Below are 69,335 nucleotides of genomic sequence, written 5' to 3' on the forward strand. Positions count from 1 at the left end.
TATCATTACAGTGGATGTTAGGTATAGATCCACCAATGGCGTTTGTTTATATTGTAGCGTTCCGTAAGCATACTTGCCAACCTTGAGACCTCCGAATTCGGGAGATGGGGGTGGTGTACATATTTTCAAGTATTTCCTATATATATTTTTATATATATATATATATATATATATATATATATATATATACATAATCCGTTCATGAATGAGTATATCCGTTCGCCCACCGTGTTCAATGGAGAAGTCTGATCTACAAAATGTGCAGGCAGCATACCCCTTCCCCTTCGAGCTGTCCTGGATGAACTGAAATTATTTTTTCCAATCATTTTGGAACTTGCAAGCGTACTTCTTCTTCTTGCTCGTCGTTGCCATGTCTTTTCTTCGTTCTTCTGCTTCGTCTCTGTTATGTTTTTGGACATTACTACTTGCCGCAGATTTGAAGCAATTCATGATAGAAATCGGGTGTTGTGTGTCAGTGTATTAATGTGCCGGCTGGAATAAACACACGCTGAGAAATAGCTCCGTGCCTGCCTACTTTATGGGTTGTAGATAAACCTATGGATAACGGAGACATATATAATAGTCTCCTTTTCAGGTAAAAGACGACGCTAAAGGCAGTGCCTTTAAAGTACGCCCCCAATATTGTTGTCCGGGTGGAAATCGGGAGTGTGTATGTTTATGTTTAGTGTTTATGTTGTGTTGCGGTGCAAATATTCTTCCAAAATGTGTTTGTCGTTGTTGGGGCAGGACGGTGCAGAGTAAAAAAAAAAATTCAGTCAAAGGCTGGACTCCAGGGAGGGGGTCCAGACTGAGGCCAAGGAAAAATAACCTCATAGCCATAGCACACATAAGCACGTTACATAGAATCAACAAAACTTGCAACAGAGGGGAGGGAATAGGATCTACAGAGGCCGGCTGCTGCTGTATAAGCCAACCAGCTGTATGCGTGTCTCATATCTACTGTATACGTGCACGGGAGAAGCTGTTAACTATATTACATACTTCCCAACCCTCCCGATTTTTCCGGGAGACTCCCAAATTACAGTGCCCCTCCCGAAAATCTCCCGGAGCAACCATTCTCCCGAATTTCTCTCGATTTCCACCCAGACAACAATAATGGGGGCGTGCCTTTGGCGTCCTCACCCCTGAGTGAGGACAGCCTGCCGTCACGTCCGATTTTCCTCCATACAAACAGTGTGCCGGTCCAGTCACATAACACTTACAGCTTTTCACATACACAGGTGAATGCAAAGCATCAGTGACGTGCGGTGAGTTTGATGGCTGGTGAGGCACTGACTTCATCACAGTCAGATTTACAAACATATGAACCCTAAAGAGTATCTTATTCACCATTTGATTGGCAGCAGTTAACGGGTTATGTTTAAAAGCTCATACCAGCATTCTTCCCTGCTTGGCACTCAGCATCAAGGGTTGGAATTGGGGGTTAAATCACCAAAAATTACTGCTCCCCTCACCTCCCAGGGGGTGATCAAGGGGATGGGTCAAATGCAGAGGACAAATTTCATTACACCTAGTGTGTGTGTGACAATCATTGGTACTTTAAGTTAACTTTAACTTTACACATACAAACTGTAGCACACAAAAAAGCACATTTAATAAAAAAAAACGTTATTATGGTCTTACCGTTACTTATAAATGAAGTCCATGCGCCGCTGTTGTGCTGGATTAATGCACCCCCTGACGGGAGTGTTATATCAACTAAAGCCCTCACTTAAACTTTCCACGTGCAAGATTGAATCTATTTAAAAAAGTGTAACCGAGGGTTTATAAATGTCGCCTATACTGTATGAAACTACAAAATAACAAACACGGAGGCTCCAGTTTACACGAGGACCACTTTATTTACCTTCTTTCAAAAACCTCCGCTCCTCTCCAACGTGTCATCACTTCCACTCTTAGGGCCTTCAAAATAAGAGCTCAAGGCATATACTGTATAACAGTGCATAACAGGAACTTAACATCACAAAGAGGAAAGTCCATAAAAATAAGTTACAAAAGTTATTTAATAAGAAGCCAAAAAGTGCAAAAACAAAAATGTTCGTGTTGGAGGAGTTGTGAATTAGGTACACCTGCAGTCTGCAGGTGTACCTAATGTTGTGGCCCTGCAGTCATTCACAACTCCTCCAACACGAAGATTATTGTTTTTGCACTTTTTGGCTTCTTATGAAATAACTTTTTTAAATTAGTTTATTATTCTTCGGTCAATGGTCAACAAAATAAACAAACAGTTGCACATTCATAGAATGAAAATGAAAATGAAAATGTTGCAGACCGAAAGGGTTTAGGCTGAAGTTGAACACTTATAGCGCCTAACCCTATAAACAATGTCAAGTACAAGATGAACTTCCGAAAATTATGAAATGTCTTTTGTACAACATATTATAAATACACATTATACACAATATGAACATTGTTCAATTATATACACAGTAAAGGCATGTGAAATATCCTTATACGCGTATTAAACCTTTGTACCAATTTATATACGATATACAAACAATTATACTTCCATTATTATTTATATCCCACATTTAGTAATTTAATTAACATTGATCATAGTATTAACTACTGTGTTGATTCAAGAGTGATATATTTTTCCAAGACACTAGTCTTAAAGTGTTTTTTAAATGTGTGAATGGACCTGGAACATTTTAAGGAATCATCCAAGGTGTTCCACAGTTGAACCCCCCTGACAGAAACACATCTACTTTTTAAGCTTGTTCTTATCTTAGCTTTCTGGAAGACAGCTGAACCTCTGAGGTCATAGGGATTCTCTCTGGGTTTGAACCTCTCCTGTAGACACCGAGGCAGCATGTGGTTATGAGCTTTGTACGTCACAATAGCAGTGTTGAGGTCAACAAGATCATGCAGTTTTAATGTTTTTAATTTAATAAACAGAGCATTGGTATGGTCATGATAATCTGCATAATTTACAATTCTAATCGCTTTCTTTTGAAGTAAGAATATAGAGTTGATGTTTGTTTTGTAATTGTTACCCCAGATTTCAACACAATAATTAAGATAAGGGAGTACGAAAGAATTATATAACATATTAAGAGCCTAGAATAGATTCAATCTTGCACGTGGAAAGTTTAAGTGTGGGCTTTAGTTGATATAACACTCCCGTCAGGGGTTGCATTCTACGGTGGGGGTGCAGGAGGCAGGATTACTGCGAGCCTCAGCCAGGTCGTCTTTTGCAGCCGTTTTATGATTGCTCAGCACAAGAAATACGTTATACACATACAGTTGTTGACAAAATACACTGTACATTATATACCTCAGCTAACTAAACTATGGAAATGTATAATATAGTTCATATAGCAATACGGTCTCACTGCACAGCAGGCCAGCAGTTAGCCGAGTCCGCAATCCATGGTGAGGCACAATTGAGTGACGTGCCTCAACTGGCTGCTGATCACCGCACCGTCTCTTCTCAGTATTTGAACGGCAAATGTGAAAATTCAGCGATTTTAAATAAAAATAATCTAAAACTGGTGAAGTTAAATGGAAAATAACTTTATAGTATAATCACTGGATACATATAACAATTTAATAAAATGTTTTTCTTTTTACATTTTTTTTTCTTTCCATGATGGCAGGTGAGGCCCCGCCTCACCTGCCTCTAGTGACTGCACGTCACTGCAAAGCATACTTGATCAACAGTCATACAGGTCACACTGAGGGTGGCTGTATAAACAACTTTAACACTGTTACAAATATGTGCCACACTGTGAACCCACACCAAACAAGAATGACAAACACATTTCGGGAGAACATCCGCACCGTAACACAACATAAACACAACCAAATACCCAGAACCCCTTGCAGCACTAACTCTTCCGGGACGCTACAATATTCCAATATGTCCCGTGAAAAACCGTCCGACCGGAACTCTTTAATGACTAAAGTTCCGTGGGTGAATAATGTAAACTCACTACACCGGTATGTTTTAGCACTTCCATAGCGAGATATAAGTTAGAACTTTACACTACTTCATATTAGAAATGGCAACAGCGGAGGATGAATGTCCCATAACAAGAAGATAGTGAAAAAGAAGAAGCTTATCAACTACGTCATCAGCACGGACTACAATGGCGGACGTGCGCAAATTTTCAGGACTTATACAGATCTTAAATACACATCAGCAGGTACCAGAAGGTAAGAAAAGTTGCTTTTGCATAATATTGTGAAACAAAACGCCAGATAATATGTCTGCTAATTGGTGCCATTTTTGCGGAGCCAGATGAGGTGGTTCGGGCATCTGGTCAGGATGCCACCCGAACGCCTCCCTAGGGAGGTGTTTAGGGCACGTCCGACCGGTAGGAGGCCACGGGGAAGACCCAGGACACGTTGGGAAGACCATGTCTCCCAGCTGGCCTGGGAACGCCTCGGAATCCCCCGGGAAGAGCTGGACGAAGTGGCTGGGGAGAGGGAAGTCTGGGCTTCCCTGCTTAGGCTGCTGCCCCCGCGACCCGACCTCGGATAAGCGGAAGAAGATGGATGGATGGATGGATGGATTACAACAGGTGCGTGTGTCCAAATGAGTCAGGTGCTTGAGTCCAAATGCATGACAGGTGAAAGTAATAAGTAAACATGGTATCAAAACAAGGGAGTGAAAAAACAGAAACTATGGAGTTTTAACCAAACAGAACATAACTAAACAAAACATGATCACAAGACATGACAGAAATTACTTTTTTCAGGCCCCTGGTTGGCTAAAATGTGTTGTATAGGGCTTGTCTAGGTCGTAAAAACACACCCGTCATTCGGGTCCTCTCACGACTCTCAATGGGGCTGCGGAAAAAGGAATGCCATAACAACTATTTTCCAGGCATTCCAAGTGTCGAGGTCTGGCGTCTGTGTGTGCGTATTATACGCGGTTGCACGTGCTCAGGGTGGCAAGAACGAGCGTGGAAGACATAGCGTGACAAACGAGGGCGCAAAACCTGCAGTCAATGAAAAGGTCGCTGGGAGCAACACATCCAAATGCAAATACATTTTTCTGAAGTTAAGATGTCAAGTGTAGAAGCGCAGGTGTAGTCGGACTTGATTAACTTGTCTCACATGCATCAGCGTGGAGGCTCGGCTTGTGCCGGTAGAGGAGGAGGAGAAGCCTCCTTGTGAAGCCGGGCACTTCTCCTCCTCCTCCTCCTCCCTTTACCTTGAAAAGCATTTCTCAGCATTATCGATTCATTCCCTGCTCGGTCAACTGAATTACATTCGATCCAATTTGGTTCCCCACCTTTTCTCCTCTGCAGGACAGGAGACCGATTTGCATTAAAGGGAGAGATGGCGATTCTAATCCAATAGTATGTGAGGTTCTCAGCAAATTTTGTACAGAGTCAGTGGGGGGGTCTTTGCTCAAACTGCATTGGAAGGTACACTTGTGGGCATTTAAGCTCTTTTTTCCAATTGCTGTGGCCAAAAACTTGACCACACATACTTTTTTCAATCAAAATGAACTAATAAAATGCAACACCAGTTGCTATGGAAACCGTCCCCTTGACTGGCATCAACCAGCTTACAGCTAACAGATGGCTGTTACAGACTAATCTTAAATTTACACAATAGGTTACATCAGAGATTCTCAAACTGTGGTAATGGTACGCCAAAAAAACACTTAAATAAATATTAAACAAGTGTTTCTGTTCAATGTTACAGAGGCCAAACATTAACCTCTTAAGGCCCAAGCTGTTTGTTTACATGCTTTTTTCATTTCTCTTTGCTATTTGGGCTTATTGGACCCTAATTAGAATAAAAACTAAAAATCATCTTTTAATATGATGTACTTAGTCCATAAGTGCACAAACGTGTACTTCATGTGTAGTGACATGCAAATTGTTATTTTTACACTTTTTTTTTTACAAATTCCATTGTGTGTTATACTCTTCTGACACCACCAGATGGCAGTATAATTGTCCATATGTCGGCATAAGACCCCAATTCAGTAGTGTACACAGTTTTGGAAATAAGAGCTAAAGTGGCCACTAAGGCCTTTAGAGGTTAAATATACTTGTCAAATAAAACCTCTGCCTTGTTTTTAATGAATATTTAGGCCTACTACGCTACTGCATTTTAATGTTGGTCATTATTGTGGAACTTGGAACGCACTTGGACAAACACATTTATACAGGTTATGTCTGTAATAAAATAGATATTTTGGGTGGATATGTATTATTTTTTAATGTAATGTTAACGCATGTACAAAACCCAAAACCAGTGAAGTTGGCACGTTGTGTAGATCGTAAATAAAAACAGAATACAATGATTTGCAAATGCTTTTCAACTTATATTCAATTGAATAGATCGCAAAGACAAGATATTTAATGTTCGAACTGAGAAACATATTTTTTTTTTGGCAAATAATCATTAACTTAGAATTTAATGGCAGCAACGCATTGCAAAAAAGTTGGCACATGGGCATTTTTACCACTGTGTTACATGGCCTTTCCTTTTAACAACACTCAGTAAACGTTTGGGAACTGAGGAGACCAATTTTTTGAAGCTTTTCAGGTGGAATTCTTTCCCATTCTTGCTTGATGTACAGCTTAAATTGTTCAACAGTCCGGGGTCTCCATTGTCGTATTTTACGTTTCGTAATTCACCACACATTTTCAATGGGGGACAGGTGTGGACTACAGACAGGCCAGTCTAGTACCTGCACTCTTTTACTATGAAGCCACGTGCAGAATGTGGCTTGGCATGATCTTGCGGAAATAAGCAGGGGCGTCCATGAAAAAGACGTTGCTTGGATGGCAACATATGTTGCTCCAAAACCTGTATGTACCTTTCAGCATTAATGGTGCCTTCACAGATGTGTAAGTTACCCATGTCTTGGGCACTAATACACCTCACGCCATCAAAGATGCTGGCTTTGCGCATGTAACAGTCCGGATGGTTCTTTTCCTCTTTGGTCCGGAGGACACGACGTCCACTGTTTCCAAAAAAAATTTGAAATGTGGACTCGTCAGACCACAGAACACACTTTTTCACTTTGCATCAGTCCTTCTTAGATGAGCTCGGGCCCAGAGAAGCCGGCGGCGTTTCTGGGTGTTGTTGATAAATGGCTTTTGCTTTGCATAGTAGATTTTTAACTTGCACTTACAGATGTGGTGACGAACTGTAGTTACTGACAGTGGTTTTCTGAAGTGTTCCTGAGCCCATATGGTGATATCCTTTACACACTGATGTCGCTTTTTGATGCAGTACCGCCTGAGGGATTGAAGGTCCGTAATATCATCGCTTACGTGCAGTGATTTCTCCAGATTCTGTGAACCTTTTGATGATATTACGGACCGTAGATGGTGAAATCCCTAAATTCCTTGCAATAGCTTGTTGAGAAATGTGCCACCTTCACTGGTTTTGGGTTTTGTAAAAAGTTAGACGGATATTATTTGTGTGTCTAATGGCCAGACAGATGTTAATATTATGTGTGTACAGTATGTGAATGGACAAACCCTTGTGTTGATTGTGTGTGTATGTAAATGGTTAGACGGATATTTACCCCATGTATTTCTGTGAATTGACGGACAGATGTTAAAGTTGTATGTGTACAATACGAGTGCATTTAAATGGTTAGACCAGGGATGTCAAACATGCTGCCAGCGGGCCGGATCAGGCCCGCAAATAGGTTCAATCTGGCCCGAGAGATGAGTTTGCTAAGTGTAAAATTGAGCTGCATTTTTAAATGAAAGCAACTTCTGTTCTAAATGGGTCCACTGGATGTTGCAATAGCAATTATGTTAGGCAAGCAAATAGTTTATACCGGGGTGAGGAAGTATACCAAGCAAGAGGTACACAGTAAAGCGGGGCTGCAACTCCTCCTCCTCCACCTATCGCAAAACCAACAGGAGTCAAATAAAAATTGGTAACCCCACTTAAAATGCTGCATGATATAGTTCTGTGAAAATGATTGTCTTCTGTGCAGATTTAACGAAAGTGAACAGTGTGTGATTTACTGCAATACTGTTCGTCTTTTACGTTTTTATTTTTGGTTTGTTGAAATTGTTTACAGGGCAGCACGGTGGGATAGGCTGATTGGCAACGCTAAATTGGCCCCAGTGTGTGAATGTGAATGTTGGCCCTGCGATGAGGTGGCCACTTGTCCAGGGTGTACCCCGCCTTGCACCCAAGTACACTGCAAAAACTGAAATCTAAGTAAGATTAAATATCTCAAATAAGGGTGATATTTGCTTATTTTCTGTCTGATAAGATAATTCTTCTCACTAAGCAGATTTTATGTTGGAGTGTTTTACTTGTTTTAAGTGCCCTAAATGATCTCAGTAAGATATTACAGCTTGTTGCTGAGATTTTATGACCTATATTGAGTAAAACATGCTTGAAACTAGAATATCAATTGTTGCAAAGCTGTGTCATCAACACTCACAAGTATAAAACTACTTTTTGAAAGTAAGAATTTCTTATTTTAAGCATGTAAAAAAAAAAAAATCGTGACTTTGACACAATTGTGTCTCATATTAAAACAGACGACAGCCAAATGGACTTTGCTGTTTTATTTTCAGTGAAACAAGAGAAAATACGTACTCATATGGTAGTACAGTTGTTATTAGTGAGAATATACTTATTTTAAGGTATTTTTGGGTTCATTGAGGCTAGCTAATTTTACTTGTTTTGGAAAGTCTTGACAAGCCAAATTTTTTTGTTCTATTTGCAGATAACTTTGCTTAGTTCAAATAAAATACCCCTAATTTTTGTATTTTTTCTTTCTTTTGAACACTGACTTTTTGCGGTGTACAGCTGAGATAGGCTCCAGCACCCCCCGTGACCCAGAAAGGGACAAGCGGTAGAAAATGGATGAATGGATGAACAGATTGCACAGCTTTTATTTTTTTTTATCAATACACCGGAATGCCTAGAAGGCAGGGAGTAACTCAACCCTCTTGAATAGTTTCTAACTCAGTTTGTATGGTTTGTTACGTTAGTACAGGATTAGTATGCGGAAATGGCAAAGGAGGTAGTTGATACATAGAAGAGTTTATATTTATGCTTTATTTTGTTTTTTGTTCAATCCTGGACAGGCTGTGACTTGAAAGGTTAATTGCTTTGAATATACACTGAAAGTCTAAGTTCTTCATTGTGTTCTTCATGGGGGTTTTGAAACTGCTCCAATTATTTCCCAACTTGAAGTGTTTTGTCAGGAGGATTATTTGTGATGTGTACATTTTCAGATTGTGCTTGTTCTATTTTGGGCCAAAAGAAAACAAAGAAAACAATCTGAAGTTGTCGTCGCTGTATTTTTAAGTTATTATGCCATGATTTTACCCGTATGCGATTTTCCTGTATGCGGAGTTTGACACCCGTGGGTTAGACAGCTATTTACCTTATGTGTGGATTGTCATGACTTGGTCCTGGGGTTTAGTTTTTCTTGAAGGCAACGGAAAGTTGGCTCAGGCGAGACGGCAATGAGAGTACATAATTTATTTTTTACACTAATAAAGGAAAAAAAAAAAGAGTACAAACGAAAAGCGCGCACAGTGGCGGAGAAACAACTTGGCTATGAAAACAAATACTTGCACAAAGGCAAAAACTATGAACAACAAAAAACACTAACTGTGGCAATAATAAACAAAACTTACTTGGCATGGACAAAAAGGAGCAGCATGAACGATGGACATGAAAAAAGAGTCAGAAATGTGCAGAGCATGAATGTGGGGATGTCACCAGCAAGACAAACTGAAAACAATTAACTTAAATACTACAGACATGATTAACGAAAACAGGTGCGTGACTCAAAACGTGAAACCGGTGCATGATGTGACAGGTGAAAACTAATGGGTTGCTATGGTGACAAACAAGAGTGCACAATGAGTCCAAACGTGGAACAGGTGAAACTAATGGGTAATCATGGAAACAAGACAAGGGAGTGAAAAGCCAGAAACTAAAGAGTCCAATAACTAAACAAAACATGATTACACAGACATGACATGGATGTGAACGGACACCCAGATGTTGGCATTATGTTTGTACAGAATGTGAATGGACAAACACTTTTGTATTTAATGTGTGTGTGTTTAAAGGCTTCGACAGATATTTCACGGCTAAGTGCTCATACAGATGTGTGTCTGTGAATGGACAAACCAATTTATTTGGGATTGTTTTTTTTTTTTAATTGATAGAGGAATATTTACCATATGTGTGAATGTCAATGCACAGAAAGATATTAACATTATGTGTGTACGGTACGTGAATGGAAAAACACTTGTATTCATTGGGCATTCATTTAAATGGTAAGACAGAAATTTACTTTATGTGGTTCTGTGAATGGACAGACAGATGTTAACATTATGTGTACAGTATATAAACGGACAAACACTTGTATTTATTGCATGTGTAGTTAAATGGTTAGACGGATATGTCATGGATTAACGTATGCAAGTGCACACCCAGATGTTAAATTTGCGTGGGTCTGTAAATGGACAAACAAGTGTATTTAAATTGTTTGTATTTAAATCCATAGACCAATATTTGCCATATGTGCGTATGTTAATGCACAGACAGATATTAACATTATATGAATGAACAAACACTTGTATTCATTAGGCGTTCATTTAAATGGCTTGACGGATATTTCAGGGATGTGTATGTGAGTGGATGGACAAACCAATCTAAAGTTAAAGTTAAAAGTTAATCTACCAATGATTGTCACACACACACACGAGGTGTGGCGAAAGTATTCTCTGCATTTGACCCATCATTCTTGATCACCCCCTGGGAGGTGAGGGGAGCAGTGAGCAGCAGCTAGGGCCGCGCCCAGGAAACATTTTTGGTGATTCAACCCCCAATTCCAACCTTTGATGCGGAGTGCCAACCAGGGAGGTAACGGGTCCCATTTTTATAGTCTTTGGTATGACTGGGCTGGGGTTTGAACTCAGGGCGGACACTCTAACCACTAGGCCACTGTAGTAGTAATCTGTTCAGATGTGTGTATTTAAATTGATAGAGGAATATTTAACTGTACAGTGTGTGTGTACGTGAAGGGACAAACAGATGTTAACATTGTGAATGGATAGACACGTCGGCATGTTTATGCACATGACACACTCATCTTTATTGCCAAACACGAGGCCATATTTTGTCAGTCATTTGCAGCGTACTCTTGGCAACGCAACACACGCTGGTATTGGAAACCCTGCCCTTGATTGGCGTCAACCTGCTAACAGCTGACAGATGGCTGTCACGGCAACGGCACGAAAACAAACCTTTAAATCGGACGTTCTTCAGCGCGGCGTCATCCTCGAAAGGTCACACGTCTGACTGACAACTAGAAAAAAACAGTACCCCAGTTAGGGTATTTGGGCTTTAGTCCTTTAATGTTATGTGGCCCCTCCCATTGGTGTAAAACAGACATCTGGTAAAGACGGGGGGGTTTCGCTGACAGGCCGGATGACGGGCTCGTTAATGATTACCTTCAGCAGGTGTCCCATCTCGTTGTATCCTCTGACCTTTGCCGCCAAAGACAACAGTCGATGGACTGCAACAGCGCCCAGTCAGATGCCCTTCCTTCTCCTTACGGTCCGTCAATCACTTTAGGAAGCCAAACGAGGGAGGAGGAAGGAGCCACGTCATCCTGCAACAAAGTAGTCCATCATTTGTAAAGTACGTTCGTGCTGCATTATGTAAATATAACAAGGTTTATTTACATAATGTGTATATTCTCCTGTGAACCAGCCTCCACTGCAGGGGACGATGGTTATTCAAGAGGATGTAGATAGATAAATCAGTGTTTTTCAACCTTTTCTGAACCGAGGCAATTTTTTTTAATTTTTTCGCCACCAGCAGAAAAGATTAAAAAATGAAACTCATCAGCCGATATTGACAGTAAAAATGTGTTCTTGCATCTGTCGGATATGAATTCAAACCATAACCAAGCATGCATCAATATAGCTCAAAGTAGGTGTACTGTCACGACCTGTCACATCACGCCGTGCCTTATTTGGACTTTGTTGCTGTTTTCCTGTGTGTAGTGTTTTAGTTCTATTTTGGTGTTGATTGTCATGTCATGTACGGATGTACTTTGTGGACGCCGTCTGCTCCACACGCTGTAAGTCTTTGCTGTCGTCCAGCATTCTGTTTTTGTTTACTTTGCAGCCAGTTCATAGCTATCCCTAAGCTTCAATGCCTTTTCTTAGCGGCACATTATCACCAGACCTACGTAAGCGTCAATATATGCCTTGATGTTGCAGAAAAAAGACCATATATTTTTTTAACCGATTTCCGAACTCTAAATGGGTGAATTTTGGCGAATTAAACGCCTTTCTAATATTCGCTCTTAGAGCGATGACGTCACAACGTGACGTCACATCAGGAAGCAATCCGTCATTTTCTCAAACACCGAGTCAAATCAGCTCTGTTATTTTCCGTTTTTTCGACTGTTTTCCGTACCTTGGAGACATCATGCCTCGTCGGTGTGTTGTCGGAGGGTGTAACAACACGAACAGGACGGATTCAAGTTGCACCAGTGGCCCAAAGATGCGAAAGTGGCAAGAAATTGGACGTTTGTTCCGCACACTTTACCGACGAAAGCTATGCTACGACAGAGATGGCAAGAATGTGTGGATATCCTGCGACACTCAAAGCAGATGCATTTCCAACGATAAAGTCAAAGAAATCTGCCGCCAGACCCCCATTGAATCTGCCGGAGTGTGTGAGCAATTCAGGGACAAAGGACCTCGGTAGCACGGCAAGCAATGGCGGCAGTTTGTTCCCGCAGACGAGCGAGCTAAACCCCCTGGATGTCTTGGCTCACACCGTCCCTTATGCCACCGAAGATGATCAAGAGAAGAATATTGACCCTAGCTTCTCTGGCCTGCTGACATCAACTCCAGAACTGGACAGATCAGCTTTCAGGAAAAGAGAGCGGATGAGGGTATGTCTACAGAATATATTAATTGATGAAAATTGGGCTGTCTACACTCTCAAAGTGCATGTTGTTGCCAAATGTATTTCATATGCTGCCAACCTAGCTCATAGTTGTTAGTTTCCTTTAATGCCAAACAAACACATACCAATCGTTGGTTAGAAGGTGATCGCCGAATTCGTCCTCGCTTTCTCCCGTGACGCTGGCTGTCGTGACGTTTTCGTCGGTTTCGCTTGCATACGGTTCAAACCGATATGGCTCAATAGCTTCAGTTTCTTCTTCAATTTTGTTTTCGCTACCTGCCTCCACACTACAACCATCCGTTTCAATACATGCGTAATCTGTTGAATCGCTTAAACCGCTGAAATCTGAGTCTTAATCCGAGCTAATGTCGCTATACCTTGCTGTTCTATGCGCCATGTTTGTTTGTGTTGGCATCACTGTGCGACGTCACAGGAAAATGGACGGGTGTATATAACGATGGTTAAAATCAGGCACTTTGAAGCTTTTTTTAGGGGTATTGCGTGATGGGTAAAATTTAGAAAAAAACTTCGAAAAATAAAATAAGCCACTGGGAACTGATTTTTAATGGTTTTAACCCTTCTGAAATTGTGATAATGTTCCCCTTTAAGCATTAGATACCTTTTTACCTGCAAACCATCGTCGTCGTTCCCGAAATCTACAAAGCAATTAGCTACCTGCTGCCACCTACTGATACGGAAGAGTATTACACGGTTATTCTGCCGAGCTCTAGGCAGCATCGACACTCAACAACGGCACATTATTTGCGGATTATAATCACTGGTTTGCAAAAAATATATTTAACCCAATTAGGTGAACTGACAATGTCCCACGGCACACCAAACAATATCTTACGCGGGGTTGAAAAACACTGAGATAGATAGTACTTTATTGATTACTTCAAGAGAGTTCCCTCAGGAAAATATGCGAATGAGCGAACAGTGTTATTATTATTAGGTTTATTTTTAATTAGATGGACAGACATTTACAGTACTTTTTGTGAGTATCGGGATGAATAGACCGTTTACGAGCTCATGTAAATAGAAAAACTGATTTATTTACCGTGTGTATTTCAATGTCTGTGTATGTGTCTAATGATATGTGTGTACCGTATGTGAATAGAAAAGTTGATTTGTTCAGATTATGTTTCTTTAAATGGATGGATGGGTGGATACTTACTTTACATGTGTACTGTATGTGAATAATCACACTGATTCATTCATATTATTTATGTATTTTCAATATGTATGTGAATTAAAAACATGTATTTATTCAGATTGTTTCTTTAAATTGATGGATATTTTTCTTTACATGTATGTGAATAGACACATAGGTTTACACTGAAAAAATATATAAAAGCAACACTTGTTTTTGAACTCAAATATCTAAAACCAATCCTACATGCACAAAACACCTGTTCCTCTCAAATATTGTTTACAAATCTGTGTTAGTGAGCATTTCTTTTTTGCAAAGATAATCCATCCCACCTCACAGGTGTGGCATATCAAGATGCTGATTGAACAGCATGATTATTGCACAGGTGTGCCTGAGCCTGCCCACAATAAAAGGCCACTCTGAAATGTGCAGTTTTATCACACAGATGTCGCAAGTTTTGAGGGAGCGTGCAGTGGCATGCTGACTGCAGGAATGTCCACCAGAGCTGTTGCCCGTGAATTGAATGTTCATTGCTCTACCATCAGCTGTCTCCAAAGGCGTTTCAGAAAATTTGGCAGTACATCCAACCGGCCTCACGACCCCATACCACTAGTAACCACACCAGCCCAGGACCTCCACAACCAGTAGGTGCACTTCCATGATCATCTGAGACCAGCCACTCAACAGCTGCTGCAATAATTGGTTTGCATGACCAAAGAATTTCTGCACAAACTGTGAGAAACCGTCTCAGGGAATTTCATTTGCATACTCGTCATCCTTATTGGGGTCTCGACCTGACTGCAGTTTGTTGTCGTAACCGACATGAGTGGGCAAATGTTGACATTCGAAGGCGCCTTGCACGTTGGAGCGATGTTCTCTTCACGGATGATTCCCGGTTTTCACAGTTCAGGGCAGATGGCAGACAGCGTGTGTGGCGTTGCGTGGGAGAGCAGTTTGCTGATGTTGACCTTGTGAATCGAGTGGGGGTGGGGTTATGGTATGGGCAGGTGCATGTTTTGGGTAACGAAGGCAGGTGCAATTTATTGATGGCATTTAGATACTGTGACAAGATCCTAAATAAATATACCATAAGTAAACAAATAATAAATACATACATAAATATATGACATATAAACATATAGACAATATTTAAAGTTATTTTAAATAAATAGTTAAATCATTTGTTCTCTTTTTCTTTTGTTCAAAGGTTCAAGATATTCATCACAATTATTTTTCTTTGTACTTTGTGAACACATGTAGTGTAAACAGTCTCTTAAACTTAATCATGTTAAAGCTTTGTTTGATTTCTGTGCTTAATCCGTTCCATAATTGAATTCCACATGCTGATATACTAAAGGTCTTAAGTGTTGTACGTGCATACAAATGTTTTAAATTAGATTTTTCTCTAAGGTTATATTTCTCCTCTTCTGTTGAGCTGCACATTCTTGAGTAGCAGGTTATAGTTTGCTTTATACATAATTTTAGCTGTTTGCAAATGCACCAAGTTCATACTTGCCAACCCTCCCGAATTTTCCGGGAGACTCCCGAATTTCAGTGCGTCTCCCGAAAATCTCCCGGGACAAACATTCTTTCGAAAATCTCCCGATTTCCAGCCGGACAACTATATTGGGGGCGTGCCTTAAAGGCACTGCCTTTAGCGTCGTCTCTCACCTGAAAAGGAGACTATTATATATGTCTCCATTATCCATAGGTTTATCTATAACCCATAAAGTAGGCAGGCACGGAACTATTTCTCAGCGTGTGTTTGTTCCAGCCGGGACGTTCATACACTGACACACAACATCCGGATTCCCATCATGCATTGCTTCAAAACTACGGCAAGTTGTACTATCCAGAATTTCCAGCCAGACAAACAATATTGGGGGCGTGCCTTAAATGCTTTTAGCGTCCTCTCACCTGAAAAGGAGACTAATATATACAAACCCTGTTTCCATATGAGTTGGGAAATTGGGTTGGATGTAAATATAAACGGAATACAATGATTTGCAAATCAAGGCAAAGTATCCACATATAATTTAATGATAAATGGGTTATACTTGTATATATGGTGTATCGCAATATGGCAATATTAAAAAAAGGCCATATCGCCCAGCCCTAGTTCAGCGCCGTTTCTGTTTGTCATGTATAATTTTGTCTATTTCGTGTTTATCCTTGAATAAACAGGTCAGTTTCTTGTTACCAACCATTGTGTATTATTCAAACTCCCCTAATTCAGCTGGCTAGTTGTTATCAAGAGTACTAAAACCCTTTTCAACATGATTCTGACAACTAAGTAGGCTAAATAACTTTAAACTTTAATACATGCTCGGATAGGCCAGTATCGGTCAGTATCGGTATCAAATCGGAAGTGCAAAAACAATATCGGTATCGGATCGGAAGTGCAAAAACCTGGATCGGGACATCCCTAATGTGAATGGACGGACGATTATCTACCTGAATGTGTGAGCGTGTCTGTGTGTGTGTGCGTGCGTGTGTGACGGCGTGTGCATGCGAATAGACAGATTTTTTCCAGATTGTGGGTCTTAAAATGCCCATCCATCCATCCATTTTCTACCGCTTGTCCCGTTTGCGGTCGCGGAGGGTGCTGGAGCCTATCTCAGCTGCTTCGGGCGGAAGGCGGGGTACACCCTGGACAAGTCGCCAGCTCATCACAGGGCCAACACAGATAGACAGACAACATTCACACTCACATTCACACACTCGGGCCAATTTAGTGTTGCCAATCAACCTATGGTCTTAAAATGGTTAAGTGAATGCTTACTTTACTACGTGCGTATGTGAATGGACAAACTGACTTATTCCCAATATGTTTTAATTCATGTAAATGCATCGACTAAAATAAATGTGGAGTGTGTATGTGAAAAGAAAAATATATTTATTTCTTTAAAGTGTTAGACGGATATTTACCTGACGTGTGTATGTGAATGGACAGACGATTATGCGTTGTATCAGAATCAAATTTATCGGCCAAGCATGTTTAAAGGGGAACATTATCACCAGACCTATGTAAGCGTCAATATATACCTTGATGTTGCAGAAAAAAGACCATATATTTTTTTAACTGATTTCCGAACTCTAAATGGGTGAATTTTGGCGAATTAAATGCCTTTCTATTATTCGCTCTCGGAAGCAATCCGTCATTTTCTCAAACACATTACAAACACCGAGTCAAATCAGCTCTGTCATTTTCCGTTTTTTCGACTGTTTTCCGTACCTTGGAGACATCATGCCTCGTTGGTGTGTTGTCGGAGGGTGTAACAACACGAACAGGGACGGATTCAAGTTGCACCAGTGGCCCAAAGATGCGAAAGTGGCAAGAAATTGGACGTTTGTTCCGCACACTTTACCGACGAAAGCTATGCTACGACAGAGATGGCAAGAATGTGTGGATATCCTGCGACACTCAAAGCAGATGCATTTCCAACTGGACTGGACAGATCAGCTTTCAGGAAAAGAGAGCGGATGAGGGTATGTCTACAGAATATATTAATTGATGAAAACTGGGCTGATTGCACTCTCAAAGTGCATGTTGTTGCCAAAAGTATTTCATATGCTGTAAACCTAGTTCATAGTTGTTAGTTTCCTTTAATGCCAAACAAACACATACCAATTGTTGGTTAGAAGGCGATCGCCGAATTCGTCCTCGCTTTCTCCCGTGTCGCTGGCTGTCGTGTCGTTTTCGTCGGTTTCGCATGCATACGGTTCAAACCGATATGACTCAATAGCTTCAGTTTCTTCTTCAATTTCGTTTTCGCTACCTGCCTCCACACTACAACCACCCGTTTCAATACATGCATAATCTGTTGAATCGCTTAAGCCGCTGAAATCCGAGTCTGAATCCGAGCTAATGTCGCTATACCTTGCTGTTCTATGCGCCATGTTTGTTTGTATTGGCATCACTGTGTGACGTCACAGGAAAATGAACGGGTGTATATAACGATGGTTAAAATCAGGCACTCTGAAGCTTTTTTTTAGGGATATTGCGTGATGGGTAAAATTTTGAAAAAGACTTCGAAAAATAAAATAAGCCACTGGGAACTGATTTTTAATGGTTTTAACACTTCTGAAATTGTGATAATGTTCCTCTTTAACACACAAGGAATTTGACTTGGTAGACAGTGGTCTCTTTGTTCAATGCAAGAAACAAAGAAAAACACAACAATTTCGAGAGAGCACAGGACCATGTGTCTGTGTGTGAATGGATAGACAAATGTAACGTTAATTAGACTATGTTTCTTTAGACTGATAGACAGATATTTATTTTATACATTTGGATGTGACTAGACAGATTTATTCAGATTGTGTGTCCTGAAATTGATTGACGGATATTTACCTTAAATAGGAATGAATGGACAGAAGATTATTTACCTGTATGTGTGTGTGTATGTGAATGGATAGACAAGTGTAACGTTATGTAAATAGACAAATGTATTCCCACGGTGGGTTTTTAAACGGGTAAGTGGATATTTACCTTATGAGTGAATGTGAAAGAATAAACATATTTTACAAAACTTGATGTATATTCTTCCTCATTGATGATGCTCCTTGTATGAGAAAAATGCAGATAAACAGACCAAATTAGGAAGCTTTTTTGTTCAAAATTGAGGTCAAAATTGACACGTCCCAAAATTTGTGCAAATTCAGACGTACATATTTTCAGAAATAATCGGTCAAATCCTAATTTGCACAACCTCGGGGCTGTTTGCCTTCAGAGGTTTACTGTAGTGAGATAAAAGTGTAACAAGAATCAATAGATGGTCAATTAAATGTTCTAATCTAGCAAAAAGCAGGAATTTGCAGGCAAGTAATGACAGCTAAATTGTTTCAGCGTCATAAGATCACGTCGCATTTCGCCTGAATCCTCTCCGTCTCCCCTAAAAAGCCTGAACTTCCCGTTTTAAACGTATAAACATTAGTTCTTGTAGTGTTTTCTCATCACATTAGCCCACTCTAATTTGTTCTAGCTATTATTCTGATTGTGTGTGAGTTGCACTCGCTCCCGATGTCCCCGGAAAGCCCGCGAGGGAGCCGTCATCCAATTAAAGCTAAATTTGATTTTGCTAAAAGGCAGCCATCATTTAGAATGTGCTTTTTAGTGAAGAATTACAAAGATGCATTGCTGCCGTTGGAAGGTTTGTGTTTATTATCGCGGCAGTTAGCACATTGGCTCTTCGGAACGCCATCTTTGAAACTATCAGACAATGAGACATATTTGGTTTTATAAATATATATATATATATATATATATATATATATATATATATATATATATATATATATATATATATATATATATATATATATATAGTACAGGCCAAAAGTTTGGACACACCTTCTCATGCAATGTTTTTTCTTAATTTTCATGACTATTTACATTGTAATTTGTCACCGAAGGCATCAAAACTATGAATGAACACATTTACTTAACAAAAAAAGGTGAAATAACTGAAATTATGTTTTATATTCTAGTTTCTTCAAAATAGCCACCCTTTGCCCTGATTACTGCTTTGCACACTCTTGGCATTCTCTCGATGAGCTTCAAGAAGTAGTCACCTGAAATGGTCTTCACTTCACAGGTGTCATAGTTTTGATGCCTTCAGTGACAATCTACAAGGTAAATAGTCATGAAAATAAAGAAAACGCATTGAAATGAGAAGGTATGTCCAAACTTTTGACCTGTAATATATATATATATATATATATATATATATATATATATATATATATATATATATATATATATATATATTCTGTTTTTTTTGTTTTATTATGTTTATATATATGTATATATATATATATTTTTTTTTTTAAATTACAGCAAGGTGGTCTTGCCGCTGGGCCTTAGGCCTGTCGCACCTCTGTATTGTAGCTAGAATTCACTGAAATTCAACTATTTCATATATATATATATATATATATATATATATATATACATACATATATAAAAGAAATACTTGAATTTCAGTGAATTCTACATATACATATATACATATATATACATATACATATATATATATATATATATATATATATATATATATACATATATGTCATGGAAAGAAAAAAAATGTAAAAAGAAAAAAAATTTATTAAATTGTTATATGTATCCAGGGATTATACTATAAAGTTATTTTCCATTTAACTTCACCAGTTTTAGATTATTTTTATTTAAAATCGCTGAATTTTCACATTTGCCGTTCAAATACTGAGAAGAGACGGTGCGGTGAACAGCAGCCAGTTGAGGCACGTCACTCAATTGTGCCTCACCATGGATTGCGGACTCGGCTAACTGCTGGCCTGCTGTGCAGTGAGACCGTATTGCTATATGAATTATAGTATACATTTCCATAGTTTAGTTAGCTGAGGTATATAATGTACAGTGTATTTTGTCAACAACTGTATGTGTGTAACGTATTTCTTGTGCTGAGCGATCATAAAACGGCTGCAAAAGACACACTGTGTGAGGCTCGCGTAATCCCGCCTCCTGGTGCCGGTTATTGCACCTCCGCCGCAGACTGCACCCCCCGACGGGAGCGCCACACCAACCAAAGCCCACACCCAAACCCTCCACGTGCAAGACCGAATCCACCCAAAAAAAGTCACTTAACAAGAAGCCAAAAAGTGCAAAAACAACAATGCTCGCGCCGGAGGAGCCGTGAATGACCGCAGGGACACAACATTAGGTACACCTGCAGACTGCAGCACGGATTTCATATTTCATTCATTCACAACTCCTCCAACACGAACACCACTGTTCCCACACTTATAAGCAGAGGTGGGTAGAGTAGCCAGAAATTGTACTCAAGTAAGAGTACTGTTACTTTAGAGATTTATTACTCAAGTAAAAGTAAGGAGTAGTCACCCAAATATTTACTTGAGTAAAAGTAAAAAGTATGTTGTGAAAAAACTACTCAAGTACTGAGTAACTGATGAGTAACATACACACTCATATATATATATATATATATATATATATATATATATATATATATATATACATATATATATATATATATATATATATATTGTGTATATATATATATATATATATATATATATACATACATATACATTGATATATACAGTATATAATTGATATGTATTTATTTTGCTGTTTTTGTTTACATGTTAAAGGTGTTTTAATGAATATACATGCATGTTTAACATATAGATTCCTTTCTTTCATGAAGACAAGAATATAAGTTGGTGTATTACCAGATTCTGATGACTTGCATTGATTGTAATCGGACAGTTGTGATGATAACGTCCACGTTTTCAAATGGAGGAGAAGAAAAGTTCCTCCTTTCTGTCTAATACCACATGAAAGTGGTTGGTTTTTGGCATATTTGTCCAGCTTCCATATTCGTTTTTATACACTTTATAAGAAATATATTGGCGTCAAACTCCGTAGCTCGCTAGCTTGTTTGCGCTGGCTTTCGGAGACTCTTGTTTTGAAAGCGCAGGCGCGATGGAGCGGCACTTTTATTGTGAAGACAGGAACGTCCTCATGTGCGGTCAGTCTTTAGGCTTTTGACGGGATGTACGGATGAAATAAAAAAGTATCTTTTTTCCTTCACACTTTTGATTGATTGATTGATTGATTGGAACTTTTATTATTAGATTGCACAGTACAGTACACATTCCGTACAATTGACCACTAAATGGTAACACCCCAATAAGTTTTTCAACTTGTTTAAGTCAGGTCATGTGACCACCTGGCTCTGTTTGATTGGTCCAACGTCACCAGTGACTGCATCTGATTGGTGGAACGAAGTGAAACGTCACCAGTAAGGCAGGCACTTTGAAGGTCTGTCTGACAGACCAAAACAAACAAAGCGTGCATTAACAGATCGATAAAAATTAGTAGCGAGTAGCGAGCTGAATGTAGATAAAAGTAGCGGAGTAAAAGTAACGGAGTAAAAGTAGCGGAGTAAAAGTAGCGGAGTAAAAGTAGCGGAGTAAAAGTAGCGTTCCTTCTCTATTAATATACTTAAGTAAAAGTAAAAGTATGTTGCATTAAAACTACTCTTAGAAGTACAATTTATCCCAAAAGTTACTCAAGTAGATGTAACGGAGTAAATGTAGCGCGTTACTACCCACCTCTGCTTATAAGTAAAGGTAACACCATAATAACGTTTTTTTTAATAATTGTGCTTTTTTGTGTGCTACAGTTTGTATGTGTAAAGTTAAAGTTAAGTTAAAGTACCAATGATTGTCACACTAAGTGTGGTGAAATTTGTCCTCTGCATTTGACCCATCCCCTTGTTCACCCCCTGGGAGGTGAGGGGAGCAGTGGGCAGCAGCGGCGCCGCGCCCGGGAATCATTTTTGGTGATTTAACCCCCAATTCCAACCCTTGATGCTGAGTGCCAAGCAGGGAAGAATGCTGGTATGAGCTTTTAAACATAACCCGTTAACTGCTGCCAATCAAATGGTGAATAAGATACTCTTTAGGGTTCATATGTTTGTAAATCTGACTGTGATGAAGTCAGTGCCTCACCAGCCATCAACCTCACGTCACTGATTATATATATATATATATATATATATATATATATATATATATATATATATATATATAAGAAATACTTGAATTTCAGTGAATTCTAACTATAAATATACTCCTCCCCCCTTAACCCAGGCCCCGCCCATCTCAACCCCCCCGCCCCCCAATCTCCCGAATTCGGAGGTCTCAAGGTTGGCAAGTATGGACATGAGACCTTTCGACTTCACAAGAGATTTGCAGCAGTTTTATCATAATTGTAGATGCTATTCCAAACAGTTTTGTCCAAATGGTGGTTCAGCAGAGAAATGCAATGAAATGTCAGTCAGCTATATTAGGGTTAGGTTACAAAAATAGTATAAAAAAAGGCGCGTTGGATGTGATATCCGGAGGCCATCTTGGACAGCTTAGCCTTCTCGTTGACCTTTATCTGCACAGTAATACTTTTTCAGAAGGGTGGTTTATAGATGTCATACATTCTTCTGTTCTACTGAGACAGACTTGGTGACTTAACAGGATAAAATAGTGAGAGTGACGGTCAAAAGCAGGCTCTAATATGAACTTGTGAGGTAATTAAACGCAGAAAAAAGAAGGGAAAAAAAAGACTCCGGTCGTTTCAAAAGCCACGAATCGCGGCGGGAAGGTTGGCAGGAGATGGAGGGGAAGCTGCGGTGCTTAAGGAGGATGAGTGCCATCTTTGATTTATGGCACCGCAGGCCCACTCATCAAGCGCTTGTAAAATATGAGGGTGTAAAGTCAGAGGTTCTGGCAGGTGTTCTGGTCTTTGCTTCCCCTGCAGAAGACACTCTTAGGTTTCCGGTCTTCCGTTCGCCATTGTTTTCTACTCCCAACGCCATTCATCTTTTTTGAAACACTTCCCGGCGTCCGTGCCAGGGGTCGGCATCCAAAAGCAGCAGTGTTTTTCTGCACTCGCAGGACTTTGAACATACAGTAAAGTGCCGATAGGATTTCCAAAAGACAATACACTATGTTGCCAAAAGTATTTGGCCACCTTCCTTGACTCACATATGAACTTGAAGTGCCATCCCATTCCTAACCCATAGGTTTCAATATGATGTCGGTCCACCTTTTGCAGCTATTACAGCTTCAACTCTTCTGGGAAGGCTGTCCACAAGGTTGCGGAGTGTGTTTATAGGAATTTTCGACCATTCTTCCAAAAGCTCATCGGTGAGGTCACACACTGATGTTGGTCGAGAAGGCCTGGCTCTCAGTCTCCGTTCTAATTCATCCCAAAGGTGTTCTATCGGGTTTGGGTCAGGACTCTGTGCAGGCCAGTCAAGTTCATCCACACCAGACTCTGTCATCCATTTCTTTATGGACCTTGCTTTGTGCACAGTCATGTTGGAAGAGGAAGGGGCTCGTTGCAAACTGTTCCCACAAGGTTGGGAGCATGGAATTGTCCAAAATGTTTTGGTATCCTGGAGCATTCAAAGTTCCTTTCACTGGAACTAAGGGGCCAAGCCCAACTCCTGAAAAACAACCCCACACCATAATTCCTCCTCCACCAAATTTCACAATGCAGTCCGAAATGTAGCGTTCTCCTGGCAACCTCCAAACCCAGACTCGTCCATCAGATTGCCAGATGGAAAAGCGTGATTCATCACTCCAGAGAAGGCGTCTCCACTGCTCTAGAGTCCAGTGGCGACGTGCTTTCCACCACTGCATCCCACGCTTTGCATTGGACTTGGTGATGTATGGCTTAGATGCAGCTGATCAGCCATGGAAACCTATTCCATTAAGCTCTCTGCGTACTGTACGTGGGCTAATTGGAAGGTCACATGAAGTTTGGAGCTCTGTAGCAATTGACTGTGCAGAAAGTCTTTGCACTATGCGCTTCAGCACCTGCCGACCCCTCTCTGTCAGTTTACGTGGCCTACCACTTGGTGGCTGACTTGCTGTTGTTCCCAAACACTTCCCTTTTCCTATAATAAAGTTGACTTTGGAATATTCAAAGCATTCAAAGTTCCTATCACTGGAACTAAGGGGCCAAGCCCAACTCCTGAAAAACAACCCCACACCATAATTCCTCTTCCACCAAATTTCACACTCTGCACAATGCAGTCCAAAATGTAGCGTTCTCTTAGCAACCTCCAAACCCAGACTCGTCCATCAGATTGCCAGATGGAAAAGCGTGACTCATCACTCCAGAGAAGGCATCTCCACTGCTCTAGAGTCCAGTGGCGACGTGCTTTACACCACTGCATCCCACGCTTTGCATTGGACTTGGTGATGTATGGCTTAGATGCAGCTGATCGGCCATGGAAACCAATTCCATGAAGCTCTCTGCGTACTGTACGTGGGCTAATTTGGAAGGTCACATGAAGTTTTGAGCTCTGTAGCAACTGACTGTCCAGAAAGTCGGGACCTCTTTGCACTATGCGCTTCAGCATCCGCTGACTCCTCTCTGTCAGTTTACGTGACCTACCACTTCGTGGCTGAGTTGCTGTTGTTCCCAAACTCTTCCATTTTCTTATAATAAAGCCAACAGTTAACTTTGGAATATTTAGGAGCGATGGAATTTCCACGACTGGATTTGTAGCACAGGTGGCATCCTATCACTGCGCTTCGGACAGCGGCCCATTCTTTCACAAATGTTTGTAGAAACAGTCTCCATGCCTAAGTGCTTGATTTTATACAACTGTGGCCGGGCCAAGTGATTAGGACACCTGATTAATGGCGCACCAAACCCGGCCAGACCGCTTTTAAAAGTCTGGAATGGAAGATGTGTCAGAATAGAAATTTTTGAAAAAAGGTGAATGGAGTCGAATACTAACGAAAACCATGGTTGACCACGTGATAAGCTAGTACTGGAAATTGCTCCAATTAACTCCTGCTGTGTGCGTGGTCTAACAAAGCCATTGACGCCAACAGCTGTGGCTGTAGGGAACCTGTTAAAAGTTATGTGTATGCAAGCACTAACTGGACAATTACCAAATGTGTTGTAATGTCTTAGAGTGCATGAGAAAGTGTAAAGTAATTCGTAGCGCATTCTGACGCCGCATTTAACCACCAAGTCACCTGCTGTCTACAAAAAGCAAAAAACAGCAGATTATTCACTTAATCACACGAGGTTTAAAGGTTGAAAAAAAAAAGCATCAGCCTCACCAGCTGTGTTTGTAAATAAATGATAAATGGGTTGTACTTGTATAGCGCTTTTCTACCTTCAAGGTACTCAAAGCGCTTTGACACTACTTCCACATTTACCCATTCACACACACATTCACACACTGATGGAGGGAGCTGCCATGCAAGGCGCTAACCAGCACCCATCAGGAGCAAGGGTGAAGTGTCTTGCTCAGGACACAACGGACATGACGAGGTTGGTAGTAGGTGGGGATTGAACCAGGGACCCTCGGGTCGCGCACGGCCACTCTTCCACTGCGCCACGCCGTCCCTAGCCTCCTGATGGAGTTTAAATTACCATATTTTTCAGACTATGAGGCGCATTTAAAATCATCAATCAGTGCGCCTTATATACGAATCAATTCTGGTTGAGCTTAACGACCTCGGAGCAATTTTATTTGGTACATGGTGTAATAAGTGTGACCAGTAGATGGCAGTCACACATAAGAGATATGTGTGGCCTGTTCAATAACTTGCAATCACTTGCGAGTACCAGTAAGCAAGCAAGACCAAAAAGTTGATATTTCATTGAGAATATAGAACATCACACACTGCACTCAAATATCTGTCAAAATGTTTTAGTACGACTTTAGGAAGCCATGAAGCCGAACCGCTTGATTGAATGCAGAGCATTACAGCTACCATAGTCAGACGTACTGTGCTTCAACATACTGGTATTGTGTTTAAGGACCCCAAAATGGCACCCATTTGTTTCGCAATATTATGCAAACTACTTTTCTTACCTATTAGTACCTATTTTTGTGTGTTTGGGATCTGCATATGTCCTGAAAGTTTGCATACGCGTCGTAGTCAATAAGCTTCTTCTTCTTCTCCATCTTCTTGTTGTGGGGCATTCATCCTCCACTGATGCCATTTGTTATATAAAGAAGCGTACAGTTCTAACTTATATCTGTCAGTAGACTTGCGACGGAAGCGCACACAAACAACAAAGATGGTGGGGAGAAAAGACGCTGTTGAAGTGGAGGCATGTAAAAAAAAAAAAGACCGCCCACAAAAGCTGCTTGAAGATTAAAGTTAAAGTACCAATGATTGTCACACACACTAGGTGTGGTGAAATTTGTCCTCTGCATTTGACCCATCCCCTGGTTCACCCCCTGGGAGGTGAGGGGAGCAGTGGGCAGCAGCGGTGCCGCACCCGGGAATCATTTTTGGAGATTTAACCCCCAATTCCAACCCTTGATGTTGAGTGTCAAGCAGGGAGGTAATGGGTCCCATTTTTATAGTCTTTGGTATGACTCGGCCGGGGTTTGAACTCACGACCTATCTCAGGGCGGACACTCTACCCCCCAGGCCACTGAGTAGGTAAGATGGTCTGTAAAACATAATTTATGCAATATTTTGACCAAAGAACCACCAATACATGTTATGTAGACCACAAGGAACGGTTTTAAGGGTGGGAAAAAAAATCTTTATATGACCCTTTAATGCGCCTAAAAATGGACCTGAAAAGACCTGCTCATCAGCAGTGCGCCCTATGGTCCGAAAAATACGGTATCACTGTTTAATTTTTAATCACAAAAATAAAATGAAATATTTATAAATAGCTATTTTTTTTACTTACTATTAATATATGCTGGTAACATACATTTCGAAAAATATCATTGATTAAAAAAATCCTAGGATATTTTACAAAATGTAACATACATTATATTTTTTTATCAGAAATATAACATTTTTAAAAATCATCAATGGCTTGTAATATACTTACTGTTAACAAGTGTCTCTTCATGCACCTACCTCTTCAAAAATATGAAATTAAACGTGTGGAGGTCTTGCTCCTCCGGGTTCTCTGGACCGCCAATGACGAACATGACAGCCGTGTTCATCTTTGTGAACAATGATTTATTTTGCAATAAGTTGTGCTTTCCAGCCATGTTAAAGTCTCTCGCTCGTTCTCCACCATCAACCACACCCTCTCCTTCCCGACTGCTGCCTTTAACAGAGCGACAGGTGATCAGACAAACACTCACAGCTGTGTCATCTACGCACCTGTCACTAATCTCGAAGCTGATCCTGACACACCCCGCTTCGCTGCAAGTCCGCAGGCCACGCCCCCCCACAAAACGGTATTGGAATATTTCACAAAATGGATTTAAAATGATAAAAATCTTTCAACACAAATATAAAATAAGCACAATTATCAATGGCTACAAATCAAGCTTTATATTAACATCATGTTAACTATCAACTTTAGAGGGGAACAATGAGGATTTTAATTCACTTTCCTGTGGTTTAAAGGCCTACTGTAATGCGATTTTCTTATTTAAACGGGGATAGCAAGTCCATTCTATGTGTCATACTTGATCATTTCGCGATATTGCCATATTTTTGCTGAAAGGATTTAGTAGAGAACATCGACGATAAAGTTCGCAACTTTTGGTCGCTGATAAAAAAGCCTTACCTGTACCGGAAGTAGCAGACGATATGCGCGTGACGTCACAGGTTGTGGAGCTCCTCACATCTGCACATTGTTTACAATCATGGCCACCAGCAGCGAGAGCGATTCGGACCGGGAAAGGGACGATTTCCCCATTAATTTGAGCGAGGATGAAAGATTTGTGGATGAGGAAAGTGAGAGTGAAGGACTAGAGGGCAGTGGGAGCGATTCAGATAGGGAAGATGCTGTGAGAGGCGGGTGGGACCTGATATTCAGCTGGGAATGACTAAAACAGTAAAAAAACACAAGACATATACTGTATATACTCCATTAGCCACAACACAACCAGGCTTATATTTAATATGCCACAAATGAATCCCGCATAACAAACACCTTCCCCCTTTTGTCTATTTAACCCGCCAATACAACTCAAACACCTGCACAAAACACTCAATCCCACAGCCCAAAGTACCGTTCACCTCCCCAAAGTTCATACAGCACATATATTTCCCCAAAGTCCCCAAAGTCCCCAAAGTTACGTACGTGACATGCACATAGCGGCACGCACGTACGGGCAAGCGATCAAATGTTTGGAAGCCGCAGCTGCATGCGTACTCACGGTACCGCGTCTGCGCATCCAACTCAAAGTCCTCCTGGTAAGAGTCTCTGTTTTCCCAGTTCTCCACAGGCCAGTGGTCAAGCTTGACTGTCATCTTCCGGGAATGTAAACAATGAAACACCGGCTGTGTTTGTGTTGCTGCAGTCGGCCGAAATACACCGCTTCCCACCTACAGCTTTCTTCTTTGCTGTCTCCATTGTTCATTGAACACATTGCAAAAGATTCACCAACACAGATGACCAGAATACTGTGGAATTTTGCGATGAAAACAGACGACTTAATAGCTGGCCACCATGCTGTCCCAAAATGTCCTCTACAATCCGTGACGTCACGCGCTGACGTCATCATATCGAGACGTTTTCAGCAGGATATTCCGCGCGAAATTTAAAATTGCACTTTAGTAAGCTAACCCGGCCGTATTGGCATGTGTTGCAATGTTAAGATTTCATCATTGATGTATAAACTATTAGACTGCGTCGTCGGTAGTAGTGGGTTTCAGTAGGCCTTTAAATACGTATTGGGTATGTTTTGATGTAAATTTTGCTCCATATTTGCTCCCACTTTGCAAATGAAACCATACCCCATACTCTCCAAATGTATCATAATTTATATTTTGAAAACATGCACTGTTCAAAATGTATATTAAAGAAGAACGTCACGGCTGACTTTTTTCCCCCCACACTTCATGAACATTATACAGATTCACCCAGTCACAACAGTAGTTACAGCCGCACACACTCTCTGATTGACACAGCACTGCATCAGAAAATCTGTTTTTAGCAGCATGTATGTCGTATTTACGTCACGACAACGACAAAACAGCATTCAGAGGCATCCAAAACTGCATCCAACCTCACGCCAAAACGCATTAACCATTGTGATTTGATTATTTGGCATGGTTTAAGACAGGGGTGTCCAAAAGTTCGGCCTGCAGGTCATTTTTTAACGGCCCCACGGCACATTTTAAAAATATTATTGAAAAAAATGTTAAACATAAAAAGTGGTATAAAAGAGCAAACAGGTGAAATGAAACAAGAAAATGTTGCAATGTTTACTCTAACAACACAAAGCTGCCATGCAGGCTGTTTCTTTCTTGAAAAAATAACAATGAATCAAAATCAATGTCATTATGAATTATTGACCTATTCAAGGCTCCTATTACGTCACATGAAATATTCCACTTTGAGATATTTTTGGGGGAAATGTTGCATATTTTGTGTTTGCCATATAAAAAACTGAGCTGTTTTTTTTTAAAGAAGGGCCTAAAACGAACAAACAATAAACATGAACAACAATAAAACTTATTGACGGTTAGATCTGAAGTTGATCTCAAGATTATTGTATTAAAAATAAACAGTAAAAAAGAATTATAATTTATTTTTTAACACTTTAATGAGAAGTACCCTTTTGGAATCATTTTAGTGTGATTTGTTTTTAAGTGTCATTGCTCAAAAAATAATAATGAATTAAAATCAATGGTGTTATGAGTTATTGACCTTTTTAAGGCTCCAATATTATATAATCTCAAATATTCCACTTAAAAAATGTATTGGGTGAAAATAATGCATATTTTCTGTTTTTTCCATTAAAAAAACAGGGTTTTCTTTGAGAAAAAGAGCATACAACTTACATCTTTAAAAACGTTATAGTGACAGATAGACCTAATGTTGATCTAGAGATTTAAAACTTGAATAATAATAAAAATAATAATACTGACTAATGACACATTTTTTATATTTTTTGGACCAAAACCCTTTGGTTTGAGTGGAGGCCTGAATTTATATTTTTATATAAATATTGTATTGGTTTTTAAAATAAAAAATATAAAAATGGCCTCCGCTTGCTTTGATTTTTCAGTGTGCGGCCCTCAGTGGAAAAAGTTTGGACACCCCTGGTTTAAGACAAGCACCCAACATTGGAACAACATTTACAAGTCTGAAAAGACCAAAATCATCATATGCCAAACCCCTAAAGTCGAAACAGTAGGAAGTGGATTCATATAGACCCATTTGCCGCAGTTTACCTGACACATGAAACGTGACGAATTGGGGGGTGCACTATTCACTTTAGCCGCCGGATGACAGAAAAGTGTTGAATATCTTAAAATGTGTTTTGTGGTATTTCCAACTTCCAACAGTTGCTATGTAGACCAGCGCTTTCCATCATTTTCAGCAGACTGCATTGCAAAATGATTAACCCCCACCCGTCTTCCTCTTGCGCGAGATCCATCCAGGAATGGGGCCATGTGAATCCCTTCCCTACTGTAGATCGTATCAGCATGAAAACAGAAAAAGATACTAATTACCGTAATTGGAAGAAAAATGTTGTATTATAATAATTTGATAAGTCTCAGGATTTAAACCACAATTGTTTTGAATTTTGAAGCTATTATTTGTCTTAACAGTCAGAACAATACAGGCATGAGCCAAAAGCCAATTTCCCAGTCTTACAGAACACTTTTTTTTTTTAGACCACCAAATGTAACCTTTTCAAAAAGAAAAAGCTACATCTTGCACGCAAAAAAAAAATGAAAAAAAAATGAAAGGACTCGATTAATTAAAAGTAAAGGGCACATTATTATTTTTGTGTGTACGTCGCTCTGGCTGTCGTGTTCTTTGCCGCACTTCACTGGTAGAGGGGAGCTGTGCCAAATGAGTCCTGGACCTGAGAATCATCGGGACAGCAGTGGACTCGCTGACCCCAGAACAGTGTTACCTCGGTTTTTGGTAATAATACATAACAAAAAGGTGAGACAGAAACCGAATTTTACGAAAAACAAAGCGGAAAAATGGAAATACAAGTAATGCGGTCCAGGGAGACAAGCATATTTTGGAGAGAATAATCCTAATTCAACATGCAGGAAAAAACAAAATCAATAATATATAGATGAGTAATGAAATAAATAAATTAACATTTTACATTATTTGTACCTTTTATTGAAGATATTTGTTGGTGAAGACGGCGATAAGCATAAGAGGGTGAAGGGAGGGGGAAAACACACAAACTTCGTACTTACCCACCATTTCTTTCTTGAATTCAATAGCGTTTCCCACCTTCTTTATCACCTTCTTTATCTTACAGTTGATTGTGGTTGCCATGATTCCAGGTGGCAGAGAGGGTAGGGGACGTGCAAAAAGAAGGCCCTTTTATTACTGTATTTTCCGGACTATTAGGCGCACTTAATATCTTTTTTTTTCCTCAAAACTCGACAGCGCGCCTTATAACCCGGTGCGCCTAATGTAAGGAATACGTTTGGTTGAGTATACCCACCTCGAAGCAATTTTATTTGGTACATGGTGTAATGATAAGTGTGACCAGTAGATGGCAGTCAAACATAAGAGATGAGTGTAGGCTGCACCGCTTGATGTGCTTCAACATCCATCCATCCATCCATTTTCTACCACTTGTCCCTTTTGGGGTCGCGGGGGGTGCTGGAGCCTATCTCAGCTGCATTCGGGTTGAAGGCGGGTACACCCCCTGGACAAGTCGCCACCTCATCACAGGGCCAACACAGATAGACAGACTACATTAACACTCACATATGAGTATTATTATGGTGTGTGTATAAGTTAAGACATATTATCTGGCATTTTGTTTCGCAATACAATGCAAAAGCAACTTTTCTTGCCTTCTGGTACCCGCTGATCGGTATTTGGGATCTGCATGAATCCTTTGCGCTTCTGCCTTTGTAGTCCGTGACGCCGTAGTCGATAAGCTTCTTCTTTTTCATGGTCTTCTTGTTATGGGACATTCATCCTCCGCTGTTGCCATTTCTATTATAAAGTAGTGTAAAGTTCTTACTTTTAGTAAACTCGCCATGAAAGCGCTAAAACATACCGGTGTAGTGAGTTTACATTATTCACCCAAGGAACTTTAATTATTAGAGTTCCGGTCGGACGTTTTTTTTTCACGGGACACATTTTCGGTGTTGTTGATTCCGAATGAGGAAGATGCTGCTCCGTTATTGATTTAAGTAAAGTCTGAATGTCATTAAAACAGTTAGCTCCATCTTTTGACACTTCTTCCACTCCCGTCCTTGCACGCTACACCGCTACAACAAAGATGACGGGGAGAAGACGCTGCCGAAGGTGAGCCACGTAAATAAGACCACCCACAAAACGGCGCATCCGGAAGCGACTGTCAGAAAGCAACTTGAAGATGATCTGTAAAACATAATCTATGCAACATTTTGACCAAAGAACCACCATTACATGTTATGTAGACCACAAGGAATTAGTGTTTTACATTTAGAAAAAAATAATAATAATAATATGACTCTTTTAATGTGCCCTATATATGAAAAAAGATAAAAAATCGGCCATTTATCGGCAGTGCGCCTTATAATCCGGTGCGCCCTATGGTTAAAAAAATACGGTAAGTACCAAAAATGAGGAAGTTCTAATGTGGCAAGACACGCTAAGAAAAGACAAAAAAAGACACACAAGAAAGGCGACACTGGCAGATAAACCCTCTTGACTGGTAATCAGGGACAGATGAGCCTCCTGATTGACAACCAGGAACAGGTAAAGAGAACAGGCTTCAAAAGCAGTACTAAAGTCACTAAAAGACGGACCAAAAACAGGAAGAGGAACCAAAATAAGAGCGCTGGACAGGAAGAAACACTCAGCAAAAGGGAAAAATAACACGAAAGCAAAAACAGTTTTGATTGATCACGACTTCAAGGCACGGTTTTGGCCGTACCATTATGGTGAAGGTACACGAAAAACCGGGGGGGGAAATTATTCCGGTGTCATTTTAATTTATTTTTGTCTTTGAGAATATGATTCCTATTATAATCATTATAAACTACAGGTATATAATTTAAATGTTCATATATTTGACACATTTTCGAAATCATTTAAAATGTAATTTAATCGACATATGTTCTGTATATTATATCAATAGATAGTGGTATCCTAACTAAAGAGTGTCCCAACGTAAAATAATGTTTTGAGATAAGAGTTGTCTCTCGGCTATCTGTCATGCATTAAGTTGCAAGTAAAAATGTGAGTTTCAAACACCGCCGCCATTAGTCGGTGTAGCCAAAGTTAGAGATGTCCGATAATATCGGACTGCCGATATAATCAGCCGATAAATGCTTTAAAATGTGATGCTGGAAATTATCGGTATCGGTTTCAAAAAGTAAAGTGTATGACTTTTTAAAACGCCCTTGTACGGAGTGGTACACGGACGTAGGGAGAAGTACAGAGCGCCAATAAACCTTAAAGGCACTGCTTTTGCTGCTTGGTCAACAGCCATACAGGTCACACTGAGGGTGGCCGTATAAACAACTTTAACACTGTTACAAATATGCGCCACACTGTGAACCCACACCAAACAAGAATGACAAACGCATTTCGGGAGAACATTCGCACCGTAACACAACATAAACACAACAGAACCCAGAACCCCTTGCAGCACTAACTCTTCCGGGACGCTACAATATACACACACCCCCCTGCCCCCACCTCAACGGCGGCCACCTCAACCTTCTCATGCTCTCTCAGGGAGAGCATGTCCCAAATTCCAAGCTGCTGTTTTGAGGCATGTTAAAAAAAATAATGCACTTTGTGACTTCAATAATAATTAAAACTGCAAGCAGCGATGGATGGGACCGACTTTGACGGCACCTAAAATCCAAACCGGAGCAGTAATCAAAACTCTTTCGTCAACTTTTAATCAGAAGGGTTCAATCCCTCTCCTGTGCTAGTTTGAAGCCGAAACGACAAACGTGCTCAGAGGAGATCATTTTTGAAAAAAGGTGACCGGTTTTTACAAAACCTTTGTTTTGAAGAGGGAACTGCAAACTTCCTGTTGATTTTTGCTGGGGGTTGTCAATTTATGAAATGTAGGTCTAAGTGAGACCTACATAAAGGTTTTTGTTTGATGTCTCTACGACATTCCTACTGGCAGTTTTGTCTGTGTTTTCTTCCTAGGAGCAGTTTTGTCTGTGTTTTATTCCTAGGGGGCGCTAGAGCGCAATTTTGAGTTTTGGGGTTTGGTTTTTTTATTAGATCGCAATTTTTGCCGGTTCTGATGTGTATGTCCAGTTTGGTGAGTTTTGAAGCATGTTAAGGGGTTCAAATTGTAGCTCAAAGAGTCAAAAGTGACTGTTTTTACAAAACTTTTGTTTTGAAGGGAGAATTGCCAGCTTCCTGTTGATTTTTGCTGAAGGGTGTCAGTGTATGAAATGTAGGTCTAAGTGAGACCTACATAGAGGTTTTTGTTTCATGTCGCTACAACATTTCTACTGGAAGTTATAGGCAGTTTTGTCTGTGTTTTATTCCTAGGGGGCGCTAAAGCGCAATTTTGAGTTTTGGAGTTGGGTTTTTTATTAGATCGCAATTTTTGCCAGTCCTGATGTGTGTGTCCAGTTTGGTGAGTTTTGAAGCATGTTAAGGGGGTCAAATTGTAGCTCAAAGAGGCAAAAGTGACTGTTTTTACAAAACTTTTGTTTTGAAGGGAGAATTGCCAGCTTCCTGTTGATTTTTGATGAAGGGTGTCAGTGTATGAAATGTAGGTCTAAGTGAGACCTACATAGAGATTTTTGTTTCATGTCGCTACGACATTTCTACTGGAAGTTATAGGCAGTTTTGTCTGTGTTTTCTTCCTAGGAGGCGCTAGAGCACAATTTTGAGTTTTGGGGTTTTTTGGGGTTTTTTTATTAGATGGCAATTTTCGCCAGTCCTGATGTGTGTGTCAAATATGGTGAGTTTTGAAGCATGTTTAGGGGGTCAAATTACAGCTCAAAGAGGCGGCGGAATAATAATAACAAAACCTTACAAATACAATAGGGTCCTCTGTCCCAAAAGGGACATTGCGGCCCCTAAATATGGCAGTGCCATGTTGGCATTTTTTTCCATAACTTAAGTTGATTTATTTTTGGAAAACCTTGTTACATTGTTTAATGCATCACAACAAAACTAGGCATAATAATGTGTTAATTCCAGAACTGTATATATCGGTATCGGTTGATATCGGAATCGGCAATTAAGAGTTGGACAATATCGGAATATCAGATATCGGCAAAAAAAAACATTATCGGACATCTCTAGTATGGGGGTGTATTAGTGCCATACTTGCCAACCCTCCCGGATTTTCCGGGAGACTCCCGAAATTCAGCGCCTCTCCCGAAAACCTCCCGGGACAAATTTTCTCCCGAAAGTCTCCCGAAATTCAGGCGGACCTGAGTCCGCTTTCCCACAATATAAAGAACGTCTACAGTAAAGCAGTCCGTCTGCCGTAAACTGCAATGTTATGACACCCTTAAACAGGACAATACTGCCATCCAGTGCATTTGATGAAAGCACTTTTGTGCGTGCCACACAGCAATGCATAATCAGAGAGGGTGTTCAGCATGGTTAGAAAGATAGTGACAGAGAATAGAACAAGGATGGACAATTCAACCCTTAACTCAACAATGAGTAGATGAGTGTTATGTGTGTGTATATGTGTAAATAAATGAACACTGAAATTCAAGTATTTATTTTATTTATTTATATATATATATATATATATATATATATATATATATATATATAGCTAGAATTCAGTGAAAGTCAATTATTTCTTATATATATATATATATATATATATATATATATATATATATATATATATATATATATATATATATATATCCATCCATCCATCCATCCATCCATTTCCTACCGTTTATTCCCTTCGGGGTCGCAGGGATATATATATATATATATATATATATATATATATATATATATATATATATATATATATATATGTATATATATATATATATACTTGACTTGGTGAATTCTAGCTGTAAATATACTCCTCCCCTCTTAACCACGCCCCCAACCACGCCCCTGCCCCACGCACCCACCCCCCACCTCCCGAAATTGGAGGTCTCAAGGTTGGCAAGTATGATTAGTGCCAAAGGCATGGGTAACTTACACATCTGTGAAGGCACCATTAATGCTGAAAGGTACATACAGGTTTTGCAGCAACATATGTTGCCATCCAAAAGGCACATTTCTAAAGAAAATAATAGTCAGATGAGTTTCCCATGTATAAACACGCCGATTAAAACCATGGTTACTATTCTGCACGGCACTTCACCCCCTATGTTTGTTCCACGGTGACACTTTTAAAAGGTAATAGCTTTCCCCAGCCCCCCCAACTGTTGACTTTGCGCCTGTTGGTTTGGGCAAATACCAGCGCTTTTAAAAGCCACCCGGGAGTAAGAAGGCTGCAATAGTTGGAAAAAGCTCTTTTATCAAGGATTGCCAATAACAAATAAACTAACAGCCCTGCAAAGGTTTCATAACGAATGCTTGCGTAGGGAGAAAAATAAGTAATTATATCTTTTTTTGGGGGGGGCTTTCTTTGACAAAAATAAATAAATACTTGCCGAGTCTGCCTGGTGTTTGCTGAGTTGTTGCAAAGCAAAGGACAACAACACAGTATCTTTGCTTTCTATTTAAGGATGCTAACATCGCTAAGCCCTAAGCTTCGAGCGGCCATATTTCATCTCTTATCGCCGTACAAAACAGTCGTGCTGCTTCTAACCTTTTTCTCCAAGCTCGCCACTTTCAGGATATTTAAGCCTACATGGGGAGGGGGGGCGGGCGGGGGGAGCCGCAGTGGCGGCGGCGTGCAAACAGCGCCCTCCGCCCCTTTGCAAATCGGGATGACTTTGATATTCCCCGGGCACGGGACCCAAGGTGGCGGGATTAAAAGGCTTTCATTCACCGTGACCTTTCGCTCGCCATCTTCCCTCAGAGAAATCTCCTCGCTTCCGTCTCACGCCACGTCGGTGACAGGCCATTCCCGCCAAAATAAAAGGCCAAGCGGGTCGACTGACACAAAGTCAATACGTGGCCACACGGTCCTTGTTTGGACAACGTCTTGTTGTTGGTCCTAAGGTCTAGTTGGAATCACCATTGTTAACTTAGCATCTCCAGCTGTCATGGAAAGAGAACAAGAAGTTCGCTTTTGGTAATTATAACAACAAACACTTCTTGTAAAAAAAAAACATTACTAAAACAACGTAGTTGTCAATATGAACCATAAGGTAGCTAGACCATTTATTCTTCAACTTGTTCACCAAGTACCACCACAGAAAACACTTGGCTCTCCAAGTACATTAAAATACAGTAGTAAAATGTTAAAGGCCTACTGAAACGCACTACTACCGACCACGCAGTCCGATAGTTTATACAGGTAAAAGCCAGTAAATTAGAATATTTTGAAAAACTTGATTTATTTCAGTAATTGCATTCAAAAGGTGTAACTTGTACATTATATTTATTCATTGCACACAGACCGATGCATTCAAATGTTTATTTCATTTAATTTTGATGATTTGAAGTGGCAACAAATGAAAATCCAAAATTCCGTGTGTCACAAAATTAGAATATTACTTAAGGCTAATACAAAAAAGGGATTTTTAGAAATGTTGGCCAACTGAAAAGTATGAACATGAAAAATATGAGCATGTACAATACTCAATACTTGGTTGGAGCTCCTTTTGCCTCAATTACTGCGTTAATGCGGCGTGGCATGGAGTCGATGAGTTTCTGGCACTGCTCAGGTGTTATGAGAGCCCAGGTTGCTCTGATAGTGGCCTTCAACTCTTCTGCGTTTTTGGGTCTGGCATTCTGCATCTTCCTTTTCACAATACCCCACAGATTTTCTATGGGGCTAAGGTCAGGGGAGTTGGCGGGCCAATTTAGAACAGAAATACCATGGTCCGTAAACCAGGCACGGGTAGATTTTGCGCTGTGTGCAGGCGCCAAGTCCTGTTGGAACTTGAAATCTCCATCTCCATAAAGCAGGTCAGCAGCAGGAAGCATGAAGTGCTCTAAAACTTGCTGGTAGACGGCTGCGTTGACCCTGGATCTCAGGAAACAGAGTGGACCGACACCAGCAGATGACATGGCACCCCAAACCATCACCCAACCATGCAAATTTTGCATTTCCTTTGGAAATCGAGGTCCCAGAGTCTGGAGGAAGACAGGAGAGGCACAGGATCCACGTTGCCTGAAGTCTAGTGTAAAGTTTCCACCATCAGTGATGGTGATTTGAATGCATCAGTCTGTGTGCAATGAATAAATATAATGTACAAGTTACACCTTTTGAATGCAATTACTGAAATAAATCAAGTTTTTCCAAATATTCTAATTTACTGGCTTTTACCTGTATATCAATGATGAAATCTTAACATTGCAACACATGCCAATATGGCCGGGTTAGCTTACTAAAGTGCAATTTTAAATTTCGCGCAAAATATCCTGCTGAAAACGTCTCGGTATGATGACGCCGGCACGTGCTCGTCACGGATTGTAGAGGACATTTTGGGACAGCATGGTGGCCAGCTATTAAGTCGTCTGTTTTCATCGCAAAATTCCACAGTATTCTGGACATCTGTGTTGGTGAATCTTTTGCAATTTGTTCAATGAACAATGGAGACAGCAAAGAAGAAAGCTGTAGGTGGGAAGCGGTGTATTGCGGGTGGCTACAGCAACACAAACACAGCCGGTGTTTCATTGTTTACATTCCCGAAAGATGACAGTCAAGCTTTACCATTGGCCTGTGGAGAACTGGGACAACAGAGACTCTTACTGGGAGGACTTTGAGTTGGATGCGCAGACGCGGTACCGTGAGTACGCATGCAGCTGCGGCTTCCAAACATTTGATCGCTTGCCTGTACGTGCGTGTCGCTATGTGCAAGTCACGTACGTAACTTTGGGGACTTTGGGGAAATATATGTGCTGTATGAACTTTGGGGAGGTGAACGGTACTTTGGGCTGTGGGATTGAGTGTGTTGTGCAGGTGTTTGAGTTGTATTGGTGGGTTATATGGACAGGAGGGGGGAGGTGTTTGTTATGCGGGATTAATTTGTGGCATATTAAATATAAGCCTGGTTGTGTTGTGGCTAATAGAGTATATATATGTCTTGTGTTTATTTACTGTTTTAGTCATTCCCAGCTGAATATCAGGTCCCACCCGCCTCTCACAGCATCTTCCCTATCTGAATCGCTCCCACTGCCCTCTAGTCCTTCACTCTCACTTTCCTCATCCACAAATCTTTTATCCTCCCTCAAATTAATGGGGAAATCGTCGCTTTCTCGGTCCGAATCGCTCTCGCTGCTGGTGGCCATGATTGTAAACAATGTGCATATGTGAGGAGCTCCACAACCTGTGACGTCACGCTACTCGTCTGCTACTTCCGGTACAGGCAAGGCTTTTTTATCAGCGACCAAAAGTTGCGAACTTTATCGTCGATGTTCTCTACTAAATCCTTTCAGCAAAAATATGGCAATATCGCGAAATGATCAAGTATGACACATAGAATGGACCTGCTATCCCCGTTTAAATAAGAAAATCACATTTCAGTAGGCCTTTAAAAGAGCCATATTGGACCAAAAATAAAAAAATAAAAATCTGTCTAGAGCCGCAAAAAAATGTAAAGGCTTATACAAGTGTTATAATGACGACAACACATGATGGAAGTGTCTATATTAAATATATTAGCCTACTATCAAAATGACTATTAGTCGCAGGCTGATGCAAATCTTCGTTGAGAGAAATATTGAAATGTAATATTTATTCTACACATTTTTACAACATTGGAAAACACTACTAAAGCGGAAGCTTTTCAGAGGGTGTGAGAACTCCTGGAAGTTACTGGCTTAGAATGGGCAAAGGTATAGATGTGTGTGTCCAAGTTGAAGGAAACGGAAACTACAAATAAAATGACCTCAAATATAACTAAAATACGAGGCATAATGATGCATTATGTTTAGGGATGTCCGAAAATATCGGACTGCCGATATTATCGGCCGATAGATGCTTTAAAATGTAATATCGGAAATTATCAATATTGGTTTCAAAATGATCCGTATCGGTTACAAAAAGTAAAATTTATGCCTTTGCGTGCCGGCCCAGTCACATAATATCTACGGTTTTTCACACACTGAATGCCATGCATACTTGGTCAACAGCCATACAGGTCACACTGAGGGTGGCCGTATAAACAACTTTAACATTGTTACAAATAAGCGCCACACTGTGAACCCACACCAAACAAGAATGACAAACATCCGCACCGTAACACAACACAAACACAACAGAACAAATACCCAGAACCCCTTGCAGCACTAACTCTTCTGGGACGCTACAATATACGCCCCCCGCTACCCCCACCTCAACCCCGCCCACCTCAACCTCCTCATGCTCTCTCAGGGAGAGCATGTCCCAAATTCCAAGCTGCTGTTTTGAGGCATGTTAAAAAAAATAATGCACTTTGTGACTTCAATAATAAATATGGCAGTGCCATTTTGGCATTTTTTTCCATAACTTGAGTTGATTTATTTTGGAAAACCTTGTTACATTGTTTAATGCATCCAGCGGGGCATCACAACAAAATTAGGCATAATAATGTGTTAATTCCACGACTGTATATATCGGTATCGGTTGATATCGGAATCGGTAATTAAGAGTTGGACAATATTAGAATATCAGATATCGGCAAAAAAGCCATTATCGGACATCTCTTATTATGTACATACAGCTAGCATAAATAGCATGTTAGCATCGATTAGCTTGCAGTCATGCAGTGACCAAATATGTCTGGTTAGCACTCCACACAAGTCAATAACATCAACAAAGCTCACCTTTGTGGATTCACGCACAGCACAAAACGTTTGATGGACAAATAGTGACAAAGAAGGAGTGGCATGTAACACGTTTTTCTGTGGCAGCGTCATGGAAAGTTGTACATGTAAACAAACTACGGTGCGTTCTGTCATGACTTCAACTATGGCGTGATTTGTTCCCCCGTGGTGCAAATGATTTGGACCAGACATGGCATGATTTATTTTAAAACTATAACTACAAAAAAAGAAGCAAACAAAAGGCGCGCACAAGGGCGGAAGTACAAAACTTGACTATAAACACAAAACTTGCACAACGGCAGAAACTATGACCAATGAAACAAAACTTGCAAACTATGGCATGAATAAAGAAAACTTACTTGGACGAGAAAACGGCATGAAGTGCGCAGAGGTAAACAGAGTGTGACGGGGGTATGATGTCGCCAGACAGACAGCCTGGCAACTGGAAGCTTAAATAATAGTGACATGATTAAAGACAGGTGCGTGAGTCGTGAGGGCAGGTGAAAACTAATGGGTTGCTATGGTGACAAACAAGAGTGCACAATGAGTCCAAACGTGGAACAGGTGAAAATAATGGGTAACCATGGAAACAAGACAAGGGAGTGAAAAGTCAGAAACTAAAGAGTCCAATAACTAAACAAAACAAAACATGACTAAAACAAAACATGATTACACAGACATGACACGTTCAAGGACTTCCGAAATTAGGACAATATGACGCACGTTTAATGTATTCAGTGGGATTACTAACAATTAGGAAGGTTGTTGTCAACATGTTAAAACCAAAAATATATTTTTCCATTTTCATCCATTTTTTAAAAAGCTCTAGGGAGCCACTAGGAGAAGGCGCTTGTGGCTCGAAAGCCTGCATGGATAGGTTGAATTTGCGTCATTTGGCTGTTTTACGTCATTCTCCATCAACCAGAAAGGAGTCAGCGAACTAATTAGGGACAAACAAAAACACTAAAATTCATGATACATTTTTTTGTTCACTTTTGTTAGCAAAAATGTCAGATTTTGTCACAATAAAACGTTCCTCACTACCTTAGAATACAAATGGTTGAGTCCCTTCCTACCAAAGAACAGATTTACGAAGCCTTGCTTTTTGTGAAATGTGTCTTACCCACATGACACACTTAATGGCTGCACTTTATTACCTGCCCACAGTGATGGACCACTCTTTGCAAGACTGGCTGCCTGCTTGCCCCCATGTAGGGACGGGAATTGATAAGATATCTCCGCTTCCGATTCCACTTTCGATTCGGCTTAACGATTCGGTTCTTTATCGGTTCGCTTGTCGATAACAATATGGTGGATTAGGATACATTTTGTTTAGTTTAGAGCTAACATGGCCTTACAAAGCCAACAGTGAGGTCTTAAGAAGCACATAGCATAGGGAAAACAATTCTAGGCAGATGACATCACATGGACAGAGATAAGACCTTCTGGAGGAAAGTTCTGTGTTCAGATGAAACAAAAATTGAGCTGTTTGGTCACAATACCGACCAATATGTTTGGAGGAGAAAAGGTGAGTATCCCAGGAACACCAAGCCTACCGTCAAGCATGGTGGTAGTAGTAATATGCTCTGGGCCTGTTTTGCTGCCAATGGAACTGGTGCTTTACAGAGAGTAAATGGTACAATGAAAAAGGAGGATTACCTCCAAATTCTTCAGGACAACCTAAAATCATCAGCCCGGAGGTTGGGTCTTGGGCGCAGTTGGGTGTTCCAAAAGGACAATGACGTCAAAAGTGGTAAAGGAATGGCTAAATCAGGCTAGAATTAAGGTTTTAGAATGGCCTTCTCAAAGTCCTGACTTAAACATGTGGACAAAGCTGAAGAAACAAGTCGATGTCAGAAAACCAACACATTTAGCTGAACTGCACCAATTTTGTCAGGAGGAGTGGTTAATAATTCAACCAGAAGCTTGTGGATGGCTACCAAAAGCGCCTTATTGCAGTAAAACTTGCCAAGGAACATGTAACCAAATTATAACATTGCTGTATGTATACTTTTGACCCAGCAGATTTGCCCACATTTTCAGTAGACCCATAATAAGTTCATAAAAGAACCAAACTTCATGGATGTTTTTTGTGACAAACAAGTATGTGCTCCAATCACTCTATTACAAAAAAATAAGAGTTGGAGAAATTATTGGAAACTCAAGACAGCCATGACATTATGTTCTTTACAAGTGTGTGTAAACTTTTGACCACGACTGTATATATGTTTTTTTTAATCTGTAGAACATACTTGCCAACCCTCCCGGATTTTCCGGGAGACTCCCGAAATTCAGCGCCTCTCCCGAAAACCTCCCGGGACAAATTTTCTCCCGAAAATCTCCCGAAATTCAGGCGGAGCTGGAGGCCACGCCCCCTCCAGCTCCATGCGGACCTGAGTGACGTGTTGACAGCCTGTTCACACGTCCGCTTTCCCACAATATAATAATGATGGAGGGCGAGTTCTTGGTTTCTTATGTGGGTTTATTATTAGGCAGTTTCATTAACGTCCTCCCAGCGCGGTAACAACACACAACAACAGCAGTCAAGTTTTCGTCTACTGTAAAGCAGTTCGTCTGCCGTAAACAGCAATGTTGTGACACTTTTAAACAGGACAATACTGCCACCTACTGTACATGCATATGTGACCCACCCATAATGTGTCACATTTTTGTGTTGATTTATTTATTTTATTTTGTGGTTTGAATTCGTTTTTGGAGCTGTCATTACACATTTATCAGTATTCACATTGGTCAGTAGGGGGCAGTAGGGCGTTTCTTCCCAATTGAATGCTATCACCTGCAGACCGGAAGTGTCTTGTCATTCTGATGAACGCAACCAGTCTGTGAACAATTGAAATGTCCTGTGTGCTTTTTCCTCCTGTATAACAGGTTAGTTTTGGTGAATCAACTCACTGAATAATATCCATGTGATCTTTATAAGTTTAAGTACACATTCTGATGGTGGAGCCTAACTCTAAAGTGTTTGTGAGTTGTAGTTTGTATTTGTGAATGAATCCAGTGCACAGCTGCAGTCATCAATACAAAAAGGCGACGTGAGTACGCAATGTTTATATAAGAACTTCTGATCCTAATTCAGACTCCCAAATTAGAGCTCCCGTTTTCTTATTGATTTTATAATGTATATTTGTATAATGTGTGTGTTCTGAAATAGTGACAGAGAATAGAACAAGGATGGACAATTCAACCCTTAACTCAACAATGAGTAGAGGAGTGTTATGTGTGTGTGTATATGTGTAAATAAATGAACACTGAAATTCAAGTATTTATTTTATTTATATATATATATATATATATATATATATATATATATATATATATATATATATATATATATATATATATATATATATATATATATATATATATATATATATATGTAATAAAATATATATATATATATATATATATATATATATATATATATATAGCTAGAATTCACTGAAAGTCAAGTATTTCTTATATATATATATATATATATATATATATATCTTAACCACGCCCCCCGCCCCACCCCCGACCACGCCCCCCACACTCCACTCCCCACCTCCCGAAATCAGAGGTCTCAAGGTTGGCAAGTATGCTGTAGAAGTAAACAAAATTAAAGCTGCAAGAAGCGATGGATGGAACCGACTTTGACGGCACATAAAATCCAAACCGGAGCAGTAATTAAAACTCTTTGGTCAACTTTTAATCAGAAGGGTTCAATCTCTCTCCTGTGCTAGTTTGAAGCCGACACAACAAACGCGCTCAGAGGAGATAATGTTTGAAAAAAGGTGACCGGTTTTTACAAAACTTTTGTTTTGAAGGAGGAATTGCAAACTTCCCGTTGATTTTTGCTGGGGGTTATCAATTTATGAAATGTAAGTCTAAGTAAGACCTACATAGAAGTTTTTGTTTCATGTCTCTACAACATTCCTACTGGAAGTTACAGGCAGTTTTGTCTGTGTTTTCTTCCTAGGAGCAGTTTTGTCTGTGTTTTATTCCTAGGGGGTGCTAGAGCGCAATTTTGAGTTTTGGGGTTTGCTTTTTTTACTAGATCGCATTTTTTGCCAGTTCTGATGTGTGTGTCCAGTTTGGTGAGTTTTGAAGCATATTAAGGGGGTCGAATTACAGCTCAAAGAGGCAATGGTGACTGTTTTTACAAAACCTTTGTTTTGAAGGGGGCTTTGCAAACTTCCTGTTGATTTTTGCTGATGGAAAATGATGTATGAAATTTAGGTCTAAGTGAGACCTACATAGAGGTTTTTGTTTCATGTCTCTACAACATTTGTACTGGAAGTTACAGGCAGTTTTGTCTGTGTTTTATTCCAATGGGGCGCTAGAGCGCAATTTTGAGTTTTAAAGTTTGGTTTTTTGATTAGATGGCAATTTTTGCCAGTCCTGATGTCCCGATTTGGTGAGTTTTGAAGCATGTTAAGGGGGTCAAATTACAGCTCAAAGAGGCGGCAGAATAATAATAATAAAACCTTACAAATACAATAGGGTCATCTGTCCCAAAGGGACATTGCGGTCCCTAATAAAATGTGGAAATTACACAAGGTTGTAACATTTTGTAAAATTTTTAAAACTTTTAAGGATCTTTGTCGTCTACCTAGAAAATATACCGTGCAATATACAGTGCAAAGGTTTGTTTAGTTTTACAAGGTGAAACTAGTATAATGACATGGGCTCATGGCATGCAACATGAGACATTTCAAACCTTCTTTTGACATAATGATGTTTATTGCTTACTGTCAGAATAATTGTATCTAAGTTATCACAAAACTTTATGTTGCCATGAGTTCCTGGCGAGAAGACAAAAGCTGTCTTTGATCCGATCAAGAAAAAGGCTTGTAAAACTCCACTGTGTAGGATGGGAAGCAACATGAAGGTGATCTGTTTCTTTGATGTATTGTAATCCACAGAAAGATTTTGTCTTGACCAGAGAACTACAAAGCGGATAGGAAGCAGGTCCAGACTCCCCTCCCGGCGACCTTTTCTTTGAACTGTTTTACGACCTTTTCTTTGAACTGTTTGTAATCAAAGGCGATGGCTGTTTACGACCCCCGTCCCTTAGAAACAGCTGTTGCCATGTACTCAGGGAAAGTCCAAATAAAAGAGGAGGCGTGCAATCTTTCGCCAGAGCGTGGTGAGACTGTACAAAGAGTACAGTCCAGACGTCTCTCCTCAATTGAGCCAAATTTAATTCTGGCTCTGTTTAATTCCTTGCTTCTTGTCTTGTTTAATATATGTCATCAGTGTTTGAACCGGACACTTACAGTTTACGAAAACCTTAAATTGAAAATCTCAAAAAATGTAGTGTTGTTTTTTTTAACTGTAAGCCATGATCATCAAAGTTGTATTAAAAAGAAGCTTCACATATGTCACTTTGCATGCAATGAGTTAATATCACATATTAGTTTCACATTTGAAGTTAATTGCTGACATAAATGGACTTTTATACAATATTCTAGTTTTATGAGTCCCACCTGTATAATATAATGACTGACAGAAAATGTTGGTAGAAAACATGCAACATTTTTTTGACAACAATTGAATATTCACCTACTGAAGCAGCATCTATGTGGCAAATTGTCGCAAGCCTTTGACCACAAATTTAGTCACTGCTCTGTGACATTTGTCGTTCCTGGCCAAGTGGTACTCTTGAAAACACGCGGCAGACGTGAACTGGAGCCATGACTGCCTGTCTCCAAACTGGTCAGAATATGTTTCTTAATGTTCCTCTGAATGAGATGGCAATCATTTCAATTTAACAGATAATGGCGCTCACATTATAGACGGTATTAGTACCTGTTGTATTTACGTCAGATGATTGCTGCTGCCGGGGATGAGATCGGCATTTATTAATTGTTATTGCATGCTGTATGTTCAAATGTTTCAGCATATTGCTCGTATGTCTTCCTCTTGATAGCAACCTTGGAATTATTTAAAAGTAGCGATGTTGCAGTCTTTTTTAGTTAAATGTCGGCAAATATCGGTGCTTTTTTTTCGCCCGGGAAACACGCCATGTTGCTGACGTCATGACCCAACGTGCGTAGTGATATCAGCAACATGGCGGAAGAACCGCTAAGAAAACCACTGGACGAAAAGGCAAGCAAGTCCAAGGATTTGAGACGCTGAGAACCAGTTTTGAACAAGTACCGGTTTTCAATTCCCATCCTTATCCCATGGAATGTAATCTTCCACCAAATAGAAAAACATGTTATTTATTAGGCTCGCAGACACTACACTGCAAAAACTGAAATCTAAGTAAGATTAAATATCTCAAATAAGGGTGACCTTTGCTTATTTTCTGTCTGATAAGACAGTTCTTCTCACTAAGCAGATTTTATGTTAGAGTGTTTTACTTGTTTTAAGTGTTTTGGTCCTAAATGATCTCAATAAGATATTACAGCTTGTTGCTGAGATTTTATGACCTATATTGAGTAAAACATGCTTGAAACTAGAATATCAAGTGTTGCAAAGCTGTGTCATCAACACTCACAAGTATAAAACTACTTTTTTAAAGTAATAATTTCTCATTTCAAGCATGAAAAAAAAAATCATGACTGACACAATTGTGTCTCATGATTAAAACGGATGACAGGCAAATGGACTTTGCTGTTTTATTTTCAATTAAACAATAGAAAATATGTACTCATATAGTAGTACAGTTGTTATTTGTGAGAATATACTTATTTTAAGGTATTTTTGGGTTCATTGAGGTTAGATAATTTTACTTGTTTTGGAAAGTCTTGACAAGCCACATTCTCTTGTTCTATTGGCAGATAATTTTGCTTAGTTCAAATAAAATACCCCTCATTTTTGTATTTTTTTTCTTGTTTTTGAACACTGACTTTTTGCAGTGTACAAGAGCATTAGAAAAGTTTATGACCTTCTAAATACGATTGTCAACATAATTAGAGCCCTCTAAACATAAACTAACACCTCTCCTTTACCTCCTAAAATAAAGCAGCTTTGTGCACTGCAAAAACTGAAATCTAAGTAAGATTAAATATCTCAAATAAGGGTGATATTTGCTTATTTTCTGTCTGATAAGATACTTCTTCTCACTAAGCTGAGATTTGATGACCTATATTAAGTAAAACATGCTTGAAACTAGAATATCAAGTGTTGCAAAGCTGTGTCATCAACACTCACAAGTATAAAACTACTTTTTTAAAGTAATAATTTCTCATTTCAAGCATGAAAAAAAAAATCATGACTTTGACACAATCGTGTCTCATAATTAAAACAGATGACAGACAAATGGACTTTGCTGTTTTATTTTCAATTAAACAATAGAAAATGCGTACTCATATAGTAGTACAGTTGTTATTCGTGAGAATATACTTATTTTAAGGTATTTTTGGGATCATTGAGGTTAGATAATTTTACTTATTTTGGAAAGTCTTGACAAGCCACATTTTCTTGTTCTATTGGCAGATAATTTTGCTTAGTTCAAATAAAATACCCCTCATTTTTGTATTTTTTTTCTTGTTTTTGAACACTGACTTTTTGCAGTGTACAATAGCGTTAGAAAGGTGTTTATGACCTTCTATATATGATTGTCAACATAATTAGAGCCCTCTAAACATGAACTAACACCTCTCCTTTACCTCCTAAAATAAAGCAGCTTTGTGCACTGCAAAAACTGAAATCTAAGTAAGATTAAATATCTCAAATAAGGGTGATATTTGCTTATTTTCTGTCTGATAAGATACTTCTTCTCACTAAGCTGAGATTTGATGACCTATATTAAGTAAAACATGCTTGAAACTAGAATATCAACTGTTGCAAAGCTGTGTCATCAACACTCACAAGTATAAAACTACTTTTTTAAAGTAATAATTTCTCATTTCAAGCATGAAAAAAAAAAATCATGACTTTGACACAATTGTGTCTCATAATTAAAACAGATGACAGACAAATGGACTTTGCTGTTTTATTTTCAATTAAACAATAGAAAATATGTACTCATATAGTAGTACAGTTGTGTTTTTGTGAGAATATACTTATTTTAAGGTATTTTTGGGTTCATTGAGGTTAGCTAATTTTACTTGTTTTGGAAAGTCTTGACAAGCCACATTTTCTTGTTCTATTGGCAGATAATTTTGCTTAGTTCAAATAAAATACCCCTCATTTTTGTATTTTTTTTCTTGTTTTTGAACACTGACTTTTTGCAGTGTACAAGAGCGTTAGAAAAGTGTTTATGACCTTCTAAATACGATTGTCAATATAGTTAGAGCCCTCTAAACATGAACTAACACCTCTCCTTTACCTCCTAAAATATAGCAGCTTTGTGCACTGCAAAAACTGAAATCTAAGTAAGATTAAATATCTCAAATAAGGGTGACCTTTGCTTATTTTCTGTCTGATAAGATAATTCTTCTCACTAAGCAGATTTTATGTTAGAGTGTTTTACTTGTTTTAAGTGTTTTGGTCCTAAATGATCTCAGTAAGATATTACAGCTTGTTGCTGAGATTTTATGACCTATATTGAGTAAAACATGCTTGAAACTAGAATATCAAGTGTTGCAAAGCTGTGTCATCAACACTTACAAGTATAACACTACTTTTTTAAAGTAATAATTTCTCATTTCAAGCATGAAAAAAAAAATCATGACTTTGACACAATCGTGTCTCATAATTAAAACAGATGACAGACCAATGGACTTTGCTGTTTTATTTTCAATTAAACAATAGAAAATGCATACTCATATAGTAGTACAGTTGTTATTCGTGAGAATATACTTATTTTAAGGTATTTTTGGGATCATTGAGGTTAGATAATTTTACTTATTTTGGAAAGTCTTGACAAGCCACATTTTCTTGTTCTATTGGCAGATAATTTTGCTTAGTTGAAATAAAATACCCCTCATTTTTGTATTTTTTTTCTTGTTTTTGAACACTGACTTTTTGCAGTGTACAAGAGCGTTAGAAAAGTGTTTATGACCTTTTATATATGATTGTCAACATAATTAGAGCCCTCTAAACATGAACTAACACCTCTCCTTTACCTCCTAAAATAAAGCAGCTTTGTGCACTGCAAAAACTGAAATCTAAGTAAGATTAAATATCTCAAATAAGGGTGATATTTGCTTATTTTCTGTCTGATAAGATACTTCTTCTCACTAAACTGAGATTTGATGACCTATATTAAGTAAAACATGCTTGAAACTAAAATATCAAGTGTTGCAAAGCTGTGTCATCAACACTCACAAGTATAAAACTACTTTTTTAAAGTAATAATTTCTCATTTCAAGCATGAAAAAAAAATCATGACTTTGACACAATTGTGTCTCATAATTAAAACAGATGACAGAAAAAATGGACTTTGCTGTTTTATTTTCAATTAAACAACAGAAAATGCGTACTCATATAGTAGTACAGTTGTTATTCGTGAGAATATACTTATTTTAAGGTATTTTTGGGTTCATTGAGGTTAGCTAATTTTACTTGTTTTGGAAAGTCTTGACAAGCCAAATGTTCTTGTTCTATTGGCAGATAATTTTGCTTAGTTGAAATAAAATACCCCTCATTTTTGTATTTTTTTTCTTGTTTTTGAACACTGACTTTTTGCAGTGTACAAGAGCGTTAGAAAAGTGTTTATGACCTTCTATATACGATTGTCAACATAATTAGAGCCCTCTAAACATGAACTAACACCTCTCCTTTACCTCCTAAAATATAGCAGCTTTGTGCACTGCAAAAACTGAAATCTAAGTAAAATTAAATATCTCAAATAAGGGTGATATTTGCTTATTTTCTGTCTAATAAGATAATTCTTCTCACTAAGCAGATTTTATGTTAGAGTGTTTTACTTGTTTTAAGTGTTTTGGTCCTAAATGATCTCAGTAAGATATTACAGCTTGTTGCTGAGATTTTATGACCTATATTGAGTAAAACATGCTTGAAACTAGAATATCAACTGTTGCAAAGCTGTGTCATCAACACTCACAAGTATAAAACTACTTTTTTTAAAGTAATAATTTCTTATTTTAAGCATGAAAAAAAAATCATGACTTAGACACAATTGTGTCTCATAATTAAAACAGATGACAGACAAATGGACTTTGCTGTTTTATTTTCAATGAAACAATAGAAAACACGTACTCATATAGTAGTACAGTTGGCACAGTACAGTAAACTGACAGTTAATATTTAAACATTTAACATTTCAAACAATTTTGAACAGAAATAGTTCATGCACATTCAGATAAATTCTTCAAAATTACAATTAAAACATTTTTGGCCGGGCTGTATATATGCGCACTAATTGACTGAAAGAGCACGCACTTGGCGCGATGATGTCATGTTATCGATGGAAAAATGCATTTTTAGACCATGTGATTTGCCTGAGCGGCTAGGAGACCACGTTTAATTTCCATTAAGAACAATAAATTAGTTTTTAGCATAAGTAAATGTAATGCCGAGCGCATATTATTATGTCTAGATAATGGCACTAGCATTTACTTAATTTAAGAATATTTTTCAACATATTGAGCAAAAAGTTCTCTTTTTTTTCTACCAAGAAAAGTGCACTTATTAGTGAGAATATACTTATTTTAAGGTATTTTTGGGTTTATTGAAGTTAGCTGATTTTACTTGTTTTGGAAAGTCTTGACAAGTCGAATTTTCTTGTTCTATTGGCAGATAATTTTGCTTACTTCAGATAAAATACCCCTCATTTTTGTATTTTTTTTTTTCTTGTTTTTGAACACTGACTTTTTGCAGTGTGATAGCGGATGTGTCAGGTAGCCTCCCAAGTGCACAAACAAACAAAAGCACCAAACAAACAAGTAACTTTAGCCTAAAAGGTCATTGGTAAAATAAAATATTTGCACACTTTAAACGGTTTGACTGTTTTAATGTTATGCTGACTTTGCAATGAACAGGCCTTGGACTTTCATAGAAAGCTATCAAGTGTGTGATACACACGCACACACACACAAACACACAAACACACGCATATTTCCTTCATCTCTATCTCTTTGTCGTCACACAAGCGTCCATTTGAACACACATTATCTTCCCTGCCTTCAACGGGGAGACTTTCGTTTTGTAATCGTCCGATTGGCCGCGAGCACATTTATCTGTAAGTCCAGCTCGCCTCCATCCACCATGACCAATCTACCAGCAGCACCCACACACACACACACACACACACACACACACACACACACACACACACACACACACACACACACAAAGCCCACCACTCATTCGTTTTCATTAAGACCAACTGCAGCTAAATAGCAGCAGCTTTGTTTACAAGGCGACCCAGCAGCCTCGACATTCTGCGCACGAAGGAACTGTCGTCTTTACAGCCAGTCGGTGGTTTATCTCAAGCCGCACTTACTGCTATGTTCATTTACATTTGTTTATATATATATATATATACACACATATATATATATATATATATATATATATATATATATACTAGAGATGTCCAATAATGGCCAACTCTTAATTACCGATTCCGATATCAACCGATACCGATATATACAGTCGTGGAATTAACACATTATTATGCCTAATTTTGTTGTGATGCCCCGCTGGATGCATTAAACAATGTAACAAGGTTTTCCAAAATCAATCAACTCAAGTTATGGAAACAAAATGCCAACATGGCACTGCCATATTTATTATTGAAGTCACAAAGTGCATTCTTTTTCGGAAGAGTTAGTGCCGCAAGGGGTTCTGGGTATTTGTTCTGTTGTGTTACGGTGCGGCTGTTCTCCCGAAATGTGTTTGTCATTCTTGTTTGGCGTGGGTTCACAGTGTGGCGCATATTTGTAACAGTGTTAGAGTTGTTTATACGGCCACCCTCAGTGTGACCTTTATGGCTCTTGACCAAGTATGGCTTGCATTCACTTGTGTGTGTGAAAAGCCGTAGATATTATGTAACTGGGCCCGCACGCAAAGGCAGTGCCTTTAAGGTTTATTGGCGCTCTGTACTTCTCCCTACGTCCGTGTACACAGTGGCGTTTTAAAAAGTCATAAATTTTACTTTTTGAAACCGATACCGATAATTTTGAAACCGATACCGATAATTTCCGATATTACATTTTAAAGCTTTTATCAGCCGATAATATCGGACTGACGATATTATCGGACATCCCTAATATATACATATACATACAGTACATACACATACACTTGTAAAGAACATAATGTCATGACTGTCTTGAGTTTCCAATAATTTCTACAACTCTTATTTTTTTGTGATAGAGTGATTGGAGCACATACTTGTTGGTCACAAAAAACATTCATGAAGTTTTGGTTCTTTTATGAATTTATTATGGGTCTACTGAAAATGTGACCAAATCTGCTGGGTCAAAAGTATACATACAGCAATGTTAATATTTGGTTACATGTCCCTTGGCAAGTTTCACTGCAATAAGGCGCTTTTGGTAGCCATCCACAAGCTTCTGGTTGAATTTTTGACCACTCCTCTTGACAAAATTGGTGCAGTTCAGCTAAATGTGTTGGTTTTCTGACATGGACTTGTTTGTTCAGCATTGTCCACACGTTAAAGTCAGGACATTGGGAAGGCCATTCTAAAACCTTAATTCTAGTCTGATTTAGCCATTCCTTAATCACTTTTGACGTGTTTGGGGTCATTGTCCTGTTGGAAAACCCAACTGCGCCCAAGACCCAACCTCCGGACTTATGATTTTAGGTAGTCCTGAAAAATTTAGAGGTAATACCCCTTTTTCATTATCCCATTTACTCTCTGTAAAGCACCAGTTCCATTGGCAGCATAACAGGCCCAGAGTATAATACTACCACCACCATGCTTGGCGGTAGGAATGGTGTTCCTGGGATTAAAGGCCTCACCTTTTCTCCTCCAAACATATTGCTGGGTATTGTGGCCAAACAATGCAATTTTTGTTTCATCTGACATCACATGGACAAAGATAAGACCTTCTGGAGGAAAGTTCTGTGGTTAAAATTTATCGATGAATGAATCATTAATTAGAAATCAACATTTTTTATAGCCGCAGCATATAAAGAATCTGTTTACGACCTTCTAAAGTCTTTTTTTTAACATTTTGAGATCCTTCTAGGCATGAAATAACACCCTTTAGTCACTTTTACGCTCTTTCAAACCAATGCAGTATACTGAACAGCGAGCTCTGATTGGTTTGGTCCCATCTAGTGGTCAATATTTCTGTAATATTGATATTTTTATCCATACTTGAAAATGCTTAATGTTGACCAACTGTTCACTTAAAAAAATATCTATCATGTATATATTTTTTGGTTTATTTATAGCTATTATTATGTATATAATTATTATTGTGTCATACTTAAGCTTTTGTACATGCATACTTTTATGTTAATGTTATTTTATTTTACTTACAGTATATCTGTTTTATTCAAATTTATTTACCTGTTTTATCAATTGCGTTCCATTTTATCCACCAGCGGCGCTGAGATTGTTATTCATGCATTCGTTACGTCTCGTCTCGATTACTGTAACGTATTATTTTCGGGTCGCCCTATGTCTCGCATTAAAAGATTACAGTTGGGCATCAGTTGGGGACGTCTCTGCGCTGCTGACTTGTCTCCACTCAAAATGATCCCATGCTGGCCCCACTATGGACTGGACTCTCACACTATTAACTAGATCCACCCGACATCCGGGTCCTCTCCGAGGTTTCTCACTGTGCCCATTTGGTTCAGTTTTTTATTGCTCTGATGTGGGATCTGAGCCGAGGATGTCGTTGTGGCTTGTGCAGCCCTTTGAGACACTTGTGATTAAGAGCTATATAAATAAACTTTGATTGATTGTTTTCCGCTATGAAGGAATCATTCATTAAAAATCAAAAATGTTCATAGCTGCAGAACCTGTTTACGACCTTCTAAATATTTTTTTTTCTCTAAGCATGAAATGACATCATATAGTCACCTTTACGCTCTTTTAAACCAATGCAGTAATGCTGCCTGAAGCTGAGCCAATCAGTGGCCACAATACTGAACAGCGAGCTCTGATTGGTTTGGTCTCAATATTTCCGTAATATTAATATTTGTATCAATACTTGAAACTGCTTAATGTATGACCAAAAAAACTGTACAATATGCTTTAAAAAAATCCAGAGTATTCTGTTGACCAACTGTTCACTTTAAAAAATATATATATCATGTATATACATCCATCCATTTTCTACCGCCTGTCCCGTTTGTTTTTGTTTATGTATAGTTATTATTATTATATGTATAATAATTATTTTTATTATACTTAAGCATTTGTACATGCACACATTTGTGTTAATGTTTTAGAGTCCATTTTAAAATTATCTAACTCGTTTTTAAATCCTTACATGGTCTTGCCCCACCTTACCTCTCTGAGCTGCTCCACCTCTATGCCCCCATCCGGTCCCTCAGGTCAGCTGATCAGCTGATCCTGGAGGTACCCAAATCAAAGCACAAGCTCAGAGGGGACAGGGGGTTCTCTGTTGCGGGTCCCAAACTCTGGAACGATCTCCCTCTCCATGTGAGACAGGCCCCTTCTTTGGCTATTTTTAAGACCCTTCTTAAAACCCATTTGTATTCTCTGGCTTTTAACCCAGTATGAGACTTTAAAGGCCTGCTGAAACCCACTGGGGATAAGTTGATTGGCAACACTAAATTGGCCCTAGTGTGTGGATGTGAGTGTGAATGTTGTCTGTCTATCTGTGTTGGCCCTGCGATGAGGTGGCGACTTGTCCAGGGTGTACCCCGCCTTCCGCCCGATTGTAGCTGAGATAGGCTCCAGCGCCCCCGCGACCCCAAAGGGAATAAGCGGTAGAAAATGGATGGATGGATGAAACCCACTACTACCGACAACGCAGTCTGATAGTTTATATATTAATGATGAAATATTAACATTGCAACACATGCCAATACGGCCGGGTTAGCTTACTAAAGTGCAATTTTAAATTTCACGCGAAATATCCTGCTGAAAGCGTCTCGGTATGATGACGCTGGCACGTGACGTCATGGATTGTAGAGGACATTTTGGGACAGCATGGTGGCCAGCTATTAAGTAGTCTGTTTTCATCGCAAAATTCCACAGTATTCTGGACATCTGTGTTGGTGAATCTTTTGCAATTTCTTCAATGAACAATGGAGACAGCAAAGAAGAAAGCTGTAGGTGGGAAGCGGTGTATTGCGGGCGACTGCAGCAACACAAACACAGCCGGTGTTTCATTGTTTACATTCTCGGAAGATGACAGTCAAGCTTTACCATTGGCCTGTGGAGAACTGGGACAACAGAGACTCTTACCGGGAGGACTTTGAGTTGGATGCGCAGACGCGGTACCGTGAGTACGCATGCAGCTGCGGCTTCCAAACATTTGATCGCTTGCCCGTACGTCCGTGCTGCTATGTGCATGTCACGTACATAACTTTGGGAAAATATATGTGCCGTATGAACTTTGGGGAGGTGAACAGTACTTTGGGCTGTGGTATTGAGTGTGTTGTGCAGGTGTTTGAGTTGTATCGGCGGGTTATATGGACGGGAAGGGGGAGTTGTTTGTTATGCGGGATTAAATTGTGGCATATTAAATATAAGCCTGGTTGTGTTGTGGCTAATAGAGTATATATATGTCTTGTGTTTATTTACTGTTTTAGTCATTCCCAGCTGAATATCAGGTCCCACCCGCCTCTCACAGCATCTTCCCTATCTGAATCGCTCCCACTGCCCTCTAGTCCTTCACTCTCACTTTCCTCATCCACAAATCTTTCATCCTCGCTCAAATTAATGGGGAAATCGTCACTTTCTCGGTCCGAATCGCTCTCACTGCTGGTGGCCATGATTGTAAACAATGTGCAGATGTGAGGAGCTCCACAACCTGTGACGTCACGCTACTCGTCTGCTACTTCCGGTACAGGCAAGGCTTTTTTATCAGCGACCAAAAGTTGCGAACTTTATCGTCGATGTTCTCTACTAAATCCTTTCAGCAAAAATATGTCAATATCGCGAAATGATCAAGTATGACACATAGAATGGACCTGCTATCCCCATTTAAATAAGAAAATCGCATTTCAGTAGGCCTTTTAACTGTTTTTAACTTTTTTAACTGTTTTTAACTTTTTAACTGCTTTTTATCCAACAAATTGTTCTTAGGGTAATTTGTATTTGCTTTTTCAATGTGTATTTTGCTTCTGTTTTAAATGTTCTTTTTTAGTCTGTCCTTTGCCTCTATTTCTTTGTGGTGTACAGCCCTTTGTTCTTCAACTGTGGTTGTTTTTAAAGGGCTTTATAAATAAAGTTGGTATGTTATTTTATTTTACTTAAACCTTCTGTTCGTATAGTTTTATACAGTATATACGTTTTATTTCAATGTATTTACCTGTTATGTCAATTTGAAATTGCTTTATATACTGTACATTTCAAAATATTTTAAGTAATATTATGTAGTTTATCAAATATTTTATTGACCTATTTTATGTTCCCATTTAAATATCCCTGTTGTTTTAGTTGATCCATTATTTCATTTACATTATTAACGCGCTGGTATTTATCGCTCTATATTCTACTGGGCTTCACAAATATAAACATGACAGCGTGACTTGAAGCATATCAGTGTCTTTGTGTCGCCGTGGCAACAAGAGCAGGTTATCATCTGCCCTCCACTGCACACCCTGTTATTATTTCATGACAGGAGAGTATGAATGATGACTATAATGAGGTGCATGCACTTCTTCCGTCCGCCACATGAGAAACAGCACCACCTGGTGGTCGGTCAGTGTACTCCATTGTCCATTCATCACACATCAGTATACATAAAGAATCATTACTATGACATATACATCCTCTGTTTTTGACTGTAGCGTTTTACCCGACATACGTGCATTTCTTGAAAAATAAAAAAATAAAAAAGATTAGTAAAATACTAATAAAAAAAGCAATTTTTTGGAAAATATTAAGTGTGTCTACAGTTAGGTTAAAAACAATAATATCAATTCAGTTTGCATTTTGGCTCACCAGTTTCTACTGAAGGGTTGTCTCATGTGCTCACACAACCGGACTTGTCCGTGTTTTATACAAATTATTGCCACATTCACCCAACTTGAATAGAAAAATCTCCATTGAAATGGTCCTACCTCGTCACACTTCATGTCGTTCAGCTGTGTGTAACAAAACACACACACACACACATTCTTGTATTTGTTACCTTCTAGAGAACTCCGAAAAATGCCTACCTCTTTTGGACCACCCTTTCTGGATTTGTATTTACAACATTAATAATATATACATTCTATGTAAATATAAAAAAGGTAAGCTTTTATTTATTTGTATTTTTTTTTAAATGTTTTGTTTATAATTGGTTTTTAATCTTCATTATTTACTTCAATTTATTGCAGTATGTCTCTATATATGTACATATTTATTTTATTTGTTTTATTGATTTTGGCCATTTCAATTCATTACACACACTTGTTATTATATATGTTGGCCAGAGGGGGAGCACTTATCATTTTTACACACACTTGTTATTTCATATGTTGACCAGAGGGGGAGCACTTTTAAAACCGACACACGGTCAATTTGAAAAATCCCTCCTTTTTGGGACCACCCTCATATTGATAGATTTGATTTAAAATGAAGTGAAGTGAATTATATTTATATAGCGCTTTTCTCTAGTGACTCAAAGCGCTTTACATAATGAAACCCAATATCTAAGTTACAATTAAACAAGTTTGGGTGGCACTGGGAGCAGGTGGGTAAAGTGTCTTGCCCAAGGACGCAACAGCAGTGACTAGGATGGCGGAAGCGGGGATCGAACCTGCAACCCTCAAGTTGCTGGCACGGCCGCTCTACCAAACGAGCTATACCGCCCCAAATGAGATCTCTAATTTTTTGTTTTTGTAATGTTCTTAAGGCCGATGACAAACGAGTCACGGACCACAGATGGCACTTTGGGCAACCCAGCTGTAGAAGCTAACTATTAATGGCCACTATAGTCTTAGTACCGTAGTGTATTTCTTCATCCTACGGTCACATATGGGACGCGGGTTGTCTTACAGCTCCGGAAGTCGTAAAATCAGCTGTTCACCTGCCGGGTTTTTCCGGGGATGAATAGGGAAGTCCTTCTTTAGCTGCCGTCTTGTTTTATCATACATTGCTGCCTTTGCACCTGTCAATGTTTACTTTTGCATGCACATTAAATCAACCAAAAATCCTGACTTTGGAGCAATGTTCACAGACTCTAGTATTCGGATCCCTATTAGATGCAATGGTTTTCCGTATTGGGACCATGATTTTGGTCCTAACTTGTTCACTGGTCCTCATATGGAAGGTACTTTTCCTTGGGACGGCGTGGCGCAGTGGAAGAATGGCCGTGCGCGACCCGAGGGTCCCTGGTGCCATCCCCACCTAGTACCAACCTCGTCATGTCCGTTGTGTCCTGAGCAAGACACTTCACCCTTGCTCCTGATGGGTGCTGGTTAGCGCCTTGCATGGCAGCTCCCTCCATCAGTGTGTGAATGTGTGTGTGAATGGGTAAATGTGGAAGTAGTGTCAAAGCGCTTTGAGTACCTTGAAGGTAGAAAAGCGCTATACAAGTACAACCCATTTATCATTTATTTGTTGATGTCTCAAGAGGGTAGAAGTACAAGAACACAAACACACACACACATTCTTGTATTTGTGACCTTGAGACTAGATATGTTATCGGCCGATAAATGCTTTAAAATGTAACAGTGGAAATTATCGGTATCGGTTTTTTTGTTTGTTTTTTATTTGTATTAAATCAACATAAAAAAGACAAGATACACTTATAATTAGTACACCTACCCAAAAAACCTCCCTCCCACTCATTCACACAAAAGGGTTATTTATTTCTGTTATTAATATTCTGGTTCCTGCATTATATATCAATATATATCAATACAGTCTGCAAGGGATACAGTCCGTAAGCACACATGATTGTGCGTGCTGCTGGTCCACTAATAGTACTAACCTTTAACAGTTAATTTTACTAATTTTCATTAATTACTAGTTTCTATGTAACTGTTTTTATATTGTTTTACTTTCTTTTTTATTCAAGAAAATGTTTTTAATTTATTTATCTTATTTTATTTTATACCTTTTTAAAAAATGATTTTATCTTCACCATACCTGGTTGTCCAAATTAGGCATAATAATGTGTTAATTCCACTACTGTATATATATTGGTATCGGTTGACATCGGTATCGGTAATTAAGAGTTGGACAATATCGGATTATCGGATATCGGCAAAAAGCCATTATCGGACATCCCTACTTGAGACCTCCGAAAAATGCCTACCTCTTTAGGACCACCCTTTCCAGATATATAAAGATGTGTATTTACAACATTAATAATACATACAAAGTATGCAAATATAAAAAATCTTGTTGTGAGTTGGAATTTCACAAGAAAAAGGTCACAATTTCACAAGAAAAACGTAGAATTTTAGCAGTATAATGATAAAAGTCGTAATTTTACTCAATGCAAATCAAAATTTTCACAATAAAAACTGAACTTTTGTGCAATATTACGATAAAAGTTGGAATTTTACTCAACAACAGTCACAATTTAACAAGAAAAGCTTAAAATGTTGGCAATTTTATGAAGAGTCATAATTTTACTCGACAAAAAGTCACAATTTCACAAGAAAATTTTAACATTTTGGCAATATAATAATAATTGGAATTTTGCTTGGCAAAATTATGACAAAAGTCATAATTTTACTCAAAAAAAGTCACTATTTTACAATAACAACAAAACAATTGGCAATATTGCGATAGAAGTCAGAAATGTATATGAAAAATGTCACCACTTTGCATTAAAAAGTAGTAATTTCATGTAAAGAAGTCATCATTTTACGAGAAAAATTGCAATATTACAGAAACAGAAAGAATATGAGAAATTGTTCCCAATTTTATAAGAAAGTAGTCGACACATTGTAAGAAAAAGCCTGCTTTTAATATATATTTTTTTCTTTGTTTGTTTGTAATTGTTTTTTTAATCTTTATTATTTACTTCAAGTTATTACAGTATGTCTATATACATATTTATTTAATTATTTTAATACATTTTGGCCAAAGAGGGCGCATTTCAATTTCTTACACACACTTGTTATTTCATATGTTGACCAGAGGGGGAGCACTTTTAAAACCGACACACGGTCAATTTGAAAAATCCCTCCTTTTTGGGACCACTTCAATGTTGATAGATTTCACCACCAGGGGTGCAAATGAGACATTCTCTATTAGACGCATAATTTTCAGTATTGGGACCATGATTTATGTCCTGACTTGTTCACCGGTCCTCATATGGAAGGTACTTTTCCCTGTTGTCTCAAGAAGGGTAGAACTACAAGAACACAAACACACACACACACACACACAGTCGAGAGTGACACCATGTATGGTGTATGTACTTATGTACGATTCGTGCCCAAGGCTAGATGGCAACAAAATCCTACAAAAAGAAGATTGTAGTTCTCCATAAAGCTGCAAAGGTCACCTTCGTTGCAGTTCCGTAACAAAAGAAGACATAATACAATGAAAGGCCTCGCTGTTTTCAAAATAAGAGCGTGCATAGTATTCCCAACATTAGACTCGTGTCTTTGTGTGTGAGAGCCAAGGCCAGTCCATCTGCATGATGAAGAAAGGGGAAGAAAAACGCTGCCATTGGTCAACAATGCTGATGCAAAAATTGGCGGGATATTTTTATGTGAGAAATTAAATGTTGTGTAACAAATTGTTTGTCATCTTGCTTAAAGGTCAGTAGTTTAAGTAATGATTCTTAAATTTGTTTCACGCTTTGTTTGTCGCAAAAAACAGCAAACTTTTCTTCACTTTTACAAAACGTGTTTTTTGTTTTGTTTTGGGGAAAAACGATGCATGGCTTGTTTTTCTAAACACCCCCATTAAGTCGTTTTACATGTAAAAACAATACATTTGTTGTTTTTTTCGTTTTTTTCACCGAAACAAAGCGTTGACTTTTCAGTGTTTTCTGAAAAAAAGTATGACTTTTGTTTGTTTTTTCGAGAAAGACGAGGATATTTTTGTTCTTTTTCTGAAGAACAACAACTCAAACTTCTGCTCGTTTTTCGGAAAAACATTTTTTTTTTAATGTGTAAGAACTACAAACACAAAAAATTACCTTTGTTTTTTTCTGTTTTTTTACCAAAACAAAGCGTTGGACTTTTCATTGTTTGCATAAAAAAAATGACAAGTATGACTTTTGTTCGTTTTTTCGAGAAAGACAATGATATTTTTGTTCTTTTTCTGAAGAACAACAACTCCAACTCTTGCTCGTTTTTCGGAAAAACAATTTTTTTTTAATGTGTAAGAACTACAAACACAAAAAATTACCTTTGTTTTTTTCTGGGTTTTTTTACCAAAACAAAGCGTTGGACTTTTCATTGTTTTCAGAAAAAAATTACAAGTATATATTTTGTTAGTTTTTTTCGAGAAAGACGAGGATATTTTTGTTCTTTTTCTGAAGAACTTCAACTCCAACTTCTGCTCGTTTTTCGGAAAAACTATTTTTTTTAAAATGTGTAAGAACTACAAACACAAAAAATTACCTTTGTTTTTTTCTGTTTTTTTACCAAAACAAAGCGTTAGACTTTTCATTGTTTTCAGAAAAAAATTACAAGTATATATTTTGTTCTTTTTTTCGAGAAAGACGAGGATATTTTTGTTCTTTTTCTGAAGAACTTCAACTCCAACTTCTGCTCGTTTTTCGGAAAAACAATTTTTTTTTAAATGTGTAAGAACTACAAACACAAAAAATTACCTTTGTTTTTTTACCGAAACAAAGCGTTGGATTTTCATTGTTTTCAGAAAAAAATGACAAGTATATCTTTTGTTAGTTTTTTCGAGAAATACAAGGATATTTTTGTTCTTTTTCAGAAGAACAGCAACTCCAACTTCTGCTCGTTTTTCGGAAAAACATTTTTTTTTTTATGAGTAAGAACTACAAACACGAAACCAATTACGCCACATCTCGTGTGTGTGTGACAATCATTGGTACTTTAACTTTAACATTACATTTGTTTTTTTACCTAAAAAAGCGTTGGACTTTTCATTGTTTTCAGAAAGAAAGAAAATGACAAGTATATCTTTTGTTCGTTTTTTCGAGAAATACGAGGATATTTTTGTTCTTTTTCTGAAGAACAGAAACTCCAACTTCCACTCGTTTTTCGGAAAAACATTTTTTTTTTGTGTGTAAGAACTACAAACACAAAACATTACATCTGTTTTTTTTTTACCTAAACAAAGCGTTGGACTTTTCATGGTTTTTAGAAAAGAAAAAAAATTACAAGTATGACGTTTGTTCTTTTTTTCAGGATAGATGAGGATATTTTTTTTCTTTTTCTGAAAAACAGCAACTCCAACTTCTGCTTGTTTTTCGGAAAAACAATTTTTTTTTAATGTGTAAGAACTACAAACACGAAACATTACCTTTGTTTTTTTCAGTTTTTTTAACCAAAACAAAGCGTTGGACTTTTCATTGTTTGCAGAAAAAAAATGACAAATATGACTTTTGTTCGTTTTTTCGAGAAAGACGAGGATATTTTTGTTCTTTTTCTGAAAAGCAGCAACTCCAACTTCTGCTCGTTTTTCGGAAAACTATTTTTTTATGTGTAAGAACTACTAACACGAAACATTACATTTGTTTTTTTCTGTTTCGATACCAAAACAAAGCGTTGGACTTTTCATTGTTTTCAGAAAAAAATTACATGTATGTCTTTTGTTCGTTTTTTCAGAAAAGACAAACTTCTGCTCGAACTTCTGCTCGTTTTTCGGAAAAACACACAAAAAAAATCCTGTGTAAGAACTACAAACACGAAAGATTACTTTTCATACTGTTTTGGAATAACGCTAATAATTACTTTTTAGCTTTTTTGCGTAAAAAACAACAACATTTTGTTGTTAATTTTCTGTATCTCTTTTCGTAAAAGAATTACTGTACAAACCCGACTTGCCTTTGAATTGTGTGTAAAACAGCAGAAAAAGAGACCTTTTTCGGAATAACAATAACAATTTGTATACAGTACAGGCCTTCTCCTCATTCAATGCGTTTTCTTTATTTCCATGACTATTTACATTGTAGATTGTCAAAACTATGAATGACCACATGTGGAGTTATGTACTTAACAAAAAAAAGGTGAAATAACTGAAAACATGTTTTATATTCTAGTTTCTTCAAAATAGCCACCCTTTGCTCTGATTACTGCTTTGTACACTCTTGGCATTCTCTTAAGCTTCAAGAGGTAGTCACTTGAAATGGTTTTCACTTCACAGGTGTGCTTGAAGCTCATCGAGAGAATGCCAAGAGTGTGCAAAGCAGTAATCAGGTGGCTATTTTGAAGAAACTAGAATATAAAACATGTTTTCAGTTATTTCACCTTTTTTGTTAAGTACATAAATGATAAATGATAAATGGGTTGTACTTGTATAGCGCTTTTCTACCTTCAAGGTACTCAAAGCGCTTTGACACTACTTCCACATTTACCCATTCACACACACATTCACACACTGATGGAGGGAGCTGCCATGCAAGGCGCTACCAGCACCCATCAGGAGCAAGGGTGAAGTGTCTTGCTCAGGACACAACGGACATGACAAGGTTGGTACTAGGTGGGGATTGAACCAGGGACCCTCATGACATAACTCCACATGTGTTCATTCATAGTTTTGATGCCTTCAGTGACAATCTACAATGTAAATAGTCATGAAAATAAAGAAAACACATTGAATGAGAAGAAGGTGTGTCCAAACTTTTGGCTTGTACTGTCGCTTAGAAAAAATGTATCTGGAAAAAAATGTTTTAATGCCATTTTTTCCTACTTTTCTTTATTTTCTTTTGTATAAAACTATGAACACGAATTGCCTTTGAATTTTGTGTAAAACGACATACGAGGTATTTTTCAAATTTTTGTGGAAATCGAAAAACGTGAATTTTTCTTAGTTGTTTTTTGAATAATGACAACAATTACTTTTTTTATATGCATTTATGTCTGTGGAATTTTTTGTTATTTTTCTATTTTTGTTTTTGTATAACAACTACAAACACGACTTACCTTAGAATTTTGTGTAAAACGGCAAACAAAAAATTTCTCCAATTTAGATGTTTATCAGCAAACATGACTTTACTTACTTTTTTTGTTTTGATTTAAAAATAAAATAAAATTCTGGAATATGTTTGTTACTTTTCTTTGTTGTTTTTGTACAAGAACTACAAACACGACTTGCCCTCGAATTTTGATGTAAATCGCCAAACATAATTTTTCTAAATTTTTCAAATTAATACATGAATTTGTTTGGTGTTTAAAAAAAAAAAAAAAAAAAAGATCTTGGATTTTGTGTAATTTTTTTTATTTTTTTATTTTTTAATGGAATTCTCCAAATTGGACTTCAATTAGTTTTGTAACAAAACAAAATAACTAATTTGTTTTTTGGGAAAAACAATGAATACGATTTTTTTTTTAGGTGAACAGCACATTTTGTCTTTGAATTTTGTTAGTTTTACTTAGAGCAGTGATTCTCAAACTGGTGGTACACAGGCTCTATCTAGTGGTATGCCAAATTAGTTTGTAAATACTGAAGGTACTTTGTGTGGAGTATTGTGCATTGTTTGTGTGTAATGTTACAGTGGCCGAAAATAATAACTATACTTGTTAAATAAAACCTCTGCCTTGTTTTTGATGAATACTTAGGCCTACTACGCAACTGCATTTTAATGCTGGTCATTATGGTGGTACTTGGACAGCCAAGTTTTTTCTAAAGTGGTACTTGGTGGAAGAACGTTTGAGAACCACTGTCTTAGAACAACAAATGTAACTCGTTGGTAAGATCATATTCACTTTATTAAGATGATATTCATACAAAATCTGAAGTCCTTCACAAACAAACATAGAAACACAATCGGTCCTTTGAGTACTGTCTCGACATAATGGCATGTTCAAAACAAAAAACGCGGATGGTGTACCGTATTTTTCGGACAATAAGTCGCAGTTTTTTTCATAGTTTGGCCGGGCTCCAGTGCGATTTATATATGTTTTTTTTCCTTCTTTATTATTCATTTTCGGCAGGTGCGACTTATACTCCGGTGCGACTTATACTCCGAAAAATACGGTATATTGAATTCATTTTGCAGAAATTTGGTTAAAAAAAACAAAAAAAACAGATGGAGTGGAGATGAGGTAACAAACGTGTGGGTGTGGGTGTGTGTGTGTGTGTGTGTGTGTGTGTGTGTGTGTGTGTGTGTGTGTGCTAGACTATGAACACAATGTCAGGATATCATGTCTTTGGACAACAGGGGGCTCTGAGAAAAAGGGGTCAAAAAGCATGACACTGTTCGCACAATGCAATCTAAGAGAAACAAAAAACAAACTATACAAATACAAAAACAAAATCGTGTGCATTGAATAAGTGCCTTCATTGTGGTTGGTCCCAATTCTTCAAATGGAGGACATCATAGTACAGTTACAGTATCATACAAAATATAGACATGAGATACGTTAGACAGGTCTTCTACATTACTTTGGTACAATCATTATAGTGGCGTCCGTTTTACAGCAGCACATGTACACTAAGTGATTAACAACTTCAACTATAAACATGTGAATCAAAAGAGGACAACGAAGCGTCGGTGTATGGACATTATGATGTTCTGCCCACCCTTAAGCCCCTCCGCTCATATTGCACAAACACTCCAAGTGGCAATTTCTACTGGCCCTCGTCAATCCGTCACATACTTTGCAAAAACACGCTCACAGACAGGGACAAACAGTAGCATTGCGCATGCAAATGATGAAGACAGATGAAAAAAAAATGGTCGATTTCCAATAATAAGCACAGACCTACGAAAAAGTCTAAATTTTTCGGCTAACCAGTGTTTTTGAGGGGCCGGGGGTTTTCGAATAAACAACCAATACGACTTTTCCAGTGTTATTAGATAAGAAATGAGAATGTCGTTTTTCAGAAAACCAACAAAAAATACCTCTCCATTGTAGAGAATGTAATATTTTGGATGAATAAAAATGTTGTTTTTTTGGATAAACAACAACTGAGAATGTTGTTTTTCTGATAAACATCGAATACGACTATTTCAGCGTTTTTAGGATAAACAACCAATGAGCATTAAGTTTTTCGGATAAACAAAGAATTTGATTATTTTTGCGTTTTTTTAGATAAACAACAGAAGATAAATACATTTTTCCGATAAACAAGTGGTAATATTGTATTATGCATAAACATCGAATAAGACTATTCCAGTGTTTTTTGGATAAACAATCAATGAGACTTTTCCAGCGTTTTTATTCCGAGAAACAACATCATTTTTTGTTAGCCTTTTTTCCGATAAACAAGTGGGAATATTGTATTTTGGATAAACATCGAATAAGACAATTTCAGCGATTTTCGGATAAACAATCAATGAGACTTATCCAGCGTTTTTATTCCGAGAAACAACATCATTTTTTGTTAGCCTTTTTTCCGATAAACAAGTGGGAATATTGTATTTTGGATAAACATCGAATAAGACAATTTCAGTGTTTTTCGGATAAACAATCAATTAGACTTTTCCAGCGTTTTTGTTCCGATAAAAAACAAAAACATTTTTAGCCTTTTTTCCGATAAACAAGCGGGAATATTGTGTTTCGGATAAACACGAATAAAACTATTTCAGCATTTTTCGGACAAAACAACCAATGAGAATTAAGTTTTTCGGATAAACAAAGAATACGATTATTTCTGCGTTTTTCAAGTAAACAACAAATGAGAATTAAATTTTTCGGATAAACAAACAATAAGACTTTTCCAACGTTTTCGTTCCGATAAACATGTTTTTTTTTGCCTTTTTTCCGATAAACAAGCGGGAATTTTGTATTTTGGATAAACATCGAGTAAGACTATTTCAGCGTTTTGCGGATAAACAAACAATGAGAATTAAGTTTTTCGGATGAACAAAGAATAAGATTATTTCGGCGTTTTTCAAATGAACAACATATGACAATTTAATTTTTCGGATAAACAAGGAATAAGACTTTTACAGCGTTTTTGTTCCGATAAACAACAAAAAATGTTTAGCCTTTTTTCCGATAAACAAGCAGGTAGATTGTATTTCGGATATACATCGAGTAAGACTATTTCGACGTTTTCCGGATAAACAACCAATGAGAATTACGTTTTTCGGATAAACAAAGAATATGATTATTTCGGCGTTTTTCAGATGAACAACATATGAGAATTACATTTTTTGTATAAACAAAGAATAAGACTTTTCCAGCGTTTTTGTTCCGATAAAAAACAAAAAATGTTTAGCCTTTTTTCCGATAAACAAGCGGGAATATTGTATTTCGGATAAACATCGAATAAGACTATTTTAGCGTTTCTTGGATAAACAACCAAGGAGAATTAAGTTTTTTGGGTAAACAAAGAATACGATTATTTCGGCGTTTTTCACATAAACAACAAATGAGAATTACATTTTTCGAATAAACAAAGAATAAGAAGGGGGGAAAACATAACTTTTTATGTAGTAACAAACGAGATTTATTTAGTTTTTGTTTTTTTAATTAACAACAAACAAGCCTTTTCTTAATTTTCGTTAAAAGTGATTAGGGCGTTTCTTTGTTTTGCAAATATTTTAATTTGGAATTAAGTTATCTCATTTTTAATACCTGTGTTACATGTTTAAAACATGTTTAATAACATAACTTTTTTTATGTAGGAACAAATAAGATTTATTTAGTTTTTGTTTTTTTGTTTTCTCATTTTTAATACCTGTGTTATATGTTTGAAACATGTTTAATAACCTATTTTTTTAAATGTAAGAACACATAAGATTGATTTACTTTTTGTTTTTTTAATTAACAACAAACAAGCCTTTTCTTAATTTTCGTTAAAAATGATTAGGGCTTTTCTTTGTTTTGCAAAAA

At 38.2% G+C, this 69,335-nt stretch overlaps 1 long non-coding RNA gene across 1 annotated transcript; it reads right to left on the reverse strand.

Annotated features, from left to right (window-relative positions):
* Positions 1-11,112: 11,112 nt before the first annotated feature.
* On the reverse strand, positions 11,113-58,506 carry LOC140677466 (uncharacterized). The gene is made up of 3 exons (XR_012049262.1): positions 58,396-58,506; positions 11,448-11,608; positions 11,113-11,302 (listed from the first exon to the last, which is right to left on the reverse strand). It is a non-coding gene; the product is annotated as an uncharacterized lncRNA (long non-coding RNA).
* Between the last annotated feature and the right edge of the window lie 10,829 nt (positions 58,507-69,335).

Source organism: Nerophis lumbriciformis, linkage group LG32 (assembly GCF_033978685.3).
Source record: "Nerophis lumbriciformis linkage group LG32, RoL_Nlum_v2.1, whole genome shotgun sequence".
NCBI classification, from domain to species: Eukaryota; Metazoa; Chordata; class Actinopteri; order Syngnathiformes; family Syngnathidae; genus Nerophis; species Nerophis lumbriciformis.